Source organism: Chenopodium quinoa, unplaced genomic scaffold, assembly GCF_001683475.1.
Source record: "Chenopodium quinoa cultivar QQ74 unplaced genomic scaffold, ASM168347v1, whole genome shotgun sequence".
Taxonomy (NCBI): Eukaryota; Viridiplantae; Streptophyta; class Magnoliopsida; order Caryophyllales; family Amaranthaceae; genus Chenopodium; species Chenopodium quinoa.
Genome location: NW_018742577.1, coordinates 3,938,652 through 4,010,740, shown reverse-complemented (window position 1 = coordinate 4,010,740; position 72,089 = coordinate 3,938,652). Strand labels below are relative to the sequence as shown.

The 72,089-nt window shown below is 35.5% G+C and overlaps 7 protein-coding genes and 1 long non-coding RNA gene across 9 annotated transcripts; all 8 read right to left on the bottom strand.

Moving 5' to 3' along the window:
• Positions 1 to 9,904: 9,904 nt before the first annotated feature.
• On the bottom strand, positions 9,905 to 11,059 carry LOC110720779 (protein NDR1-like). Its single transcript, XM_021899815.1, has one exon. It carries the CDS (start codon positions 10,897 to 10,899, stop codon positions 10,255 to 10,257), a length of 645 nt encoding a protein of 214 aa, XP_021755507.1. The 5' UTR covers positions 10,900 to 11,059; the 3' UTR covers positions 9,905 to 10,254.
• Positions 11,060 to 27,140: 16,081 nt separating this feature from the next.
• LOC110721036 lies at positions 27,141 to 27,985 on the bottom strand. The gene has a single exon (XM_021900161.1). The coding sequence runs from the start codon at positions 27,883 to 27,885 to the stop codon at positions 27,214 to 27,216; it is 672 nt and encodes a 223-aa protein (XP_021755853.1). The 5' UTR covers positions 27,886 to 27,985; the 3' UTR covers positions 27,141 to 27,213.
• Positions 27,986 to 33,746: 5,761 nt separating this feature from the next.
• Positions 33,747 to 34,653, bottom strand: LOC110720778. The gene has a single exon (XM_021899814.1). The coding sequence runs from the start codon at positions 34,542 to 34,544 to the stop codon at positions 33,927 to 33,929; it is 618 nt and encodes a 205-aa protein (XP_021755506.1). The 5' UTR covers positions 34,545 to 34,653; the 3' UTR covers positions 33,747 to 33,926.
• Positions 34,654 to 36,469: 1,816 nt separating this feature from the next.
• Positions 36,470 to 37,598, bottom strand: LOC110721035 (protein NDR1-like). The gene has a single exon (XM_021900160.1). The coding sequence runs from the start codon at positions 37,254 to 37,256 to the stop codon at positions 36,612 to 36,614; it is 645 nt and encodes a 214-aa protein (XP_021755852.1). The 5' UTR covers positions 37,257 to 37,598; the 3' UTR covers positions 36,470 to 36,611.
• A 6,506-nt stretch (positions 37,599 to 44,104) lies between these two features.
• Positions 44,105 to 46,373, bottom strand: LOC110721034 (polyubiquitin). The gene is made up of 2 exons (XM_021900159.1): positions 46,229 to 46,373; positions 44,105 to 45,682 (listed from the first exon to the last, which is right to left on the bottom strand). Exon 2 carries the CDS (start codon positions 45,680 to 45,682, stop codon positions 44,309 to 44,311), a length of 1,374 nt encoding a protein of 457 aa, XP_021755851.1. The 5' UTR covers positions 46,229 to 46,373; the 3' UTR covers positions 44,105 to 44,308.
• Positions 46,374 to 53,731: 7,358 nt separating this feature from the next.
• On the bottom strand, positions 53,732 to 57,173 carry LOC110721033 (chalcone--flavonone isomerase-like). 2 transcript variants are annotated; one of them, XM_021900157.1, is made up of 4 exons: positions 56,922 to 57,173; positions 55,853 to 56,011; positions 54,230 to 54,390; positions 53,732 to 54,098 (listed from the first exon to the last, which is right to left on the bottom strand). In XM_021900157.1, exons 1-4 carry the CDS (start codon positions 57,025 to 57,027, stop codon positions 53,838 to 53,840), a joined length of 687 nt encoding a protein of 228 aa, XP_021755849.1. In that variant the 5' UTR covers positions 57,028 to 57,173; the 3' UTR covers positions 53,732 to 53,837. The 2 variants fall into 2 exon arrangements, with proteins under 2 accessions (XP_021755849.1, XP_021755848.1); XM_021900156.1 differs by having other exon boundaries at positions 54,230 to 54,453; positions 56,922 to 57,152.
• A 6,552-nt stretch (positions 57,174 to 63,725) lies between these two features.
• On the bottom strand, positions 63,726 to 65,233 carry LOC110720777. The gene is made up of 3 exons (XR_002511358.1): positions 64,721 to 65,233; positions 64,473 to 64,556; positions 63,726 to 64,297 (listed from the first exon to the last, which is right to left on the bottom strand). It is a non-coding gene; the product is annotated as an uncharacterized LOC110720777 (long non-coding RNA).
• Positions 65,234 to 67,976: 2,743 nt separating this feature from the next.
• Positions 67,977 to 69,651, bottom strand: LOC110721032 (histone H2A). The gene is made up of 2 exons (XM_021900155.1): positions 69,339 to 69,651; positions 67,977 to 68,463 (listed from the first exon to the last, which is right to left on the bottom strand). Exons 1-2 carry the CDS (start codon positions 69,546 to 69,548, stop codon positions 68,224 to 68,226), a joined length of 450 nt encoding a protein of 149 aa, XP_021755847.1. The 5' UTR covers positions 69,549 to 69,651; the 3' UTR covers positions 67,977 to 68,223.
• Positions 69,652 to 72,089: the final 2,438 nt, after the last annotated feature.

Genomic DNA, 72,089 nt, shown 5'->3' with positions numbered 1-72,089 from the left:
AAGGGGATGTACTTTGATAGTAAGAAAACTCTTCAAGAAATGGTGAAGATGTATTCTATACAGAGAAATCAATTCTACACCACAGTGACCTCAAATGAGAGTGTCCTTCATCTGCGTTGCAAGAAGAAATGTGGATGGTCTCTAAGGGGTACCAGGACAAGTGAGCACTCGCGTGGCTTCACCATAGTCACATACAAAGGCCCGCACCGGGAGAACTGTGTTACCGAAGTACTATCTACTGATCACTCACACTTGGATTCGTCCATAATATCTGAGTTTATGAAGTCCTTTGTGCAGAAAGATCCGACTCTAAAAGTTGAATTCATTCAGGAACTTATCTCCAAGCAATTCCATTTTTAAGTTCCTTATAAAAGAGCATGGTATGCCAAGGACAAAGCCATCACTCAAATTTTTGGGGATTGGGAGAGTTCTTACAACAAACTTCCTCAGTTCATGCAAGCACTGCAACAGTCAAACCAGGGAACCGTAGTCATATGGAAACACAAAGCTCTAGTGGAGGGCAGGTATACCAGCAACATGGAAGAATTTGAACGAGTGTTTTGGGCATTTGGTCCTTGTATCGATGGTTTCAAACATTGTATGACTGTTATATGTATCGATGGGACGCACTTGTACAGGAAGTATAAAGGAACACTTTTGGTTGCTACAGGTGTGGATGGAAACTTCCAAGTATTTCCACTAGCATTTGCGTTGGTTGAGGGGGAAAACATTTCCAGCTGGTCTTGGTTTATGAGCTGCCTTCGGGATAGAGTTACGTAACAAGATGGCTTATGTGTTATATCTGATCGACATGCAGGGATCATTGCAGCAATGAATGATCCTAACATTGGATTCACTCAACCCCGAGCCTATCACAGGTTTTGTGTTCGTCACTTGGCTTCAAACTTGAAATCTCACGTGCGAAGCACCATCACGAGAGATACGTTCAAGGTTGCTGCGTACCAAAGACAAGAAAGAAAACTGCAAGCTGACTTGTTTTCGATTGGTCAGGCATGTACAAAATCGTTACAGTATATTGCCCAAGTGTCGTTTCCTACGTAGTCTTTGTTTCACGACGCTGGTCGCAGACATGGGATATGTACAACAAACTTCTCTGAGACATTTAACAATGTTTTGAAAGGTGCTCGGTTCATGCCAATTATGTCCCTTGTAGAGTTAACTTTCCACAGAGTTAACAGGTACTTCAACTTACGAAGAGAATCTGCTGAGACTAGGGCCGAACAGGGACTTGTATATCCCCCAAAGGTCACTGCTATTTTGGAGAAGAACACAGCAAAAGCAAGATACTACAAGGTGGATGCCTATAACCGTTGGCTGCATATTTACCAAGTGACGACACATAGGGGGGAGCGAGTTGGTAGAAAGGGAGGCCATAGACACACTGTTAACTTCCAGTTGAGAACCTGTACATGCAACAAACCCCTGATATTCCACCTTCCATGCTCTCATGTTCTAGCAGTGTGTGCGACTTATTCACTATCCGAGAGGCCGTGGGTGGACCTTTTCCTGCAATCGGATGCGTATATGAACACGTATGCACCACAGTTCTGGCCTATTCCATGTGAGACCACTTGGACGCAGTACACAGGACCTAGACTCATCCCGGACGCCAGCATGGTAAGAGGAAAAGGTCGGCCAAAGTCAAAGCATATACGCAATGAAATGGATGACACTAACCGACCTAGGACTAAATGCAGCCGCTGTCACCAACAAGGTCACAACCGCAAAACGTGCCCAGCTAGATCAACCGAAACATAAGCTTGTATTTGTTTAGCTATAGTAGTAGAACAGTAGATTCATGTAGTAGGTGATTGATGACGTTATGTAACATTTGTAACGCTTGGATTATATTTGAGATTTGGTGACTTATATTTCGACTTTGTCTTTTATCTGTGACAGTCATGTCAATTTCATTGAATAGTAATTCTGTTTTTTAATTGGTTTGGCCATATTGTTTTGAATGAACAGATATCATGGCCGGACACGATCGGATACCAGGACCACTTGACCCTTCTGTCCTTACACTGCAGGATAGGCATCGGAGTGTTGACATATGGGAGCAGACGGTAATTTCTCACGTGCCATATCATGTACAGATTTGTCTTGTTTTTTTATATACTTGACCCTTATTTACGGTTTTTAAATGAATTACCAGGTGGACATAGCGGAAATGTTGGGGTGCAGGCACTTGAGGTCCGGCTGGGCAGTCGATCCACGCGTTCTTCAGTACGTCGACTGGGTTGGCTTCGGTGGTATTCATCGCGTGGGCTACAGAGAAATAGATCGAGGGCTTATCACAGCATTAGTTGAGAGATGGAGACAGGAGACACACTCCTTCCATCTTCCTGTGGGGGAGGCGACAGTCACGCTGCGGGACGTCGCGATACTCACACGCCTTCCCATACATGGGAATGCGGTGACAGGGGGTGTGGTGGTTGACCCCGCAGGTTTAGTAGGTCGGGTTTTAGGGGTTCAGCCAGAGCCAAACGAGATCAGGGGCAGCGCGCTGAGGACCGGTTGGCTTTGCGACACTTTTGGACATTTACCTCAGGACGCTGACGACGCCACAGTGCAGAGATACGCCCGAGCTTACTTGTTCCTGCTCATCTCGGGCGTGCTCTTTGGAAATAAGAGCGGAAGCCATCTTCAGATTATTTACCTACAGCTGTTAGACCACGACTGGGATGAGATCCGTGGATACAGTTGGGGTAGTGCTTGTTTGGCGGTCTTGTATCGCCATCTGTGCATAACATCACAGCGTGGAGCACAGCTGATTGGAGGTCCTTTGGTTGTGCTACAGGTAAACCTCATCATTATCCTTAAGCCTAGTTTGATAATGACTTGACGTTATTTATGCTTTACCTTTTATTTGATTTTTAAAACAGCTATGGGCTTGGGAGCACATCCATGTAGGGAGACCAGGTAGGCCTGTTGTACACCGTCCGGGGCAGCTGGACCAGGACGATCAGTACGCAGCATACGATGCTCCCCCGCTCCCTGAACCCGATCAGGCATACGGTTGTAGGTTCGTAACATTACACTTGTGTACTCAAATTTTGTTATAATTAGCTAGTACAACTTCTTAAATAATTTGTTTCCACAGGTGGGTGGTTCCCAGACTGACACATGCGCATACATCGAGAGGTCTTCTCTACTACCGTGACGCCCTCGACCGACTCACGGATGAACAGGTGGAATCTTGCACTAAATTTGTAATCGTTTGTTTACTCTTCATACTGTTTATTGGCATTGCCCTAACCTATTTACGATATTTCCTTGTTGCAGATGACATGGGATCCCTATTCTGCTGTGTTGGTAGAGGCCATGCCGGGACACTTGCTCGAGCATCGTGCTGAGTGGCTTGCCAGGACCCCCATGATCTGTTTCGAGGTCGTGGAGAGCCACCTACCGGACCGAGTGTTGCGAAAATTCGGACTTCACCAGCCTATCCCCATGCCCTATGACACTAGTATTCGCCTCCACGACATTGACCGTCGTGGAAAGTTGGAGACAAAATGGGCACTGGAGCATCATCAATTCATTGAGCTTTGGGACCAGCGATTGGAGTCCATCGTTGACGGTCACCTGTTTCAGGGTGTTATGGATCCGCGTGATCCTTACATGGCATGGTACAGGCAGATTACACGCCTTTTCATCAGCCCTACCTACACGCCACCGTCCACGCACTACCATCCAGCTTATGATGTTATCAGCGGACTTGTGAGTTTTTTCAGTTTCTTGTTTTCCAAAATTATTTGAAATTCTATATCATATTACTAAGACATGGATGATTACTGCAGGCGGGGGATATGGGTGCGATGGTTGATGCACTTTCAGATGCCTTAGCAGCCGTACCCACCAGAGCCCAGGTTGAGCGGGTGCGAGATATGGGCATACATAGCTTGCAGAGATATGGCCATGGCCATCTCGTCCACCCCAGGGACAATCATGACCCCAACTCCTTCCATTCACAGTTCGACTTCGAACAGAGTAGTGGTGGAGGTCATACTTCGGGCTCTACACAGGCAGAGGATTACTTCATCCATAACACCGCTCCCAGCCACAGCCAGGATGACTCATCGTCTCGCCAGCTGACTCCTCCACCGTCCCGAGACCCATTCACCACCATTCAGCATTACACGAGGCGTCCGAGGCGTGTTCGTAGACGGACGGAGGACACACAGGATGGAGATCAGTTAACTCCAATACATGAGTCTGGATAGTATTAGTTAGTTGATCTTTTTGTGGTACTCAGATATTTAACAATGTTGTATATAACGCTTACATTATTAATACAAGAAATGTTTTCTAAATGACTCTCTGTACAATTTGAAGTTTATTTCCCTTATTTGTCCGAATTTGACTTTTGTTAGTGAAACTATATCTTTTATCGCCGTTATATATATCAAGCAGCATATATTTGGTCTCCTGCACTTAAAGTGCTGTTTCACGATGGTTATCATGCTGTTGGGGTTGTTTCCAGTGTTTGATGGTTGTCGGTGGTGGTCGATGGTGGTGGAAAGGTTGGGGCTGGTGGTGGGAATGCTCTTGCGTTATTTAGGGTGTTTTATGGTAGTTTATGGGTGGTCGAGAGTGGCGGCCGGTGGTGGTGGGGGAGGTGGTTGATGGTGGTGGGAATGCTCTTGCGTTGTTTAGGGTGTTTTATGATAGTTTATGGGTGGTCGAGAGTGGCGGGCGGTGGTGGTGGGGGAGGTGGTTGATGGTGGTGGGGGTGGTGGGAATGCTCTAGCGTTGTTTTGCATTGCATAGGGGTGGTCGAGAGTGGCGGCCAGTGGTGGTGGGGGAGGTGGTTGATGGTGGTGGGGGTGGTGGTTGATGGTGGGGCTGAGGCTGAGGCTGCTGGGTGAGGATGATGTGTAGGGGCAGCAGCAGATGGACAGAAGCAGCAACTGGCTGCTGGTGATGCAGTCAAGCAGAGGCAGCGATTTATGCTTTAACATTAAACGTTTCCTCAAGCAGCGTTTTAAAGCCCATATACATATTCCAGTATAATTTGGCAAAATATACTAGTATATTTTGCCAAAATACATACCTATAGGTCAACACCATAAAACACTGTCTGAGGCAGCGTTTTACTTCTTGAATTTTTTTTTTTAAAAAAACTGGGTGTAAAACGCTGTCCGAGACAGCGTTTCACCCCAAAAGCTTTGTTTAGGAAATACTTTTGCCACGAGACCAATTTGGTAAATAATTTCCCAATAAAGCTCAATTTGAGAAAAAATCCCAATTGCACATGGCCATAATTGTACGAATTAGCATATATATATATATATAGAGTGTGGATCATGTGAAAACAAGCCTATAGCTAAAAACATGAAAACGGACAATCAAGACCGTAGATTATGACCCATCAAATCTCACGGCTGAGATTAAAACACATATCCTCCCAAAAACCCCCAACCCACCGTCCAAAATTTTCTCTCTCCTCAAACTTGCAAACCTCTTGTCTTTCTCTCTCCTCAAATCCCAAAATTGAACACAAATTGCTGGAAATTGAAGAATTTTTGTTCAAATTTCGCATAAACAACCTAAATTGCTCAAATCAGGTACGTTTTTTTTTTCCGATTTTGTTCAAATTTTCATGAAAAACGCATGATGTTCAACTAGATTTTGCGATTTTTCAATTTGATTTTTCCGATTTTAATTTTTGCGATTTTTGAGATTTGATTTATGCGATTTTCAGATTTTTAATTTTCGATTTTATTTGGCAATTTTATCAAATTTTTTTCCTGCGAGTTTGTTCGATTTCTTGTGCGATTTGCGTGTTTTGTTCATCAATTTTGTTTGATTTCTAGTGCGATTTTTCGACTTTTTCTCATCAAATTTGAATATTCTTTTTTCATAATTTGATTAGATTTCAGATGTTTAATTTTCGATATCATTTGGCAATTTTATCAATTTTTTTTTCTGCGATTTTGTTCGATTTCTGTGCGATTTTGTGTGTTTTGTTAATCAATTTTGTTCGATTTCCACTGCGAGTTTGCGACTTAGGTCATCAATTTTTTCGACTTTTTTTTTTTATCTATTTTGTTCGATTTTGTTTAATTTTACGATTTCCTGTTCGATTTTGTTCAATTTTGTTCGATTTCCTGTTTGATTTTGCTTGGTTTTTGTTCGTTTTCATTTGTGATTTTTGTTCAATTTCATGTTCTGAATTTTCCTTATCAATATTTTGCTAACAATGACCTTTTCCGTTTTCATTTGTGATTGCAGACAACTGCATAAAGACTGCGTTGCAGGATACAAGGAGCTTCACCATGGGATGCATTTTGATGCCTTCACAAATGAAATTGGTTTAAGGAGTTTTATGCAGAAAGCGATATAGTGCTTCATATGGTGTTTTAGGAGTATATGGTAAAATATTAAGCAATATACTGATGTTAGTCATGTTACATGCTTATTGCTGAACTTATGCTCTCTAATCTTTTTGTTCATTGATTCCAATTGGAAGATAAAAATTATGATTTTTTTCGCTTGGTTGCTTTAGTGATGCAAACTTTGGATGTCCTTTTCCCCTTTTAATCCTCATTGTTTGATTTATTTGGATGTTTGATTGGTTTATCTTCACTCATTGGAGCAGTTGACTGTGGTTTGTTAAAAGAATGTGTTATGTTATTACTGGAATGATCTTTCTGGATTTATGCCCAGGGGATAAACATTATTTTTGTAAAGGATTGTGCCACCACCGGGATTCCTTATGGCTGTGTCAGCTACTGGATCTTCTAAGGGAGGAGTATTAGACAGACTTGTAATTGAGAAAACCACCCCTGGACGTGAATCTGAGTTTGATCTGAGGTGCTAATACTAATAATACCTTCCTTTTATCTTTGATAACATTAGAAATGCTTCTAACACATAAATGGAGTTTATCTGCAAGTTTCACATCTTTATTCTTAGCATCAATTTAACTGATATTGAGGCACCAACTGTGTAGAAGTTAGATAGGTGAGCCTGGAACTACTTTAGCACCATATCATTTTCTGTCGCTAGGCCTACAATTACTGCTGTTATGGATTTTATGTGTGGTATCAAATGTTGAAGAAGCAAGATATGAAACTGGCAGTGACAGTAAATCAATAGACACTCATCAACAACGGTGTTGATCCATCAACTTCTGTTGCACTGTCTGTTTGCCAAAGGTCTTTTAAGAAGGGGGTAGTTTAGAGTAATTTTGAGCTTGGTCTTGAATATGGCATGTGTACAAATAGTTCTTTTGATGGAGGATAAAACTAAGCTCACCACTTTGTCGCAAGATAATCTTCTTACTGTTGTTGAGCTTCACCTGATCTTACCTCTTACTTTGATATTTAATTATGTTGTGTATGTTGCTTTCGTTCTTTTGAAATTTAGTTTAGCTGATCTGAAGTTGTTCTGCTTAGGTGTTTCCTTCTTCGTTGAGTTTCAAGGCTGCCATAGGTAATCTGAGTATACATGATGACAATATTTCTCCGGAGCTCCTATAATCTTAGGGCCTGTGTCATGAGAACCTGGGAGGAGTTTATTTGTAAAGGTACTTGACTTCGGTGAATATGTTTATGAATCTAAAATCTGTGTTGGTCTTAAGCCTCTACGTTTTTGGTATGTTGAAAGCCTATTAGCTCAATTGGTCGAGCACCGTGTAATCACGGGATGTAGGTTCGAATCCTACATAGACTTTTTTAATACTTATTTTTATATTTATCGACCTCTAGGTAAATGGTGTCAAATTGATATAATTACCCGAAGTTAATATATAGTTACCTTATTTTCGATATAATGACCTTAGAATTATGGAAATGTTGTAAATTTTGTTTCAGTCACCTTATTTTTATATATAGTGACCTTTATTTTTGTATATAGTGACCTTTATGTAAATGGTGTCAAAAACTCAGACGATATAGTTACTTTATTTTTGTATATAGTGACCTTAATGTAAATGTTGTAAAAATTGTTATAGTTACCCTATTTTTGTATATAGTGACCTCTATGTAAATATGGTCAAAATTGAAATAGTTACCCTATTTTTGTATATAGTGACCTTAATGTAAATATTGTAAAAATTGAAATAGCTACCCTATTTTTGTATATAGTTACGTTATTTTTATATATAGTGACTCTATGTAAATATCGTCAATTTAGATAAAGTTACTTTATTTTAGCATGTAGTGACCTTTAAAACGTTGCGTTTGTCAAAAAAAAAAAAAAAAAAAAAAAACCTTTAAAACGGTTGAATTGATTATATGTAAGGTTGGAATGATCTTAGGGCTTTAGAACCGTCTGATCTTTTGTGCTAGTAATGAATGGCTAAGATTGCTTGTTTTTAGTTTTCACCATAAGCTCTGTTTTTAGCGGAACCTCCCCGTATATATATATATATATATATATATATATATATATATATATTGACTATTACACATGATTAGGACCCGCCACGACTACCCAAGTTTGAACGACCAAATGCTAAGGTAATCTAACATCAAGATGACATAGTACATTAAGTTGTATTTCCTCCGGTTTTTTTTTTTTAATTGACATGTTTTATTTATCATATTTGACATGATTATGATAATACCCCCCCGTCCTTTAATACAAAGCCTCATTTCCTTTTTAGATAAACCAAAATACAATGCCTCTTTTTATTTAAAGGTTGTATTTTTTGACATTATTACCCTTTTTTTTGATGAGTTGTCATCTTTATTCCTTTACTTTTTTGTACTTTGAACATTAATTCCCAACACTTTCTCTCCATCTCTTCAATTATTCCCAACTACTTTTTCTTTATCTCTATCTCTCTCTAACCCCACATGCACATATGTACTTTTAATCATTAATTTAAAAAAATTTACAACTTTCTTAATTCCCGCGCTAAAACCAAAAAAGGCTTTGTATTAAGGGACGGAGGAAGTAGTTATTAAGACGACTCTAATAAGATTCTACATAAAAATATATTTCCTAGCAAATAATTCACAAAAGACGGTCAAGAGAAAGTGGTGAATAGTATAAAAATCAAAGCGGATCAAATAACAATAACGTAGGAAGTATTATGTAAATGACATAACCGATGCTATTATTCTAGAATAATTTTACTAGGCACATGATAGGTATAGTTGTTGTAGTCACAAAACCTTTTGATGTGGAAAGTAAACAAAGGTACCCTTCAAGAAATTATCACTCTAGTTCTTGATGTCCTTGGCTTTCATTGATTTGCATCCAAGCAAGAATTTTTATGTTGTATTACTTGCCTACTTGGCTTATGAAAAAGCGCGTGTTGCAATCTTGCCTTTATCGAACGTATCATGGTAAAAGTTAATAAGCCCACGAATTTACCATTACCTTTCAAGTTGTGGGTTTTATATGGTGCAGGTGGTAAGTTGGGCTTGTTTAGGGTTAGTTTAATGGATATATATAATTAGGTTTTTCTATTTACTAGTATAAATAAAAGACGCCTGACCTTAGTTAAAGATTAGAGAGTTTATTCAATAAAATGACTCCTTGGTGAATTTCATTGGGTATTAGGAGTGACATTAAAACCTTTAATTATAATTTAGGAGTGAATTAGGATATGATAATTGCTTGATTACTTAGATTTGGAGTAATCTAAGGGAGTCAAAACCTTAATAAAATAATCAGGAGTAAGAGTTTGATTAGTTTTTCTATTCGGACTCGTATCACCTTGGAAAGTTTGAAGAGAAACTGCAAAGAGCATTGTATGAGTAAGAAAAATGGATGGAAAGAAAGTGATGTTATTAGGATATACTTGTATGTTATTTTATTTACTAATTTCAATAAATAATGAATTATTGAAATAACATGAATTTATCGAAAAATGACTTATATTAGGTCATCACATACATTAGCTAAAAAATCTATACAAGAAGCTCAATTGCTGTAAACAATTTCATCAAATTATTTCATAAAATTGGTTAGACATACAGAGTATAACCCACAATTAAATTAATCCTCTCACAATCGAGGACATTATAATGATTATTTTTCTTACATTAAAAAAAAACACACGCAAATACACTATCTACTATCATCACACTATGAAATAAAAAAAAGTGATTGTGTAGTGAATATCAACAAATTTAGTTTTTAAAAAATTTAAGTAAGATAGCTGATGGCCGAAATTGGATCCCGTCCTCTAGTAGCTCCTTATCCGCCAAACAAAATGAGAAAAGGGAGGGAAAATCTATAATATGAATATATGACTGATAAATCCAAAATTCCAAATTACCAAGAATAAATAATAAAAATCAAAATGCCCAAAATACCCACCAGCTCATAACGACCCTTATTCTTTTCAGCCTTTGACCTAAGGACAATTCCTTTATTGCCCTTCCCCTTGATCAAACTACCCTCACTGTTGACTTTCAAGTCAGCTTCTACCACCACTTGATGACGGTGTGTCTTCCAAATTGTGTTCTTGAACCTCACCGCGGTCTTTAACTCCACCTTAAACATCACCGGTGCAGTCTCATTTTCCCATTTTACCCCTCTTACATCAAACTTCCCATAACGATGAGTACTCTTAAGACGACCTTGGTAGAAGGGCGGGAAAGTGTCATTTCTAATAGAATAACTCTTAGACTTGTAATAAAACGTGACATCAACGGCATCATAGAAAATTCCCTTGTTATGATTTTTATTATTAAGCTTTAGGTCGTAAGAGATAGTGTTGTTGTAGTGGCTAGTATTATTATGATGGATGACATTATTGGTACTGTTTGTAAGGGAAAAAATGTCAAATTCCTCGATGGAACAAACGGGTTTTGAGGTCCTAATTATGAGAAACCAAAATAAGATAGCGCTTATGGCTACGGTGGTAATTACACCACAACAACCACCACCTTTACTAAATTTTTTTTGGGCTGCCATTGGTTTTTAGCTAGGCTATCTATCTAGTTTGAGAAGGGGAAGAAGTTTTTACTCTCTAGGTTTGCTTCAACTATTTTTGGTAAGATGAAATATAATAAGCATAAAAATGTCATATACTTTGCTTTTTTTGTTACATAAAATATTTATTCTTTCGTACAAAGAGGGTGATACCAATCTTGCTAATGTTATAAGAATTCTTAGAAATAAAGAAAGACAAAGGAAGAAAGTTTAGTTAGTGACTTTTTAAAAGTCTTTACGCTTCCAACAAGACCAACATGTTACATATGTATGGAGTTTTTTTATTAGAATTTTTTTCTCAAATCCTTAAATTTATATTAGAACACCTACTTTAATTTAATACGTAGTAAATAAAATACGGAGTATAGATAAAACACTCTAATAATTGTACATACATTTTGAACATCCAACTATTAGTATGATCTGAGAGTATAATTTTTGACGAAAAAGAATATGTGATTATTTATTTCATAAAATAAAATGTACTTCATATATCTTACTTACTCCATATAAAATTGTAAATATCATATAGTGAGACACATTTGTTTATTTCTACAAGTTGCACATTTTTATCCCGGGCAATGCCTCGAGTATTCTGCATTATTTCCATGATAAAAATCTTTATTAAATGGCATAATTAATTATTTTACAGCCTAAACAACTAATAATAATAAAACCCTAAAGAGAGATCGAGGAGTTGAGAAGAAATAGTAAGGATATACAGTATTTAATTGTTAGTAAGAGAGATGAATAGTTGTATAAAAAAAAGTGGTGTAAATGAGGTTAGTAGGAGCGAGAAATAAAATAGTAGTGGATCCATACCAAATAACAAAGCCTTGCAAATATTTTGAAACGATTGTAAAAGAAAAGTGTAGCAATTGTTACGAAAGAGTGAAAACCAAGTAATCCTCAAGATTAAGCAAAGTGTTGATTGTTGAATGAGATGTATGACATTAGATAGATTCATACATTATTGCACACTTTCAATATATGAAAATTTCATAATTAATTTTATTAATTACAGAATTATTGATAATTAATAAGTAAATTATAAAATATGATCTGATATGAATTGATCTGGTTCGATCTATTAATGAATAAAATCACTAAATATTTACTTACAACTAAGCTGAAGTGAAGGCACACCAATAATTAGAGCGGGGTAAAGAGATTCCTTTGTACACTCGAGTAAAAAGTTACACCCCGTCACATTAACCTATTTAGTTCACCAAAAATAAAATAAAAACAAACTAAACAAGCCCATCAATTGGATACTTCCCGTAAAATTCCTCCCAACTCTAGATCTTAGTTCAGTACTCAAACCATACTTCTTCTCAATGAAATTACCTTGATCATCGACTTTGAAGTTAGCTCCCACCTCATATCGCCTCCATTTAGACTTGGTAAAATAAGTTGTATCGTGCCTTGTCATTGTTACTAACTCCACCCTAAATATTACTGGCGACGCAGTAATATTTTCCCATCTTACCCCTTTAGCCTCAAAATTTCCCTTGAGTGCCTTACTAGATCTCGTCGATTGATAGAAGCCTTTAAAAGTGGCATTTCCAATGCGTTGTTTGTCAATACTGTTAGGTTTATAATAGAAAGTAAGGTTCAACGTATCATAGTAATAAGGTACGGTCGCTATGCTGTTATGAAGCCTTATTTGGTAGTGGATAGTGTTATTACGAGAGGAAGTATTATTGATAGGCTTTTCCTTGAGGGCGAAAATGGTAAATTTTTCTAAGGTAGTCGTAGGTATCATATAACTAGGCGTTGTTCTTACTGGTGGATGTGTTTTTGGGACAACAGCGTTTGTGGCTGTGGGTTGTAGGAGGAGGAAGACTGCGACGACGACAGTGGCGGTTAAGCCTAATGAGGAAACATAGCAGCCGTAACAACCACCTTGTTTAACCTTTGTCATCATAGGTTTTTTTTGCTAGCGTTAGGCTTGTAAGCTTGTTTAATTTATTCTAGGGAAGAACTAAGGAAAGAAATAAAATTTATATACTTGTACATTACTTTTAGTATTTATGCTATGAATATTTTTATGTAATAATTAAGGATGCATATGCATTTGCTTTTCGATCTGGAATATATTATTTAATCGTAAAAATAGTTAGGTGGTCAAATAACCGCACAAATATGATTATATTAATATGATGAATATGAGTAGGAAAGAGCAATCAACATTAGAGTTTATTGTGAAAACAATTTAAAACAAATAAGTTAAGCGAGTTGCAAGCCGCCAAGCCTTATTATATAATTATAAGCTGCTACTATTACAGCAACTTAAATTTTAGCCATCATATCCTAGCTACATGAATTTGAATAAGAATTAAGTCAAATGTTAGAAGTTTTCATGTACCACGTTTATATAATAATTTGGTAACTTGTCAAGTTTTAGTCCTTTTAGATAGATAACTATTAACTATGTTATTAATATTTACAACAAAAAGTATTATTTATAAGACATAAATATTTCTTTGTTGCAAATAATAAGAATTGGAGGTAATTTGTAATTTCATCTTACAGTGAGCTGAGCAATCCTATAATATTTAAGGTGTCCATTGGACGCTAGGTAGAGGCGAGGTTAGGCTCGTCACTTGTACACCAAAATAAAGTACTAACAGTACTAGAATACTTTTCTTGATTTGTGAAAAGGAAAAAGAATAATTTAATTTCTTTGTCACTCTCTAATAAGTCAAACAAGGATTTCCCGACAATCGAGCCAGTCATTACTCATACAGACAATCTTGATTTAACTCGTTCTTTTACGGATGAAAAAAATTAAAGGTGCCTTTTTTGATATGTCCCTCTATAAGGCCTCTGGCTCTGATGGCTATGGGCCTAAGTTTTTCCAGCATTATTGGAATAATATAGGACGGGATATATGTAAAGCCATTAAAGATTTCTTCTATAATGGTACTTATTTTTATTAAGAGAGCTCAATTATACTTTTATTATGTTAATTCCTAAAATCACTCATCCTTCCAAAGCTAGTCATCAAAATAAACCAATTAGTCTTTGTACAACAATGTATAAAGCAAACTCGAAATTGTTTAATTAGTCGCTTATCTAAAGCCCTTTCTAGAAGATAATTGGTCCTCGTCAAAATGCTTTTGCCCCCAACCATGCATGCTATTCAAGATAATATTTTGTTGGTTCGTTCATTCATGAGATTCTACATTAAATCTCTTTACTAATTAGTCGATTTAAGAATAAGCAAGACGGGTGGCTCTTTAGATCAATTGGATATGGAGAAAGCTTTTGACTGTATTGAGTGAGATTTCTTATGGATCACTCTAGTTTCATTCCTTTCGTTTTAGTCAAATTTGAATTAATTGTATCAAGTCCAAGTCTCTTACTCTTATGCGATCAATTATACTACTACTAACTTCATTAAGCCCGTTAATCCGTTATTCACTTTGACTTGCACGTTTACCAATGTATAACTTTGACAATTAATATCCTTTAATAGTGTAATTGTAAAAAATATAATAGAAAAAATTCTAATGAATCTCATCATATTTAACAATATTTTTTCATTAGGCTCCGTTTGATATGGCATAAAACATTTTCTATGAAAAGTATTATCCTCTATTTTTCAATTTTTACATTTTTTGGTTTACAAAGGGTGTAAAATTGTTAGAGATATGATATCAATGAGGAGGCTCAGTCGTCTTCTGCAATTCTTTGCGAGTATTTTCTGCCTGCAAATACAATCTTTCAAATTTTGAGGTAGAATTCACCTTGACCTTAGATAGTCCCTTGAGTCTAAAAGAGATATGACATCATTAGTATCGGAAAATATATGTGTGATATATTTTTCGTATTGATCTTATTAGGAAAATAATATATTTAGGTTTATTTTATGTTAAGATATTATTTAGAAAATATATCTTAATATTTATGGTTACTTATTAGCTTAGGTATTGTATAAATACTCTACCTATTGATCAATAATAAATCAAGACATTTATTCTCTCTTCACCGTAATTTGTCATGGTATCAAAAGCAGGTGAAGTCTTGGGACTGTTCACAAAAAAAAATTCCCCTGCCGATTGGTTGGAAAATTAAACTCACCGGCGGGATACATAAATTTTACCCAAAAATTCCGCTGTGCAACTTTTTTTTTTGTTGATATACGTGATTAATCCATCATATATGATGGCATGTGATTTTTTTTGGAGTATGTGAATGAACTTCTCCCGTACAACATCTCCATGGAGATGAAGAAAAGCCACGTTTGGCACAATTTTTTTTTAAAAAAAACAATAAAATAAATTCTGTATGAGACAATATATATTGGTTCTCCTTGTGCCGTGATACAAGGTCCATGTGTGTGGTTCTCCTTGTGTCATGAGACAAGGTTTGTGATATGATTCAAGCATGATTTTGCTTTTTAGATATGAGTGTGGGTTTTGCTCTAAAATAAAACCAATAAGAGATTTGAGTGTGGTTTGCTCTGAAAATCAATATTTGATTGGAGCTCGGTTTTGCTCAGGAAAAACCAAAATACAACGAGTTCAAGAAGAAAAGACGTTCTTGTTGTAATGTTATTTTTGCAGGTTCGAAAGAATGATGTTCCTGCTTGGTTGATGATTGATGGATTCGAAAGCGGGACGTTTTCATCATTAAAAAAAAAGAAAAAAAAATTGAAGGCGACATCACAAGAGTGTGCATCTCGGCTTCAACAAATTGAAGAATTTCCAATCACAACGTTCGTGTTACTGCCGTTACAATTGCTGGAGGGTGTTAGAGATATGATATCATCAATATTGGAAAATATATGCGTGATATATTTTCCGTATTGATCTTATTAGGAGAATAATATATTTATCTTTATTTATGTTAAAGATATTAGTTAGAGAACATATCTTTAGGTTTATGGTTATACCGATATATCTTATTTTAGGAAGATTGTTTCCTATCTTATGATTTTAGGTTTTGTATAAATAGTCTACCTATTGATGAATAATAAACAAGTCATTCGATTTGTTATTTTACGAATTGGTGGTTGTTATTTTACGAATTGGTGGTTGTGACAAATTGGTGGCTGTTGGTGGTGCCTAGACAGGGTGGGGGTCCGGTCAGGGTGGTGGGGGAGGTTTAGTTTGGACAGGTGGATGTGGGAGGTTTGGATGGGGGGTCTGGGTAGGGTGGGGTCCGTGGGGTGTGGGCTATTAGGTGGGTCTGGGTTTGGTTTGGTTTGGTGGGTCTGGGTTAGGTGGAGGTGGTAGGGTGGTGTGGGGTTAGGTGTGGGGTTAGGCGTGGTGTGGGTGTGGGTGGGTTGGAGGTGGTTAGGCGTGGTGTGGGTGGGTTGGAGGTGGTTAAGCGTGGTGGTGGGTGTGGGTGGGTTAGGGGGTTGGTTAGGTGGGGAAGTGGTGGCTGGACAGGGCGGGGTAGGGTGGTTGGGGTGGTGCTTGTTTTTTTTTTAATTTTTTTTATGCTGTTTCCAGCGGATTTGTATCTCGTCGGAAATTTCCGACGGACTTTTCGGTGACCGGAATTCCTCTTCCGACGAGAAAATTCCGTCGGAAAACACTGTTTCGACGGAAAAGGCTGTGTTTCCTACAAATTGGTTTACGACAACCTGTTCCGACGGAATTTCCGTCGGAAACGGGTTTTCCGACGGAATTTAGGGTGTTTTCGACGGAATTTTTCCGTCGAAAATGGCCTATTTTCTAGTAGTGTATATAGCTGTGAGAATGAACCAGATACAACGAATCTGATCACAAATTAGACCAAATATGGCTAGCATTTAGATACTCCAATTAAGTTAAAAGCAATTTGACCTATTGAGCATATATCAAGGAATTGGCTTAATTTTGGAAGTAATGAAAAATACGTTGACAAAGGAGAAATTAACTCTTTTGAAGCACAATTTATTTGGAGTTCTCTACCTAAACTCCAACACGAATAATTGTAGAAAAGTACCGAATATATATAGGACTCAAATGTATTGCCTTAAAGAAAGAATACAAATCAATAATTGTTGAGCCTTTTGATTTTGATGGACAAATTGACAAACTCGACTAATGAATGTTTTAAGTCTTTGGTGAATAAAGGGTTCAAGCAAAGTTCGTTCCGGAGTAGGAACTTGGATGCGGAGTAGCATTCTTTAAAAAGCCTCGTGCAAATCTCACGTTCTAGTTTTAATTGTGAGCACTCAATAATATAAAGTCGGAAAGGAACTCAATGACTTATGTTAAAGACTACTGGAATAAAAGTTAGTTTTAAAAGATAATTTCTTAAAGAAAAGATAATTTGTAAAAGTTTTAATAAAGATAATTATCGAAGATAATTATCTAGTTGTTTTAATAAATAATAAATTTATCTTTTCAAATAAAATCTTTTTAAACAAACTTTTGATAATCTTTTAAATAAATATTTGATAAAGTTAGCAAGTGGTTTTTCTGTGAGAAAATCTTTTATACGGCTAATGGTTATCAAGTTGTTAGGATAGTGGTTTAATTAGATAAGGCTAGGAAACCTCTTCATGATCACAATCTGTCAAGATAACTCCACAAGTTGTTAGTGGGTTGTTGACATGTGGACGTGATTATGGTGGAGGTTAATGACTAAGCCTTCTCTATAAATACTCATGCAAACTATCTCAGAAAAACATAACTCTTGAGCATAAAAATTCCAGTAGCCATCTAATAACATAAAGAGAGTTATTTTCCTTCATATATTCTTGAGTGCAATAGGTATTTGTAATCACAGATTGTATTCAAGTACTTAGGGGTTGGGATTGTGAGTTTGTAAAGTGAGGTCAAGGAAGCTTCGTTGCTGAAGTCTTCTGTGAGAGTTGGGAACAAGTTCCTAATTTGTGGAACTTGTTAACGGGTTTGAATCTTCACTTGTAAAGAGTTTGATTACTTAGTGGAAATTTAGAAAAGCCTATATCTTCTCTCGTCACTATCTCATTTAGTTAAATTCCGCAAAAAGTTTTTAGATTTCACCTCAAATACAATTCACCCCCCCTCTTGTATTAGCCAGTTAGACTTTCAGTTGGTATCAGAGCAGGAACTCAGAACACGCAGGCAACCCTGTTGAGTAAGTTCCTGGAAAATGGCTTACACAGAGGAAAAGGAATTCGGGAGTACATCCATTCAAAGGCCTCCATACTTCAACGGCAAATTTTATCCTTATTGGAAGGATAAGATGGAAATCTTTATCCAAGCAGAGAATTATCAGGTATGGCGAATTATACAAGTAGGAGATTACGAAATTACGAAAACGAATGCTAATAATGAGGTAATCCCTAAACCTATGGATGAGTATGAAAAAACTGATTTTGAAAAACTTGAAATGAATGCTACTGCCAAAAAGTTTTTAATTTGGGGACTTGGACCCGATGAACATACTCGTGTCAAAGGGTGCAAGTCCGCAAAGGAAATTTGGGATCTTCTGGAAGTTACACATGAAGGAACGTCAGATGTTAAACGTTCCAAAATAGACATTCTTTTGTCTCAGTATGAGCGCTTTGAAATGGGAAACAAAGAATCCATTAAAGACATGTTTACTCGATTTAAAGGTATTACTAACGAACTAACGTGTCTTGGCAAGATAATTCCTATAGATGAGCAGGTCAGAAAAGTCTTAAGAAGTCTTCCAGACAATGACAGATGGAGAGCAAAGGTTGCAGCGGTGCAGGAATCAAAAGACTTCACCAAGTTCAATCTGGAACATCTTGCGGGCTCCCTCATTACTCACGAGATCCAGTCGAACAATCGGACTCAGGAGACTGTCAAAAGTCAAGGGCTAGCATTAAGAGCTAATGAAGAATCCGAAGAGAAGTCTGACATCGATGAAGAAGAAGCTGCAATGTTGGTGAGAAGGCTGAAAAAATTCTACCGTAACAACAAGTTTTTAGACAAGAAGAAAGGATACAGTAAAAGAAATCAGGAACCCAAAGCCAAGTCTTCTTGTCACAAATGTGGAAGCACCAACCACTTCATCAAAGAGTGTCCATTATGGGAATCTGAGAAAGGCAAGGGAAAAGAAGCTGATCAAAGCAGAAATTCCAAGCCTAACTTTTCTAAAACAAATTTCAGGAAAGCAATGATTTCCACGTGGGGAGAATCAAGTTCCGAAGAAGAGGAACAGGAACACACAGACGATGAAGTAGCCAATCTCTGTCTAATGGCAAAGCATGATGATGAGGTAGTCATTCAACCTAATTATTTGAAATCTCTCTCAAAGGATAAATTAATCTCTTTATTGTTAGAAACCTTAGATGAATATAAAGAATTATGTGCAAAACTAAGGCAAGCCGAAAAGGCAACTGGAATTTGTAGAGATCATGTTAAGTATCTGAATAGCTTAAGAAATGATGTTCAAGGAAGATTCTTTGAATTGTTAGATAAAAATATTATGCTAAAAGAATCCCTTGAAAGAGTCAAGAGTGAGAATATCATGCTGAATATTGAATTGACTCAATATAAAATGTTGTGTACTAACATTGATTCTTGCAGGTCTACTGAAGTTCCTTTAATCATGTTTAATAATGAACTAGAGCATGTTAAGAAAGAGATAAAGGAAACCAATGATAAAAATGAGAAACTAGAAAAGGACCTAGAAATTGCAAGAAAAAGTAAAAATACAGCAAGCACGGGTGTTCCCAAGTGGGTAAAGGAAGCTCAGACAAAAAGAACAGAAGGTCTAGGCTATGTTCATAAGAAGAAGTCCACTGGAAAGAAAAAGAAATATGTGAACTTACCTAGTGAGACCGTTTGTTCTTTCTGTGGTAAAAAGGAACATCGCAGTGAAGAATGTACTAAGAAAGCAAATCTGTACAATAAGAATGTGAATTATGTTTGGCAGAAGAAATCTGATTTAAATGTGTCAACACAGGAACCCATGAATGAAAGGGTTCCTACTACTAACTCTTAATTTCTTTTGCAGGTCGAAGTGAGGGGGAACAACCAGTGGTACCTCGATAGCGGTTGTTCTAAGCACATGACAGGAGATGAATCCAGATTTCTCTCACTGACGGCCTATACAGGGGGAACAGTGACCTTTGGAGACAATAAGAAAGGCAACATTGTTGCTGTTGGCAAAGTAGGAAGGTCAAGTTCCCATGCAATTGACAATGTATTTTTAGTCGAGGGTTTGAAGCATAATCTACTCAGTATTTCTCAGTTTTGTGATAAAGGAAACTTTGTAAGCTTTTCTTCTGAAAAATGCAAAATCATCAACAATAACACTGGTAAAATCGTTTTGGAAGGAACTCGTAAAGGGAACACATATACCGTGGACCTTAACAAAGTTCCAAAATACAATCTATCTTGTTTAAGTGTTATTGAGGATGATCCACTTCTATGGCATAAACGTTTTGGACATGCTAGTCTTTCATTGCTTGACAAATTAAGGTCAAAGGACTTGGTAATCGGATTACCTTCTATCAAATTCCTAAATGACAAAATTTGTGAAGCCTGCATCAAAGGAAAGCATGTTCGATCATCATTTAAATCAAAGAAAATGGTAAGCACCACAAAACCATTGGAACTCATTCATATGGATTTGTGTGGCCCCGTTAGAATTCAAAGTAGAAGTGGAAAAAGATATGTCTTAGTTCTTGTGGATGATTATTCTAGATTTACATGGGTCATATTCTTACATAGTAAAGATGAAACTTTTGATATGTTTATGACTTTCTTGAAAAAGACACAAAAATCAATAGGTAATCAACTTATTCATATGAGAACTGACCATGGTACGGAATTCGAAAATTCCAAGTTTGATGAATTTTGCAGAGAACAGGGAATAAGTCACAATTTCTCAGCGCCAAGAACACCACAACAAAATGGTGTGGTTGAGAGGAAGAACCGAACATTGGAAGACATGGCAAGAACAATGCTAATAGCAAGTGGGCTTCCAAGAAATTTTTGGGCAGAAGCCGTCAACACAGCATGCTATATCGTCAACCGAGCCATGCTCAGACCAATGTTGGACAAGACACCTTATGAACTGTTAAAAGGGAGAAAACCTAATATTGCTCATTTAAGAGCTTTTGGATGCAAATGTTTTGTTCACAATAATGATAAAAGAAATCTTGGAAAATTTGATGAAAGGAGTGATGAAGCAGTCTTTTTAGGATATGCATCTAATAGTAAAGCTTATAGAGTTTACAATAAGAGGACTATGTGTGTAGAAGAAAGTATACATGTGATTTTTGATGAAACTAATAATTATGGTTGTATACAGGAATATGAAGATGGAGATTTTGAAATTGGTCTCACTCGTTCAACAGACCAAGATGAAGAATTAATTCCCAGAAAGCAGCATGTTCGAATTACTGAAAATACTAATAAGGAACCTACTGAAGTTCCAAATAATACTGAAGCCTCTGATCAAAATACAGAAGAAACAGAAAATACAGAAGGCGAAGCAAATGCAGAAGCAGAACACCATGAAGAAATGGAAGAAAGAGCAACTCAAAATAACACTTTTATACCAGCTCAATCATTCCAACCAAAGCCATGGAAACATCAAAGGTCACACCCCCTGGATAAAATTATAAGTGACCTAAGCAAGGGAACTCAGACGAGATCCCAACTGAGAAACTTCTGTGCATTCAACGCCTTCTTATCAACACTGGAACCTCGAAATCACAAAGAAGCCTTGGAAGATGCTGATTGGATTGTTGCCATGCAAGAGGAATTAAATGAATTCGAAAGAAACAAAGTGTGGCACCTTGAACCCAAACCAACAAATCAAAAGGTTATTGGTCTCAAATGGGTATACAGGAATAAGCTAGATGAACATGGCACAATTGTAAGGAACAAGGCAAGATTAGTTGTTAAAGGCTACAATCAGCAGGAAGGTATCGATTTTGAGGAGACTTTTGCTCCTGTAGCTAGATTAGAAGCAATTCGTATTTTAATTGCATTTGCTGCATTTATGGGTTTTAAACTTTATCAAATGGACGTCAAATGTGCTTTTTTAAATGGTTTTTTAAAGGAAGACGTCTATGTTGAACAACCACCTGGATTTGAGGATCCAAACTTTCCTAACCATATTTTTAAACTTGATAAAGCACTGTATGGATTAAAACAAGCTCCAAGAGCATGGTATGAAAGACTTTCAAAATTCCTTTTACAAAATGATTTTAAAAGAGGAAAAGTTGACAAAACTTTGTTCTTAAAATCAAAAGGAACTCATTTATTAATTGTACAAATTTATGTTGATGATATTATTTTTGGTGCAACTAATGAATCCTTGTGCAAGTACTTTGCTGATTTAATGAGCAGTGAGTTTGAGATGAGCATGATGGGGGAACTCAACTTCTTCCTTGGGCTCCAAATTAAGCAAACTAACGAAGGAATAATGATCCATCAGCAGAAATATGTGAAGGAGTTATTAAAAAAATACGGTATGGAAAGCACAAAGATAAACCACACTCCCATGGGAACAACCACAAGGTTGGACCAAGACCCCAAGGGAACTCGTGTGGATCAAACAAAATACAGAGGTATGATTGGTTCCTTGTTATATTTAACTGCCAGCAGACCTGACATTTCGTTTAGTGTAGGTCTTTGTGCTAGATTTCAATCGGATCCAAAGGAATCGCATCTAACAGCCGTCAAAAGAATTCTACGATACTTGAAAGGGACGGAAGACTTGTGTCTGTTTTATCCAAAAAGTGACTCGTTTGACCTAAAAGGATATGCTGATGCTGACTATGCAGGAGATTTGGTCAATCGTAAAAGCACATCAGGTATAGTCCAATTCTTAGGCTCTTGCATGGTTTCTTGGAGTTCCAAGAAACAAAACACTGTTGCTCTATCCACTGCCGAAGCAGAATATGTGGCTGCTGCTGCATGTTGCTCTCAATTGCTATGGATAAAACAACAGTTGCGTGACTATGGCATTATTTTAGAGTGCGTTCCTATTCATTGTGATAACACAAGTGCCATTTGCATTTCTAAAGATCCAGTACAACACTCTAAAGTTAAGCATATACATATAAGGCATCACTTTTTGAAAGATAATGTTGAAAAGGGCTTAATTAAGCTAGATTTTATTTCTACTGAATTTCAAATTGCTGACATTTTAACTAAGCCTTTAAGCAGAGACAAGTTTGAAAAGATGCGTGCGGAATTGGGGATGCTACGGCTCAAGTGATTTTTGTTTGGAACCCCTAAGGTAAAATCGGATGTAACTAACAATGCTACGCTCAATCTTGTGTGAATAACACAGCTGAAATTACCCAGGGGAAAGATTTGTGAAGTATTGAAAAGTCACTTATACATACTTTTAATATGTTAAAAGTATTGAGCCATGTTGTTTCAAGTTCCTTTTTCATCATTCTTTACTCTCTGTATCATGATCACGTAAATTATCATCATAATTTACAATCAATCTGCTCTCATTTATCTTTTTCGTTTTTTTTATTTTTCTTCTTGTTATTTTCTTTCTTATCTTTTATTTCTATCTTATTTTTTATTCTTATCTTTTTCCTTCCTTATTTTTTCATGATGAATTTTTCTATTCCTCATAGAATTCAAAAATACAAAAAGATCTTATTTGCTACGTAAGATAAGAAGCATGTATATCAACTTCTTAACTTACGATTTTATTTTATCAACATTGAATTAGATGAGTGCAATTATTTCACCAAATTAAATCCTACTACCTCTAAAACTACCCCACTACCTCACAGTTTAAACCGTCACTTTTCTTTCTCACTCCTCCCCATTAAACTCTTTTTCTTCTTTTCACTCCACCTTCACCTATCAAATCAATTAAATTCCCCATACACTCCCATAACCGGCCTCACTCTCTCTCCTTCCTATTCACACTATTCATCTTCTCCTTCCCTTCATTTTACCTTCAACACCATGAAAACCAACCGAAACACCACCCCAAAAACCCAATCACCACCATTCAAACCCTCCTCAAACACGGGGTCTCCACAACCGGTGCCAATTGCGGTGGTGCATCCATCTGCTCAGCCAAAGAGGAAGGCTAAGGCTGTGAAGGGCGGCGACAGGAAACGGCGCGCAACCACCAAATTCCCATCATGGAATTACACTCTCGGATATCACATCAACTATGATTGGTGTGTGGCGAGTAAGTTCACTGAATTTACTTCTTTAATTGATTATCAAAAATGGACTCACTTGTTCCAGAATTGTTCTCATTACCCTGTTTATCCTAAATTTATTTATGAGTTCAAAAATATCTTTCAATGTGATAATGGTGTGTGCTCGGCCGTAGTTAATGATATTCCAATTTCGTTTGATGCCAATTATCTTGGAAATCTATTTCAAGTTCCTGTTAAAGGCTATTGTTCTTATTTAAAGCACAAACAATCTGTAAACATTGGCCATAATGATGAATGCAAAATCCTTCAATTTATTGGAGGAAATCCGAAAGTGAAAACTACTCACCATCATGCCCTAACACCCCTTCATAAGCTACTGTTTACCTTCACCTGGAAGGGTATAGTACCCCGTTTACAAAAACGGAGTACCGTATCACTCTTGGATGCCTCCCTCATATTCTGTCTTGCATGCAAAATACAGATTAATTTCCCTGCTCTAATGATTGAACACTTGAATTTTTATGCTCAAAAGACCACAATTCCATATGGCTCTTTCCTTACTGTGTTGTTCAAATCTTTTGGTATTGATGTTGAATGTGAATCCCCAACATATCTCAAACCCGATAATATCCTCTCTGAACAATCATTACTTAGACTGAGTCTTAGGCTTACAAATGGCAAAGTATGTTTTGTGCCTCGGAAAGGAGGGGAGAAAAAGAAAGGGAAAGGGAAAGAAGCTAAGGAAGAATGTGATGCAAGCAGTGACCAGGGTAGTGAGGAGGCTAGTGAGGGTGCTACCACCTCCAGTGATTCTGAGGGAGATAAGGAAGAAGAAAAAAGTTCTAACGGAGAGAAAAACAAAGAAAAAATACTTGAGGGAGATGTGCAAGGAGAAAAACAGGAAGATTCTGAGGGGGAACATATGGAAGTTTCTGAGGGGGAAGCTCGACAATCTGACTTACATGAGGGGCAGGGAACTGATCAAAGTGAGAGGGAACATACCACAGACTCTGAGAGCACAGCTGGACCACCTGTCATTCCTGTGTTTACAGGGGGCCTTAGAAGGAGTAAGAGGAATGTGGTCAAGCCTGCCCTTTCTACTACACACCCTGTGACTGTAGAAACCATCAGCTCCTCAGACAAATCTGATTCCACCTTCAAACCTACCCAAGTTCCCTCTTCCACTGAACCCTCTTCTATTCCTGTCTCACCTACTAGGCAGCCTTCTCATTCACCTTCTCCTCCTCCATTTCAGCCTACTGGCTTTGCTGCTTTCTCTGGAACTCGTGTGTCTGTTTATGATTTTCAACAGGTTCAAGCAGATATGGAGAAGTTGACTACTCTGGTGAGCAAGAAACTGGAGGAAATGGCCTCGGAACTGCTTTCTCTTAAAGGCCAGGTGCAGGCTCTGGCAGATTCTCAAGCAACCGGATTTGCAGGCGTAGAGGCAAAGCTTGCACAGGCTGAAGGCAAGTTTAGTGAAGGCAACAAGGAGATCTTGGAAACTATCAACAGAGTAGCCTTTGAGGAAGTCGAGGAAGACTCTATTGATCCCACAAATCCAACCCTTGATCCTACCAATGCAGCCTTTTAAATCCTTGATTGCACTTATTCTAATTTCATATGTTGAACAATTTTATTTTGGTCTTGTTTAATCTCTCTGAACTTTGGTTTGTACGCCTTTATCCTTTGCTACATTCTCTATGTTCCTCTTCTATTTCCTAAATCGGAACTTGGCTCGTATTTTTCATATGATTGTGTGAGGTTGCTGATGATTTAGTACCTAACTTATTTTTGCCTTGCATTATTTGAGCTCACTATTCCCTACGTAGTCTAGTGGGAGTATAGCAAAATGTTTTTTTTCAATCTTTTGATAATGCCAAAAGGGGGAAAAGACAAACTTCATGGCGGCTAAAGTGTTTACCAAGGAACTCACACATCGAAGGTACAAACTTTTCTAAGTTAATAAAGTCCTAGTAATCTAAGTTTTTAAACTTTTTCTAAGATTTTAAAGTCTTTGTTAATTTTTTCTCTTTTGCTCAGTCTTTTTAAAATAAATACTTTTTAGCTTTTTTTTAAGTTCTTTAATTACTCTGTTTTTTTTTGTTTTCATGTCTTACTTTAAAATTTCTGTTGCATGCCTGGATGATTTTATTTACTTAAGTTTGTCAATGTTTGTCATCATCAAAAAGGGGGAATTTGTTGAGCCTTTTGATTTTGATGGACAAATTGACAAACTCGACTAATGAATGTTTTGAGTCTTTGGTGAATAAAGGGTTCAAGCAAAGTTCGTTCCGGAGTAGGAACTTGGATGCGGAGTAGCATTCTTTAAAAAGCCTCGTGCAAATCTCACGTTCTAGTTTTAATTGTGAGCACTCAATAATATAAAGTCGGAAAGGAACTCAATGACTTATGTTAAAGACTACTGGAATAAAAGTTAGTTTTAAAAGATAATTTCTTAAAGAAAAGATAATTTGTAAAAGTTTTAATAAAGATAATTATCGAAGATAATTATCTAGTTGTTTTAATAAATAATAAATTTATCTTTTCAAATAAAATCTTTTTAAACAAACTTTTGATAATCTTTTAAATAAATATTTGATAAAGTTAGCAAGTGGTTTTTCTGTGAGAAAATCTTTTATACGGCTAATGGTTATCAAGTTGTTAGGATAGTGGTTTAATTAGATAAGGCTAGGAAACCTCTTCATGATCACAATCTGTCAAGATAACTCCACAAGTTGTTAGTGGGTTGTTGACATGTGGACGTGATTATGGTGGAGGTTAATGACTAAGCCTTCTCTATAAATACTCATGCAAACTATCTCAGAAAAACATAACTCTTGAGCATAAAAATTCCAGTAGCCATCTAATAACATAAAGAGAGTTATTTTCCTTCATATATTCTTGAGTGCAATAGGTATTTGTAATCACAGATTGTATTCAAGTACTTAGGGGTTGGGATTGTGAGTTTGTAAAGTGAGGTCAAGGAAGCTTCGTTGCTGAAGTCTTCTGTGAGAGTTGGGAACAAGTTCCTAATTTGTGGAACTTGTTAACGGGTTTGAATCTTCACTTGTAAAGAGTTTGATTACTTAGTGGAAATTTAGAAAAGCCTATATCTTCTCTCGTCACTATCTCATTTAGTTAAATTCCGCAAAAAGTTTTTAGATTTCACCTCAAATACAATTCACCCCCCCTCTTGTATTAGCCAGTTAGACTTTCAATAATAGAACTAAGCTAATTTACCAAAAATAAAAGACAAACAAAACAAACATGCCAATCAATTGAACACTTCCCATATAATTCCTTCCAACACTAGACGTAAGTTCAATTCCCCACTTAAAGATCGTCCACTTCTTAATCATCAAATCACCTTGATCATTGACTTTGAGGTCAGCTCCTACTTCATAACGCTCACGTTTAGACTTTCTAAAAAACATTTTATCGTGCCTTAACATTGTTACTAACTCCACCCTAAATATTACAGGCGACGCCGTAATACTTTCCCATTTTACCCCTCTTACCTCAAAATCACCCCTACGCCAATCACTTCCATCCGACCGTTGGTAGAAGCTTTTAATAGTGGCATTTCCAATTGGAATTAAGCTACTAATGTTATCATTAGGCTTATAATAGAAAGTAAGGTTTAAAGCATCGTAGTAAACGCCTTTCTTTCTTTCTCTATTGTTAAACCATAATTCGAAATGGATAGTGTTGTGACGAGAGGAATTGGTAGTAGAGTTTTCCTTGATGGCAAAAACGGTAAATTCTTCCATGTAAGTTGAAGGTACCATAAAAGCGTTTGTGGCCGTGGGTTGTAGGAGAAGGCAAACTACGACAGTAGTGGCGATTAAGCCTAACGAGAATACATTGCGCCCGTAACAATCACCTTCTAGTTTAACGTTTGTTGTCATTGAATTGGTTTGTTTAAGCTAGACTTGTTTACTTTGTTCTAGGAAAGATATACAAATAAAATTTTGTATATACTTAGCTTGTATATTATTTTGGTATACCTTTAATGGGGAATTGAGGTAACTGTCTTGCTTTTCGATCTAGCATTTATATTAATTCTTGAAGAATACATAGGTGATCAAACAACTACATGAATATGATATGATTATATTGAATGACGAATACGAGTAGGAAAGAGCAACTTGTGAATAACAATACTATATATATAATGTTAAATTGTTATTATTAAAAGCTACTTAACATTGGAGTTTATGTGAAAACAAATTAAAACAAGATGGTTGTACGAGTAGATTTCCTTATTATATAAGCTATGATTATAACAACTCGAATCATAGCCATCATATGATTCATATCCAAGCTACATGGAATAGAATAAAGATATAAGTCAAATGTTGAAAGTCTCCTCATATACCATCATGATGATGCTACGAAAAAAAAATCATACGCTAGTATATATTGCGCCACCTTGTTTGATAATTGGATGTTCGCTGTTTTTCATGGCTAGTTTGACCAGTTGTTTGTATGTATTGGCTTTCTAAGTTGGTTGTTTAACTGTTCACTATTAATAAATATGTTTTGTGAATATGGTTGTTGGCCGCTCGCTATATCATCTAAAAATTTTCTTTAAGGGAACCGATTTTTTTTCATTACCTTTGTAATATACATTTTTATGATCCATCAATACAATAATGTATAATATTTATAATATTAAAATAGGTTTTATATGTGGCTGGGGTTACTTTTCTGGAGTTACTAGGTCGGTAGTCATGGTTACTTGGTCAGGGGTTACTCGGTAGTCATGGTTACTTGGTCAGGGGTTACTCGATCACTCGAGGGTTACTCGGTCGGTCATGAGTTACTCGATCACTCAAGGGTTACTCGGTCGGTCGTGAGTTACTCGATCAGGGATTACTCAGTCGATCAGGGGTTACTCAATCAGGTGTTACATGGTCAGTGTTTTGGTGTGTATATCGATCAGCCAGCCACACGACATGATCTGCCACACATAAAACACTACACGCTGATAAAAATTAATAATATTTTTTTTTTACTGTTGTTGTTATATTCAACTATAAATTTTTATTTATTAATCATTAACTAATTGTCCATTCCACACATATCATATTTTACATTCTGATTTTTGTTCTACTACGTAAATGTAAAGCCGGCCTCTTCTGAAATCCGCCAATGCTTATAGCTCCTCTTGTACGGAATGGTGCCGATACCGGTATGTGTTGGATCGGACAAAACTAGGCCAAGTCATCACTTTCCTATCAATTCTGTTATCGGTCTCCTATCCATAACGGCCTATAACTTCGGCCACCTGGAGAGCTGCTTTTGACCACGTAAACACCCATCGCCAATGACTCACGTGACATACTTGCCACCTAAACCAATATATGTGGCACCGGCTTGATTATCTTTCTATAAATACCTTAGCATAATTCACCTTTGAGGTACTATCTTTTCTCTCTCTAAAGCCGCTCTAGCTCTCTCTCTCAATTCCTTTCTTACTCATATCATCTAGTTGCTAACTTAGTATTGGAGCGGCTATTATTCCCAGATAATCTCCCGAGTTAGCTAATCCACATTGACTGTGCAAGTAATCAGTTGGACGATAAACCTTTACCAACCCCATATATCAGCCACCGAAGCTCATCACCCGGAACACCTCTTATGCTTATGAAATAGTTTGATCTATTTTAATGATGATCAATATGACATAAATCCACATAATGTAACCGCTTCCCATGTGGAACCTGAGATCTCAATAAAAACTTCACTTTTTTTTTTTTCCTTAAACATTCTCCGTATGTATTTATGTAGGGTTAAAGTTCGCAAGTTGCAAGATACTCCATACTCGTGTCCTTCACTACATTAACACTTTCATCCATTCCTTTATAGTTGGAGCACTTCTCTAAAATGGAAATGTCGTAATAGTTACAACACACTATAAAAGGAAGGTTTTTATGGTGAAAAATGTATTATTATCTTTATTTAAAGCACATGGCCCACTCGATTATGCTCCTAACAACCTTTAATTTTAACCCCATTTTAAGTGTATTATATTATGTGAGATTTAATTTTCTTAATTACCGTAATAAAATGTGTGTTGCAATTATAAAAAACGGAGGAAGTCTATAGATTGAGCGAATTAAATGTAAAATACAGTTCTCTCCCAATGGACTTAAAAATAAATCTAACAAAAGCATATGGGGAGTTGCCACTTTTATTTACACGTTCGTTCAAAATTAACATTATATAAAGTAAATCATACTGAACGAATTTACTTCTTTTTCACAAATCACACCCTCAAACATATCAAAAGAATCAACAAATTAATTAATGAACAACGTAAAATAAGTGAGCATCAGTAATCATTGAATCTACAATGAATGAAAGAAAAACAATCTGATAAGTAACATGAACATCAACTGAGAACAATTCATATAATTCCTTCCAACTCCGGATGTAAGAGGAATCCCTCTATTGTGCTTCCTCTTAATCAAATGACCCTGGCCATCAACGTTCAAATTGGCTCCCACCACGTAACGTTGCCATTTGGACTTTAAAATGAGACTATACTCGTACCTTATCGAAGTCACAAGCTCCACCCTAAACACCACCGGTGGCGCCGTGGTAACATTATTACCAATAGTCCCAACACGGCGTGTAGAGCGCCCCTTATTACGTAGGTAGAAGGGTTTAAATGTGGCATTTCCAATAGGTAAAATAGTAGTGTTATTAGGTTTGTAATAAAAGGTAAAGTTGAGGGTATTATAGTCAATTGGATAGGGATCAAAATTTAAAAACTTTATTTCAAAGTTGACGGTGTTTGAGGAATTTGTAACTTCCTTAAGGGTGGTAACGGTGAATTTTTCAATGGTTATTTCGGGTTGAGCGGCTGAGGGCTGGAGGAGAAGGCTGAGGAAGACGACGGCGAATAAGCCGGATGAGACTATGCCGCCGTAACAACCACCGTGTTTAGGCTTTTCCATTGGTTATTAATATTTTTAAGGCTAAATTATGATTATGAAATGGTTGATATTTATTTTGTATTTGTAGTAAGGGAGAGCAGCTGTGTATTTGAATTTGTTACATTAAACAATGTCAAGTAGATAGAGCTTATAGTCTGGTCAAACTTGGAATACCTGTGAAATTAAACAAGACTATGTCAAGTGTATTAGATTATCAATAAAGTAAGGATGGGCCACTTAAAACACTTTATAATTACTATAATTAGTCATTCAACATGGAACGTATATATAAAATTATAAATAAGAAAAAGTGTTTGATTACTACCTTTCCTACCGCTAATCAACTTTTTAATGAAAAGTTTCATATAGGCAACAATAACCTTAAATAAATTTCTAATTAGGGTAAAAATTTATTTATCGTTTGGTTTAATTTAAAGAGATCATTGGACTAAAACGTTATGTCGATCAATTTTAATACATATGGCAGAACACCAGAATTAAACCATTCATCACGAAAAAAGCATGGCATGATTAAATAAGTTATATTTTGCTTACATATATGCAAATATGACATGGTGGCACATGAGTTTGGACTGAATGTAGCTGTCCTTTAAAAATTTCTTCACAACGCAACGCAACGCATATATGGTGGATTAAGTTATGGGCTGAAATCAACTGGCACCAATCACGATGGGCTTAGCATAAGACACGACTCAACACAGCCTACTACAACCATCTTTGATTGATTGCAAATATGAAATTGCTAATCCCATATTCCCATGTACTTTCATTTCTAAGAAGTTGTAAAGGTGGTTTGGGTACTCGTAGTTGATTATGAATTGAAACATTTTTGTATAGAAGTTCTAAGCCCTAATTATACAAGACGGCCTAGTTTTAATAATTTCTTTCATTTTCTGGTAAGTAAAATTTCGTAGGAGGTTCAAATTCCTACTCATCATCAATTCACTAATTAATGCCACCTATACATCATATATATAACTAATATAAAGCTAAACTTTTAGTCAGGCCACGAGGCAGCGACACTTGGCGTTCCAACTTTTCGCCAAGTGTTACGCCACGTTGGATAGATTTAAATAAACTTCATAAGATAAAAAAAAAAGTTAGTTTAGAATTCTATTTGGATAGAATTTTAGAATTAGTTTAGAGTTTTATTTTCGATAAAATACCAATATTTCAGATGTACAAATTGAATCATAATTTTATTCAAAAAAATTATTAGATTATAATTCTAAAAAATTATCATATATATTTATTTTTTATATCATAATATTTTTTGGAGCGAAGGAAGTAGTTCAAAGCGTAAAACATCCATTTATAATATATACTAATCGGTTAAAATAATATACTTCACAATCTAATAGAATTTTATTACTATGTAGACATGTCAATTAGGGTCGGGTCATGAGTCATCTCGGATTGGGTCACTTCAGGTTACGAGTCAAGAAATGTTCAGCCCTTGCCCAAAGTTTTGGGTTCGGGTCAACCCAACAGGCTTTGAACATTTATTTTATTTAATTTTTTTTTTGCTGATTTTTTTATATTTTTAATGTATTAAATCGAAAATTTCCACCAACATTATTATTAGTCATTACATGCTTACTAGATAGCAAATCATCACAAAAGCACATCAATTCCTAACTAATTTTGTATCAATGATATATTTTAAAATTTGACACAGATTAAAATTTTATCTTAAAACTCAATAAACAACCCGAGCATTACACGGGGCACAAAACATATATATATATATATATATATATATATATATATATATATATATATATATATATATATATATATAATGAAATGCTAATGCAACCTATATTTAGAGGTCAACTTTACAAATTTTTGATTGAATTTTGCCATTAATGTATTGAAATATTTTATTGTGTGTATGTGATCATGCTAGCCGGAGTATATTATAACTTGTATTAGTATGTCATTATCATTGTGCTTCAATAATTAAAGAGTGAATGAAGTAGCTTTTGCCCACCAAAAACTACTCAGTCTTCCATTTGTTAGTTAGAAATCTGGAACTTAACTTATCTTTTAATTTGATGGATCTTATTATGGTTTGCAACAAGAGACCATATATATGTAAGATACAACAACAAGCTAGAGATAGACCATATAAAATGCAATATTTATTGTATTGCATACCTCAAAATATATATTTTTTCCATGCTTATTAATTCAAAGACAGTTTATTATATGCATGTATTGGGAAATGGAAGAAGTATGAATATATAATAACAATACTCTCTTTAGAAAACAATGTGAACAATATTCTCACTATAATTTATGTTTTGGAAAAAAAAAATCGTCATACTTTCTTCTCTCTTTTATGCATGATTGTTATATATCTTTTGAGCACACAACTTAACGGGATCATTAGACACAAATGAATTAAAATAACTTGAACACCAACGAACAAACAGGTTAATTAAAATATAACTTGAACAAGCAGATCAATGCTTAACTTATTTTAGAAATGTTAGCTTGAGACATAATATAGTTAGTTGGTCATATGAAATAATCAAACAATCTCAACCTTGGAACAAATCTTATAATGTACTTGTCATATGAGTTGAAAGGTTATGTAATGTCGCTTGATAACCCAATCAAACACTCCGAGTTAAATGAAAAAAACATATGACATACGTGAACTCGTTTGATGGGGACGTAACACCAACTCGAATGATGAATCCACGACCATGTACATGGCTTTCATATTGCCATCTAGCGCCGCTCAATCCGCTCCGGTTGAGAACGGATTGATATAACAGTACACTACTGATAAAAAAGCGTGGAGTCTTGTAATTTATCCACTCTCGTTTCACAACAAATGAAATAAATCAAACAATCATTCATTTTATTTATTCAATTTGATCACTTGAAACAATAGTATGTAACGATTTACAACATGCATTTAAATAATAAATTAACAAACAACAAATAAAAAAATTGACAAACAATAATCATCTCTACCAAGATTGAAAGAAAAACAAAATACACAACAAAATGCTCATGAACTGAAAACGGCCAATAACATTCATTCCAGCTCTAGAGGTAAGCTGAATTCCCTTATTGACCAAATTACCCTCATCATTAACTTTCAAGTCAGCTCCAACCACATTACTTAGCCGTTGGTACAATCTATTCCTTCTAAATTTGTACCTCATTGTTGTTGCTAGCTCTGCCCTTAGTGTCATCGGGGCGGTAGCATTTTCCCAATTTACCCCTCTAGTCTCTATGTTACCAACAAAGTGGTTATCCCTTAAATGACGTTGGTAGAAAGGGATAAAAGTGGTATTTCCAATGATGAAATTTGTTAGGTGATTAGGTTTGTAAATTAATGTGAGCTTAAGGGTATCGTAGTAAATTCCATTGGAACCCGAGTTTGTGAGCCTAAGGTCATAGTGGATAGTGTGGTTGTTATGAGAAGAATTGGTTGCATCCTTTAGGGCATAAATGGTAAAGTCTTCGATTGAGCTCACAGGTAGAGCGGTTGAGGGTTGGAGGAGAAGGCAGAGTAAGACCGCGACACTTAAACCTAATGAGAATATACCGCCACAACAACCACCGTGATTAGCCTTTGACATTGAATTGTTTGGATGGTTTAAGAAGGAAAGAAAATGATTAATTTCTAGTTTAGATGAGAATTTGTATTGTAGTATATATACTTGATTGATTGTTCTTTGCTAAGAAAACTGAAATGTTATGAGTGAATATATGTCTTAGTTATCTTGTAATCTTGTATTTATAGTTTCGTAGAGACATCAATATATGATACCATGTATATGATTAGGAAAGTGTAATTTGTCAATTTGTCAATTTGAAAAGGTCCATGCAATAATATATAATAAATAAATAAATCATTGAGCTCCTACAAAAATAGATGTTACGGAGTAGTTACTATAAATTCATTATTTTATGCTAGGATTATACATAAACTACATATATAATAATTTGAGTGTTGCACATATTAGTTGTCATTTGTCAAATAAACGTGGAGAAATACGAGCATTCGTCAAACAAATTGATTAAATATGATGTGGAAGTATCTAGGATAGAAAGTTGAGATCGACTGCTATGCACCCCATCATGAACTAGTCAAGTGTGATGGGGCTTATTTTAATTTGTTAGTCCCGCTAATTTTTCAAAATGTTTATGTATAACCTGACATATATGTTAAAGTATGTCAATTAAGGTAGGATTTTGACATATTATATCTTTAATATTAATGAAATTAAATTATAAAAAGTTGATATTTGAAAATTATACATTGACGATTCCAATAAATAGTCACATTACTATAAAATATTTATGTATAAGCGTATAATAAAAAGATAAACCGGAGCAATTTAAATAAAACAAAAATTTATTGTTGATGCTTAAATTCAAACAAGGAACTAACAACTAATTAACACCATATTTCTTGGAGACTAGAGTGTCGCAAATGTATGCCCTTAATACTCCGTACCAACTCATAATAAAGGTCACGCACCAATCACCAAACAGCCTATAATTATGAAGATTAATTACTTAACACAATAGGAGAATTAAATCACATAATAATTACTCAACTCAAAGGCAAAAAAAAAAAACAAACAAACTAGAATGTACAATAGATAGAAATTACCTTCATTACAATCGAAGTGAATTACATATGTACAACAACGATTCTTCAGTTGTAGAATTGAATTTGCTAAAGTAAACTAGACTAATGTAGACTTTTAAGGACTAGTTCACTTTAGCTTAATTTCAGTTCAGTTCAGCTCCTAATTTCCTTCTCTCATAAAATATTCATTTCATCTCTATTCAGTTCAGTTTAGGTCTAATCAGTTTAGTTTAGTTCAGTTCAGTAAATGTGAACAGGTCCTAAGTCTAAAATCTTCTAAAGACTGCTATGAAATGGTTATGTGTTTGGGCCATCTTCGCAATTTTTTGGGCCAACTTTGGCAAACTTTGTAAGAATTGGGGCCCAACCTTTTAGTCCAAGTGTGTTACAGTGCATTTTCTGGTGTGTGGAGTACAATCTAAATAAACTTCAAATCTTGCAAATCTTTTACTTCATGTTAGATCCTTGAAAAGGAGGAGGCGAGAAGGGTTAGGAATTTTATCTCCAATAACATTCAACTTTTTTACAGGAATAGATAAGGGATCCTCATTCTGCAAGAACGTAATTAGGATTATTCAACTTTTGTAATATTTTTCTAACAAAGTACATCAAGTCTAACACTCTAACTTGATTAATACTTGTATGTAATACTCTGCTCAAATTTAAGAGTTATACTTTATATAGAGGTAATTAACATCGGCCCGGCCCGCTAGCTTAGCCAGATCCGACCAGAAAATAGGACGGGTTTGGGCAAACTTAAAAATCCGTTTTTAGTTAAAAGCCCAAATTCGGCTTGAAAAAACCCATTTTGGCCCGATAAGCCTACTACTTTCATGTTAAGGCCTGACCCGGCCCAATTTTTTTTATCACTTCTAACATCATATCATTTCGTGACACACCAAAAATGCTCCGTAACAAATTATACTTGTAAAAAACAATTTACTAAAGTACACCATTGAGATAGGAAAAATAAAACTACAATAAAACAAAAACAATAATTGATGAATCCCATCTACTAAATTCTTAGCTAAACAAAAACAATAATAATCTACCACAAAAGAATAAAAGTCAAAATTCCCAACAAATGAAAGTTGCAACACTTACTATTCCTAGCTCCTGACCTAAACTTAATACCCTTCTTCTTCCTCTTAAGCAAACTCCCTTGTTCATCAACGTGCAAGTCAGCAAACAACCCGAAACGATGCCGGCGTTTAGTCTTCCAAAACACGATCTTAAACCGAACCGTTGTATTAAGCTCCACTCTAAAAAACGACGTTGTTGCGGTAGCGTTTTCCCATCTTACCCCTCCAGCATCAATGGTACGAACACGATGAGTACGCTTCCCATGCCCTTGGTAAAAAGGGGTAATAGTGTCATTTCCAAGAAGGGTCTTATTAGCTAAGCTAGGATTAAGGGCATCATAGTAATAAAATGTAAGATTAAGGGCATCATAGTAAACACCCTTATCTTTATTCTCCTTATTATTAAGCTTAAAATCATAACGGATTGTGTGGTTGTTTTTGTAGTAAATGGAATTATTAGCGGTTTTGTTGAGGGCAAAAACGTTAAAGTTTTCAATGGAGTAAACTGGGTTTGAAGGCTTAAGATTTAGCCACATAAATAGAGCTGTTAATCCAATGGTAAATATGAAACTACAACAACATCGGCAGCAGCTGCCTTCTTCGGCCGCCATTTACCGGTGGTTTTTGCCTTTCGAAAGCGGTTTTGAGGGGGTTTTGAGTGGTTTTCCGGTGAGTAAAAGATGAGATACAGAAAGAAAAGTGGTATTTGAAGGACTGAAAAGGGGAGAGTGAAGTTATGAACAGAGTGTTAGTATATTATTGAGATTGGTGAGTTCGTGTAAATTACAATGAGTCAACGAAGAATGAGACTTTAAGTGTAAAATATTAACGCGGTTCAATTTAGTTTGATGGAGCCTATGTTTGTGTAATTGTGTGTGGACAATATAAATTAATATAAACCATTTTGGGGGGCCATAAAATATTATGCCATTTAAGATATTAAAGTTGACTAGTATGTCCTACACTCCCTAGTGGTGGTATCAATGTTTGTATGTAAAAAATGTTTGTATCAATGATGATGAAAGGTATAGTCTATTCGGCTTATTAAAAAATTGTCTCATTGATTAAAATAGATAATCTTAAATGAGACAATTTTAGTGAAATAATATAATAGTGAATTATAAAGTAATGAACGTAGAAAGTTGAAGATTTCGATAATAATTATTTTGAATGGTAACAGTACATGGATCTTGCCAAGTGAATGCTTCAGTTTACAATTGATTAGAAGTTCACTTAGCTTTTCCTACTCACAAGTACTAAACCAAAAAAATGGAATTCTCACCTAAGTATTTACAATCGGAAGGATCCGGCCTTATAATGTCAAAGTGACATAGTCTATTTCCAGCCAACTATAGCAAGTTTTATATTCATTTCCCGTATATAAAAGCACATTACCAATATAAAAATCGGAGGTAATTTTCTATGTTATTATAAAAGAAATATATGAAAGTATGTTATCAATATAAAATGAGTAAAGGTAATTTTCCATATAATAGTAGATGTGTAATTTCTCCCGTAAAGGTGATTTTCCATATACCAACAGGAAAGAGGGAAAAGAACCTAAACTACACGGAGCTTTCTATGAATTAGCCAAAGTTCTTGTTAGTTTCTGGGAACATAACCAGAAACAACACTTAGGTGATTGAGAACCTAGAAACCACTTAGCCGTGTGAACCTGTGATTACTGCAACAAATTGGTTTTAATTTTTGGGATACGCATCCTATGGTAGCCCTCACAAGTCACAACTCTTATTTGAGTATATTAGCAGTACAGAATTTACACATTATTTGTTCTAAATTTCAGAACATTGGTAGACATGACGATTGCTGGTCAAAGCCAAGCAAACTGGCCTCCGGGTACGGGGAGCATAGCCTATCTAACCAAGAGTAATACTGCCCTCCCTACGACAGCAGAAACCTGTGAACATCAGTACACAGCACCAGGACTTGCAAGTTTCTGCAAATTATTCATACACATCACCTAAGTTTCACCTAAGTTCTAGCTGTACCCTTCATGGCTTCATATGGCTGATTCATTACATTAAATCCAATAAACCTGCCAAATCTTAGATATCGGAGATCAAGCTGTTCACACTATCAACAGACAGCTGATCCAATTGCTCTCAACTGTCAGCAGTGCATGCATAATCAGCTAATCTTCAATGAACAAACAAGCCGCTATCCAAACATACTCCAAAGCAAGGTAGAATGAGTATGCCAAAACTTCAGTTAAAAAAAAAAAGTTAAATAGGTGACATTATAAATAAAACTCAAGGTGTTCTACGAAGTGATTCACATTTGCACTATATCAGTTGCTCTACATAAGTAACTGCAAAATAAACCTCTTCCATAAAATGAGTCTTGTAACAATAGCTTCACGAAGACAGTAAACAGTAACACCATTTTTCAACTTCGAATAGATTGCTAATGAACATTTAACTTAGAATTAGTCAATACCTAAACAAAACAGCCCAAACAAGTTATTACATGCACATCGGATTGATACTCTGCCAACTTTACTAAATTGAATTAATTCTTAAGAAATTGACATAGGGTTGGATAGTTTTCAGTCCATAGTAGAAAAGCCCAACCTCATATCATTTGTAAAACCAAAAATCCACCCATAATGAATGCCTACCAAGATCTTAAGAGATAACTACGCATGCATGGTAGTCCAAGCATAATCAGCACTTTGGTTTCAACATTTCAATAGCATTGGCAACCCATGCATTACCATTATGTCAAGGTCTACATCTAGGGCAAATAAACCGCACATCAACCATTCATCCTTGCCACCCCAAAGCTAACAATTCCAAATCCCCCGTAAAAAACCTTAAAAAGGATCGAAAATAAAGGTCACGTTATTGCCTAACCATATTGTTCAAGATTCAGAACATAAACTTATCTAAGCAATCAAAAAGAGGAGATATCAAATAGCATGTTTCAACAAATACATATGATGTGCAGACTGCTAAAAAAATCAGTGCAGTGACAACAGAAGACAACAGATGCAAATACTGCAAAAACCTATATTATATTGCTGTACAGTTATCAAAAATTATCTTAACAAAGACAACAGCCTCAGCAGTTCGGATCCAGTTGAATAACAGCAATCCATATTCAGCAAAAAATATCATTGACAAACATGCAAAGTCAACAACACACAGGCAAACATCAACCCACGTTTACAATACACAGGCACACATCATCCTTGCTGTCAAGCATAGCAAATTACAATGCCATAGTACTTGAAAGCCTGGATTCAAAAAACCTCATCAATCAGATGTTCATTACCACCAGCCTTAGATGAAGAACTAATCTAAGAAGTCCCAAAGAAGCAATAGAATAAATGGACCCTTCCAGTTAAAGAAGCTCAACCTGTTAAATACCAGACGACCCACACACAAACAAACTGCTTTCAGTAGCCTCAATACTGAACGTTTATTAACACTCAAAAACTCCTTTTTCCCTGGAACTTAGTATACCCACAGATCAGAAAGGGTTTTAACAAACGGATCACAAATCATAACATAGACTACATTCAATGAGTATGAGGAAAACCTAAGCTTGAAACAGATTAATGGGTTATAAAAAACAAAAGCTATCCTACAATTAATCACATAATCTCATTACAGAGAGAATAAAACAGAAGAGAAAAAAAGCACAATTAATGTCTTTGTTACATCAAAGCCTTGACCAAGAGAATTCCACTGAAGTCAGAAGTCTAAACCCCAAAATATGCTAATAAAAACCCTATTTTCCAAGTCTGTTCAGGGCCAATAACATTATCAGACTGAATATATTGTGCAACTGATCACAAAATCAACAAAGATTAACAGACAGCCTACCCATCAACTAATATTCAAAGCACTCAAGCTTCAACTGCACACCCAAAAGGCAAACAGGTGGAAGGGGATTAAACAATTTCATCTGATTTAATTCAGGTTCAACAGTAACAAAATCCTTTCTATAACTCCACACCATTGCTGCATTGCCGCACAAATTAAACAGCAAAACCAATTTTTCAGCTAGGTATGTTAATTTTTTAAGGGTGGAGCCTTAAAATCCCTTACGACCACTCAGTATCACTAATGACGCCAACAATTTCCTTGTATATTGAATAACTCCTTCCATTCAACAGCCTATAACAGGAGGAAACAGCCTCAAGCCCTCAAAGTTTAAAAAACCAGTAGTCGCATACCTATCCAATTATATCTCAACCTCAACAACAAAGTTCACTCTTGGAAACATGGCCAGTATGGCAGTCTTCAGCAAACATTCATTAACACCACTAAAACTAAGTTTCTGCCAGTTCTATCATCATCAATAAAAAATTTACCTATATTCTTAAGAAAAAAGTAAAACAGAATTCTGATCTATAATTGAGGAGCCCAACCTCAAAACATCTAATAACCCGTTCAAATCTAGCATATGAGAAAAAAAAAATAAACCAGTCCCTGCCAAAAGTTTAGGAGCTAATGCTTCTTAAATCTGGTAATGCAAGATAATATCATCTCAATTTCAACAACATTGCCAATGAAGATTAAACCACAGTCCCTGCCAAGAGTTCACACTTCATTGTATCAAGCAAGCCCACAAAATAATAAAATTAAAATCTCCAAGGTAAGCCATTGACACACTTACAAAATCGACAGTCATGCCCACACCAACACAGCCTACTAGCATCAGTACAACTAGAAAAAATCATCTTCGCTGCATGGAGTACTAGCATTTTGCAACGACACACACACACAGCCAACAAGAAATTGTGTAAAATCCATAAACAAAGAAATCAACTATAGATATCGAATGAAAAAATTTTTATTCCCTACACTAAAAATAATCACATCACAATATCACATTGATATAGCTTAATGAAGTTCAAAAAATCAATTCATCCAGAAAATGATAATCCAACTAAAAATAAGCCCAAAACACACCTACCATCCATGAATAGTTGCCCATTGATAAGATCTCCAAAGGCAGGTAATAACTAACTACACAATCTCAGCAATACCACATTCACAAGTAATAACACTCAGAAAAAGAAAAATCACATTCACATCCCAAAACATTCTAATTTCTAACAACAGTCCAACAACCCCGCAGGATATCCCATACTAAAAATGCAAAAAACTCAAGAAGGTTCATGCAAGCAACCTTTGCAGATAAAAGATGAGCCAAAGTATTGAACTTAGGAACAATGACATTAGGGCACAAGAACAAAATAACAGTGTATGCCAAAGGCATAAGAACAAAATAACAGAAACTGCACAATGTTATCTTTAATGTATTGATTCACAATTGAAAATTTCAGGGTGTTCCAAGTCCAGACAATTTTGCAAAAGCCTAAACTAACTCATCAGTCAAAACACATTTTACTTGGGTGATGATGTACATATTCATATGGCAGTACCACACACAGCAGGCAACAATTCAATTCAACCTCAGAACATGACTAGTATATTATCAATAAATTAACATCAAAACTGCAAAACCAAGAAGAATCCCAACTCGCCAAATTTGTATGAGAAACTACGCTAATAAAATTGCTTATCAAAATAACAATTTTCATGTCTAAAAACCAATCTAATCTAAACTCAAGACATAATATCATAAAAAAATAGGAACTGCAAGCATAACCTTAGAGCAATCGCAAGAACTGTAAACACGTTTTAAGGGATGTCAGAAGAAACCAGAGCATAACAATTAAAAATAGGAACAAGAGAATGTAGACACAAACAGAAAATATTTTATCCACAGCTGAATAAGAACTTTATTGAGTTCATAACACTAACCAGAAACATAATGAGAGAACTTGATAATTCATAACTAAAATAGAAATTGTTCGAACAAGTACTTTAATATTTTCACAATTCATAAAAGAGAAACCAAATCGATGCCACAAACTTCACGCCGAGTCGCCGACAACTAGAGAACGATACCAAGAGCTTAGAAACCACCACGGAGACGGAGGACAAGGTGAAGGGGTGGACTCCTTCTAAATGTTGTAATCAGCAAGGGTACGCCCAACATCTAATAACCCATTATCAATAAAAAATCTACTTCAAGATTCTTAAGAAAAAAGTAAAACAGAATTCCCATCCCCACCCTTGAAACATCTAATACCCCATTCAGATCAAGCATTTAGGAGCTAATGCTTGTCTGGTAATCCAAAAGATAACACATCTCAGGTTCAACAATAGTGCCGATAAAAATTAAACCACAGTCCATGCCAAGAGTTGTCACTTTATTTCACCAAGCAAGCCAACAAAAAAAATGCATCTCCAGGGTAAGCCATTGACACACTTACAAAATCGACAGTCATGCGGTCATGCCTGTAACACTGCCTACTAACATCAGTAAAACTAGAAAAATTCATCTTAATAGCTGCATGGAGACAAGCAATTTGCAATGCCATACAGCCAACAAGAAAATGTGCAAATATCATTAAACAAAAAAACCAACTATAGATATCAAATGAAAGATTTTTTTATCCCAACACTCAAATTATCATCACAATATCACATCGATATTACCTAGAGAAGTTCAAAATATTAATTCATCCAGAAAATGATAATCAAACTTAATATAAGCCCAAAACACTTCATAGTTGCCCATTGATAGTATCTCCTAAGGCAGGCAATAACTAACTACACACTCTCAGCAATACAATATTCACGAGTATTCGACCTCGTTAAAATCACATTCACATCCCAAAACATTCTAACAAACAATCCAACAAACCCGCAACACATACCATACTAAAAGGCATAATACTAAAGAAGGAACATGCAAGTAACCTTTGCAGATAAGAGATTCTAAGTTTAACATAGCCTTAAATATGAATTTCAGTCCACACACTACAGCCTTCTTCAATACCAAAATATGCTAATTTATTGAACTTAGAACCAAAGACATTAGAACACAGACTTATATTCCTTTCCAGTTTAATAAAATTTCATAGCTCCCGGCCTTCAGCAGTGTATGCTAAGAGGCATAAGAACAGGGTAACAGAAACAGCAAAGTATTCCAAGTGCAGACAATTTTGCAAAAGCCTAAATCTTAGCCTACATCCCCAAGACCAATTTAATGGTGTTGAAAAAATAGATGCAACAACCCCAAGCACACAGCAACAATCAACATGCTAATCCAGTAATACCACACAGCAGGCAACTATTCAATTCAACCTCGGAACATCACTAGTATTAACAATTAACATCATATCTGCTGCAAACACCAACAGGTATAACATCTCTGTCCGGATTCCTATGGAAAATTATACTTATGAAATCCAGTGACCTATCTAATCTAATAGCTTGAATGATATGAAGCTTAAACATTAGCTCTCAATACATTCTTAAGGCCCATCAACTGTAAACAGGTTTCACAGGATATGAGATTCATGCCATGAACAAACCAAAACATAACAATTAAAAAAATAGCAACAAAGAGAAGGTAGACACAAACAGGAGATACTTTATTCACATTAGAACTTCGTAGGTCATCAACACTAACCAGAAACATAATACCAGAACTTAAGATCATAAAACTACAATTGAAATTGTTCCAACAAGTACTTCAATGCATTCACAATTCATAAAAAAGAAACCAAATCGACGCCATATACTTCACGCCGACAACCAGAGAACGACACCAAGGCTTAGAAACCACCACGGAGACGAAGGACAAGGTGAAGGGTAGACTCCTTCTGAATGTTGTAATCAGCAAGGGTACGCCCATCCTCGAGCTGCTTACCAGCAAAGATCAACCTCTGCTGGTCTGGGGGGATCCCCTCCTTGTCCTGGATCTTAGCCTTCACATTATCAATTGTATCCGAGCTCTCAACCTCCAGAGTGATGGTCTTGCCAGTCAAGGTCTTCACAAAAATCTGCATTCCTCCCCTCAATCGGAGCACCAAGTGAAGGGTTGACTCCTTTTGGATGTTGTAATCCGCAAGAGTCCTTCCATCTTCCAGCTGCTTGCCGGCAAAAATCAACCTCTGCTGGTCTGGGGGGATGCCTTCCTTGTCCTGAATCTTTGCCTTGACATTGTCGATGGTGTCCGAACTCTCAACCTCCAGGGTAATGGTCTTTCCGGTCAAGGTCTTGACGAAAATCTGCATCCCTCCCCTCAAACGGAGCACCAAATGGAGAGTGGACTCCTTCTGGATGTTGTAGTCGGCCAAAGTACGGCCATCCTCGAGCTGCTTACCAGCGAAAATCAACCTCTGCTGGTCTGGGGGGATACCTTCCTTGTCCTGAATCTTGGTCTTAACATTGTCAATGGTGTCGGAGCTCTCAACCTCCAAAGTAATGGTCTTCCCGGTAAGGGTCTTCACGAAAATCTGCATACCACCACGAAGACGGAGCACCAAATGAAGTGTGGACTCCTTCTGGATGTTGTAGTCAGCAAGGGTGCGCCCATCTTCGAGCTGCTTTCCGGCGAAGATCAACCTCTGCTGGTCTGGGGGAATACCCTCCTTGTCTTGAATCTTAGCCTTGACATTGTCAATAGTATCGGAGCTCTCGACTTCGAGGGTGATGGTCTTCCCAGTGAGAGTCTTGACAAAGATTTGCATTCCTCCCCTAAGACGGAGCACAAGGTGGAGAGTTGACTCCTTTTGGATGTTGTAGTCGGCGAGGGTTCGGCCATCCTCGAGCTGCTTTCCGGCGAAGATCAGCCTTTGCTGGTCTGGGGGAATTCCCTCCTTGTCTTGAATTTTGGCCTTGACGTTGTCAATGGTGTCGGAGCTTTCGACTTCGAGGGTGATTGTCTTTCCTGTTAGGGTTTTGACAAAGATCTGCATTCCTCCCCTGAGACGGAGCACAAGGTGGAGAGTTGACTCCTTTTGAATGTTGTAGTCAGCTAGGGTTCGGCCGTCCTCCAGCTGTTTTCCGGCGAAGATCAGCCTTTGCTGGTCTGGGGGAATTCCTTCCTTGTCTTGGATCTTAGTCTTGACATTGTCAATGGTGTCGGAACTCTCGACCTCGAGAGTGATGGTCTTTCCAGTAAGGGTCTTCACGAAGATTTGCATCTGTATAATCAATAAATAATTAAGAAAGATCAGTAATCATTCCAAAATTACAACTAATTACGACCAAATCTCAATCCCTAATTGCAGAATTATAGATGATTATAACCAGATCTTAAAACCCTAATTGCAGGAATTTAATTGACAGTTTCAGATCTAATCGAGCACAAAACAAGCCAAATCGTAAATTGAAATTGTAGAATTTTACCATCAAAACTCAGATCTAATCGGACGGCAGGAAATTTAATCGCAAATTGAAAACTTAAAATTCAAAAGAAAATTTTCAAAATTAGGCGAAATCTAAAAACCTAATTTGTATAAATTTTTAAAGACGATCAATTATAATAACAAAATCAATCAACAAATATTTCAAACTTAAACCACAAATTTGGATTCCATTAAAGAAATTGATCGAAAAACATGAAAATAATCTCCGATAAATCAATTGATTAAATTATATAAAAAAAAAACTGAGATTGATTGCAAAATTCCAAAAAAATTACAGATCAAAGAAGATGAATGAAAGCGGAAAAAAAGAAGGGAAATTACCTTGAAAAAGGTTGAGAATCGAACAGAGAAATTGAATTGATAATTGAATGAAGAAGAAATTGAAGGATGAGAAAATTACGTAAGGGAGGAGGCCTATTTAAAGAATTAGTAAACCGACTTAATCAAGAAAATACACCTCAACTTTCCCAATCATAAGAAGCCACGTGTTAGGGTAATGACGTGTCTTGACCTAGCCCTCACGGCTGCACTACTTTTTCTTTTTCTTTTGTTTTCTTTTTAAGGCGGTTCAACAATTAACGGAGATTCTTACGTTTCCTACCACTTGACAAATTGGGTTTTGTTCCTGTACATGCCGACTTATGGTAATTAGAGTGAGGTCTTGCACTCTTGGGCCCTGTTTGACAATTACGCTTTATACTGTATCCTTTTGTTTTTTTTTTTTGTTTTTTTTTTTATAAAAGTATCCTTTTGTTTTTAAATAAGTGTTTTGCTTTAATTCTCCATAGTTTTTATCTTTACTATACAATATTCTCATGCTCCTTCTATTCTCTTTTAATTATCGTGAAATTTGAAAAAACGAGCACATCATTTAGAAATAGAGGTACTAATTGTAATTGTTCTCAACATCAAATATATTAGCATTTCAAATGTAGCAAGTAGCATTTATGACCCCAGTTTCATAACAATTGACTTGATTAAACTTGATGCATTAGTCATGTTTGTCCTTAAATATAAATAATTACATGTTCCAATGTTTATAAAAGTTAACATTAATACATTATGAAAATTTATACTCCGTATAGAGTATATGAATAAGAGTAGTAAAAATAGTTAAAATACACTTTTTACAGATATACTAGTAGTACATGAAACTATTAAAGATATTATTCATGATAATCAAGTTATGTCTCAATAAAATATGCTTATTAAGGTGATGATAATATTAAGGGTGTAACGTATCTATCAATTAAGCACTAGAAAAAAAATTCAGTCTCAAAATATTTTAATTTCCTATGTTTTTTTTTTAACCAAACGACACCTTAGTAAGCATTAATTATGTTAAGTGGGCTTCGAAGCCGTCGATCATACAGAGATCATGAGGTTGGAGGATCTTACGGTGATTAAAGAGTTGCTTGTTTAGTTGAATTGGTATTGGTAGTACTGTATATGATTATTGGTCATATTATAGGTTGCCGTTGGTTGGGCCGTCTAATCAAACAGTAGGTGTGACGATAGTTTGCAAGTTGAGAGGTGGGCTGTGGGGCCCAGTATTAATAATGCCGTTGCCGTGAGTCGAGAATAAAATAAAAATAAAAAAAATTGATAATTATTAGCCATCCATTAAAAAAGTTGTGGGATTAGATTTAGATTTTCTAAGCTTATATGCTTATCCATATCTCTACTTTTCCAAAAATTTTAATTATGAAAAGGAAAGGTCCAAAATACGAAAAGAATATGGCTTTGATGAAGAAAGGAGTATTGTTTGGTAATTTCCCCAACCTTCCACGAATCAACATTACATTGATTGATCTATTAATTAGTTGTTTGCCTTCTACTTCACCTATTTGAAAAATCCAATTAGTTGTTGTTAAGATTAGTTAAGCCCGACCCAAAAGCTAAGTGTTGTGCTGAAATTATTTAAAGGTTGACTCATTATCCTAACTTCTTATTTATACATTTGGTATCGATTGTAATTGCTATCAAAAGAAATCTCAATGAATGATTATTTGATACAATATCTGCCGTTACCATAGCCTTTTGTCATGTTTTTCGTTTTCGTTGGGGTTGTCCTCATTAATCGGTACGGAAAACTATATTCAATCGTGGTGATTATTGTAGCGATTTAATGTTGAACTCATTTTCTCAAAAAAAAAAAAAAAAAAAAAATCACTACATATGATCTATACAAGATTCGAACATGCAACCTCAAGCTCTAATATTAAATGTTTTTCCAATAAGCTATGACATATTTTATGTTCTCTTTGTCAAACAAAATTTTAAAATCTAATGTACAAAAGACTTTTCGTATCGACTTTTGGGTTTAAGTGGGGATTGTAAACGATACGCTTTCCCATAATTTATAAATGTGTAGAAAAAAAATGAATATATATTATTATATTTCTCGTATCGATTTCATATGGGTTTATTATGTCGATTGTAAAATAATACAAATTCTTCTATTATTTCACAAACATATGTGCATATTGTAGTGAATATACAATCGCTACGAAATAATTGCTACAAAAAGACAATTTTTCTTGTAGTGATTGCCCTAAGATCACATGCCATCATGGTGGGCTTGCGTACCTAAGTCAAATTGCATTAAGTTTAGTGTGTCTTGTCATCCTTCTTCCAAATAGAGTCGACCAACAGCCCAACACACACAATAACATGTAGACATGTAGTGTTACACCCTGCCTAACTGCCTATATCATGTTTGTGTCATGTCGTGCTTTTTTTCTTGCTGGGACATTTGGTGCCCTGGGCTAGGTCATCTTTGCTTGTTGGTCAACTCAGGTATACCAATCTCAAAGTCTCATAGCACAAGTGCACCAAGTTCAGTGCGGTGGGTTTAAAAAACTACTCACCTAGTATTGGCTTTGATTAGGTGTGGATGGATGAAGGTTTGGTGGATGGTGGAGGAAGACGTCGATAAAAAATTTTACCCATCATGAGTGATGAGTAGGTGTGAATTTTAAGTAATCGCCTCATATTCATGAATTGATTAAAGTAAAAAATAAAAAAATTGTTCAACTCAGTTTTTTCGTGCAACTTCTAAAATGATGTCCATGCATGCATGGCCCAATAGTGTGTTGTGTGGACCAAGCAAAACTTGGTCTAGTGGTAAAGTTTGCATTTCCCAACCATAAGGTTGTGGGATCAAACTTTTCTATAGGCACTTTAGGGCGGGGATTCCCTTACCCTTCCCCCCAACTCCCAAAGTGCCTAGCCCGCCCACCTGGGCTGGGAGGACCTGTGAGAGGTACCGGCCAGATAGGGCTCTTCTCCTTACCAACTAAAAAAAAAGTGTGTTGTGTGGGCTTTTTGCCGGGTCAGGTCTGATTGGCCCTCTTGCCAATCCACCCCATGCCCACCTCTACTTGGTTGGTTACTTGTTCCTTATTAGTCTATATACGCAACTTGCGACTTACAAACTTCGATGATGACTCTCTCGAAAAAAATGTGTAAGATGGATGACCGCACCAAGCTTTATTGATATGATTTTTGGGACTAGCATGGTATGTACTTCGTATTAGTTTTATTGTTAAACTGGAACATAATTAAGTTTAGAGAAATGGAAAACATTTACAATAGATGAATTCCTTTTTTATTGTAATTCTCATGATATACACAAAGTTGCATTTAAAATAATCAAGGCCTGAAACATAGTAACATTTGATTTATATAGATACTTGGATATATATTAGGCACAACCGCACAATCTTTATCAGTGTGTTTGGATAAACAAAGAGGAAGGAAAAGTAGGGGAGGGAGGAGAAGAGGAGGGGAGGGAAAGGGATGGGAGAGAAGAATGGTGAGTTTTCCTTCCAAATCTCTCCATTGTTGGAGGAATCATTTTCCTACAATTTAATCCACTCCCCTTCAATCCCCTTCCTTTTTCATTAGTTATCCAAACGAAAGATATCACATCTCTCCATTTCCCTACCCTTCCTTTCCATCCATTTCCTTCAATCCAAACACACCGTAAATGACAATTTATAGAAAGTATTGGCTCTTAAAAAAAAATTGTATTGAATAAAGTATATACTTCGATTTTCTCAAAGTAAGTCTTCCGATTTTATTCGCAACTTCATGAAGACACGTAAATGACGCTTGAAATTGTACGTTAATTTTCAAGCTAAGAGTTTTAAGTGCATCTTGTTTTCTTTCAAATATGATTAAATGTATCTAATTAAGCATTCGGTACAAATTTGATATGCTTATTGACAACCTTCGAACTGTAAATAGTGATATAAATCTTCCAATTTGAAGAGAAGAGGTGTTTACAGCCTTACAGAGTTACAGGAGAGGAAAATCCTCTTATTGGGCTAGGTAGATATGTGATTACTGATTGGCCATATTGCATGTTATTTGAAAGTCTTAACATGATTTATTTGATTTTATTATGGAGTGGCCCAAAATTTTTATAACCCAATATGTATTTGGATACTTCATTAAAGTGATACTTCATTAAAGTGGGATTAATTAGTTTAATGATGGGTAAAACTTGACCCAAGGCATACTACACTTATGAGGTTACACTATGTTGATTAGTCTGAATGGAATTTTTAGTTTAACATGGTTAGTAATTAGGGGCCGTTTGGTTGGGGGTATTCAACAAAGGGAATAGGAATCAACGGGAATCACTCCCTTTGTTGTTGTTTGTTAGGCCACTTTTCCAATCTCCTTTACCCCCTTCATTCCCCCAAATCCCTCTAAGTTCATTCCCCACCCCCCTAGCCTTTTCCATTCCCTTTCCTTAGCCAGCATTACACCACCGTGCCTACACCAGCCACCACCCTTCTACCCTACCCCCACCGCACAACCACCACCCAGCCACTTTAACCACCGGAAAAACCCACTTCTTCGGCGACGATCGGAATCCGACTTCTTCTCCTTCCTTTTGAAAACAAGCTCTCGAATCTCAACGATTGTACCAACGAAAACCCAGAAAATCGAAACGGGTATTGCGAGAATCGTTTCGATAAAACTCTTTTGCAATGGATCTTTCCAGAACAGAACTAGGGTTCGTTAATCCCACGTAAAGGGATAGAGCAAAGGATGGGCCATTGAAGGGGGCGAAGGTAGCCTTCGAGGAGTTGGAAAACGCCGTAGACGGTGAGGAGAGAAAAGGAGGAAGGCGTGTGCCATGGCTATGTACATGGCTAGCCGGACTTGGGGGTCGCCGGAGAGAGATGAATGCGACGGCGTGTGTGGTGGTGTTGGTGGTGGTGCTGTGGTGGTGTTGGTGGTGGTGATGTGGTGGGGGTGATTCCCTTTATATTTTTAAAACAAACAACACACTACATGGAATGGTTTTTCATTCCATTCTCTTTCATTCTCTTTGTTCATTCCATTCCGATTCCCCTACACGAACCAAACGGCCCCTTAGTAGGATGGCATGGGTCTGTAATCTACTCCAAAGTATTCTAGTGTGGTTCATGCCCTTTGTTCAATATGATTGGATCTATTAAAGTTTACTCTTAATGTACGTAGTAAATCACATAAAAGAAGAGTTATATACTACCTCCGTTAACAGTTATTTGTAACATTTGTCATAAACGGATGCTACCTATTATTTGCAACAAATGTATTTTTTTCCTCTTTTAGTAAGTTTTTTTGTATGAAATGACCAAACTGCCCTCACCTAACCAACTTACTACCTTAATCATTTCACTAACCATACTCTATTATAACCCTCTTAACTCATCTAATCTTAAAAAAAAAAAATAAAAAAAAAAATCAGATGTTAAAAAAAATCAAATCTCTCAACATTCATCTTATTCATCAAATTTCTCTCTCCTCCTTCATCATCAAAATCTCACTCCTCCTTCATCTTCCCCACCTTTTGTCCAGATCCGGAGGTAGTGTCCCGTGGGTTTCGTGGGTGTGGTGGTTGTGGGCGGCACGAGTTTCGTGGATGGTGGTCTAGGTTTTGTGGGTTTCGAGGGTGGATCTAGGCGTCGATGGTTGTGGGTCTGGGTTTAGGTCTAGGTTTTGTGGTGGTTGATTTCTGAGGGTCGTAGGTGGCGTGGTGTTGGGTTTCGTAGGGTAGTGGATGGCGTGGTGTTTGGTTTCGTGGTGGTGGTGGTTTAATTGTAATTAATTCAATTCATGGTGGTGGACTGGTGGTGGTTTAATTGGGGCTTTCGGGGTTTTGGTGGTTGTTTTCGTTGGGTTTTGGTGGTTTTCGCTGGGATTTGGTGGGCTAGTATTATTTGGTGCGTTTTGGTGGTTTCCAGTGGGTTTTGGTGGTTTCCGGTGGGTTTTGGTAGTTTTAAGTGGGTTTTGGTGGTGGTTTCCAGTGGGTTCATGGGTGTTGGTGGTTTTCGATGGGTTATGGCCTGAGTTTTCAGTGGGTTCAGTGGTGGTGGTGGTTTACGGTTGGATTCTGGGTTTGGTTGTATAGTGGTTCTGATTAATTGTGTGTTTTTTTTAATTGGATTAGTGCTTAAGTACATGCCCTTATATTTCAATAATCATGTTTAAATTTTTTTGCCTAGGAGTCCGTGCTACCCCCCTTTGTTGCAAATAACTGTTAACGGAGGTAGTATAATAGAATATCGTTTTTTTTTTACATCTCTTCAAACCTTCATGCACTTCTTAGAGCTCTTTTGATATAAGCTCTTTTGACAATTGGGGTAGACCAGTTTTGGAGATGTTTTTTAAGATTCAGAAACTAATAAAGCTTAGTTAGACTACTCGAATAGGCAGTTTGGAGATGTTAACCCTTAAAGAAATTTTTTCATTGATTAAAGGAAAATTTGTTCAAAAGGACCACTTAAGTGGTATCTTTGGTTTAAAAGACCTAATAAGTAAAAGGTTATTTAAAAGAATCATATAAGACACTTAGGGTTGTGTAGGGAGACCAAATTCAATTTTCAGGAAAGTCAATGTGGACTCCAAACCGGCACGTGACTCATTAAGTTGGCCCAAATTTATTTATTTTTCTTTTTTCCCCCTTTTTCCACGCTTTTCTCCATTTTTCCCCTTTAACCCCAATTATCCCTTTTCCCATCATTCTCTCTCCTCATTTCTGTAACCCTAGATTATATTCAACCCGTAATTTCGCAATTTATTTCCAAATGAATTCATCAGATTGTAATTGAGGATAATTTGCACAAGGTAAGCATTGTGGGTTTAGGTGGTTGTGGTTTCGTTAGGTGTTTGTTTCGGCTGTTTGGTGGAGGTGCGGAGGCGTGTTGTGGTGGTGGCCCGGTTGCTGCCGGTGGTGAAGTGGGAGGAGGGTAGCAGCGCGTTGTGGGTCGATGTTGTGCGTTGTTGCTGCTTGTTTGGATATTTAATAAATAAGCTTCTCTCAATAAAGATAATCTTCATTAGCCATTTAACTTGATGCTTTGACCTCACTAACAATGGCAGACAAGAGTAAATGGCATGAATAATGTTTCTGGAGAAAGAAAGGAGGAGACTAGGAGAGAGAATGAAAGTGAAAAGGGTTTAATTGGGGTTAATTGGAAATTTGGTGGGAAAAAAAAAATGGGTCAACTTAATGAGTCACGTGATGATTAAAGTTCGGCGTTGACTTGTCTGGAAATTGGACTTTGTCCCACAACCCTCAGTGTGTTCTTTTAAACAACTTTTTATTTATTAGGTCCTTTTAAACAAAAGAAACCACTTAAGTGGTCCTTTTAAACAAATTTTCCTTGATTAAAAGTTCTTTTTTGCAAATGCATAAAAATTAAATCAATTAAAAATCAAAATTTATACAAAGTTATAGTTATGATTATTGTTGCATATTGAATATTTTTCTTATCCACTTCTAAAGCTTGTTCGAAACCTAAACAAAATAGAGTACAGGGGTTTAGAGACAAAAACGTTTTATTTTATTTTATTTTAGCAATGCAAGTACAACTTCATGGATACTACAACGAGGTTATATCCAATATGCAGCATAAAATACGTCTCTTTATGATTTTATGTCCTCTTGTCCGGACAATTTTTCAGTATCAACCTTTGCACTCTTCTCACTTTCGACTCCATTCGTTGAATTTGCTTCTGCATTTTCTGGATTCAATAATCCTGAAACTCTCGCGGCAATACATTGTTTCGCTTCAGGAGAAACACCATGTTTGCCGATGATAGATTCTAATACAGCCTCTGACAAGTTTTTGTTCTCTATCACAGCACTTCCGACAGTTGGAATGCTATCATGCTTGGAAAACCCAATCTGTTTAACACATGAAATTCAAAGCACACACCAATGTGAGTTACATCTTCTTAGAGTAAAACATCGACAATCTTGATATTTACTTGCTTGAAATAAAATTACTTTTATTGAACATAAGATTTGATACTAACCGTAAGAGATCCATGAGGTGATTGTGTAAACAAAATAGAGTGTCCTGGTGGAAATTTCTCATCCTTAAAGGTTTCAAGGAACTTCTCGACGGCCTTGGCTTCATCGTCGGTATAGATACCGATGGCCTTCCAAAATGCAACGCAGTTTTCTGTCACCTTTTCTGAATATTGTTGTCCCGTTAATGGCAAAATCATGGTAACATGAGTAAATTTCTCAAATGGACCTACAAATTGTTTGCAACCATCAACTTAAAAACTACAATATTAAGGTGTAATAAAATTGCTATCACGCACCAAGCTAAGGCAAATTGTTTACAAGCATCAAGTTTACACTTTTAAGGCGTAAGTTAATCGCGAACACCAAGGCTAATTGTTTGCAAGCATTTACTATAATTAACAACTACACTACTAAGGTGAAACAAATAAAACCAAGACAACTTAATACCTTGTTTGGTTGCACTTCAATAATAGGGGAAATACAAATTCATGGGAAACGTGTTCAAGAGTAGTTGTTTGGTTAGCAAAAATGTAGGAAGTGGAAATTCCTACAAAACATGGGAATTAATTTCCCACACCCTACCTTGGTCACTCAAACTTCCCACATGTATTTTAGGTGAAATTACATTATTGTCCTCAAAGTTTTGGAAAAGAAGTTCAAGCTATAATTATACATGGGTATTACATAAATTAACCAAACAAAATATAGGAAACTAATTCATGGGAAATACAATTTCCTATATGTCAACCAAACACAATTTTAGTATTTCCTAGGCAATAAAATTTTTCATGTATTGTAACTTTCGATAGGCATTTAACTCTTATGTACAACCAAACGAGGCCTTAAACAAAGAATTATTAAAAAGTCAAAATTCAAACATTTGAATCAAGAAAAATACAAAGTTTTAAAAGCACGTTATTAAATTCCTATAAAACATAATCAATTTTGTTATAACATTGTGAAATATAAAAAGTCATATCATTTAAAAAGAAAAAATAAAGTTAAGTATTGAATTACTAAAAGTGCCATCACTAATTTTAAATAGGATAAATTATGTCGATTGAAGAGACAAGAAATCAAATCTTTAATTTTTTTTCAATGACTAAAGGTGCAATTTGTTATACACGCTCGTTAGCCTAATTATTGGGTGCATATTAGAATAATCGAACCCCCTAATTCAAGTTCAAGTGAACTTGGAATAAACGGTGGTGGTCGTGAACTACAATTCATTGAACTTACCAGTCAACCTTAAACAAGGTTGAAGATTCGTAGGACTTGCCTCTTGCGCCAACAACCAATAACAATATACATTATATGATACGTACAAACCACCTACTAGTCAATCAATCCTCAAGCACAATAGGTCAATAGCACATTTTTGATAACCTTAACTTCATCGATTTTGTAATTTTATACCCGAGTGTGAAATTAATATTAGTATGTACTCATTAACATATGGACGTATTGAACATTAATTTCTAATTACAAAAGAATTCAATATGATTAGATTATTATATTTAACAAATCTAGTCAATATGTTTGACTATATATGGATGATTATTTTATAATGTTGTGAAGCATAATTTTGACATAAAATTCAGTAAATAGAGTGAAATATAATTTACCTGTAACAATATCACGGAAAAATTCAACAGATTCGACCAACTCAGTAGAGGTTTTACCCTTCCACTTACTAGCCAAAGCTGAAATTGCAGTCTCCTCCAAGTATACTCCAATTGCCGTGAACTTTACAAAATTTCCTTGTATTTCTAATCCTCTAACCCCTGCACAAGTATATCTTAAGTTATTAACCGTATAAATATCACAAGTTTGTTTCAATAAAAAATTAATATAATTCCATACTAAGAAGTAGTTATGTTGATTCAAGCATACTCCGTAATATAAATGTCAATTATATTAGTTAGTTACAAAAATATATAGTAGTTATAATGAAATCAAATGTGAGTGTATAAAAAATATGGACATAAATGTAGTTTTCGCAATAGATACAAATCCTTTCTTTTGAAAAGGCTGGTATGGGGAGCTTTTTCTAAATCAGCGATTGGGCCAAATCTACTCTTTCAAACTGCTAAGTGCTAATTACCAATTTACCAAACACCTCAAATTAACAGATTGAATGGTTAAACCTCTTATTTGCCATCAATCCGCTAAACACTGTCCAACTCGCTTGATACCAAACACAATGGTCGATTTCGGGTTGATCAATTACATTTCCGAGTTAAAAGTGATGCAATAGGCAAAGGCTTTCTTGAATCTTGACCACACTTCAATTAACTTTTCAGTTTTATTATTGGATCAAGTTGGCTTGATATCTTGGGTTAAGTGCATTAAGAAGCTTATAGTGCATTCTGTAAGTAACATTTCAAAGTAAATAAAATTAAATTCAAAGTAAAATTAAAATTAAAAGTAAAAGTAAAATCTCGACCTTTTAATAAGCTTAAAATTAAATTAAATTCAAAGTAAATGCTAGCCATTTGTGATTAATTTTAATTACATAAATCAATAATTTAACAAAAAAGCAAGTGGACAACAAAGTCAAAACTATGCAAATAAATTTCATCATTTCAATATAGAACAACCAAAACAAAATCGATAATATTTCTATTACGGAGTACTATATAATGTTGTTTGAACAAAACTAAATATCGATATTACAGGCGTAGGATAACTGACCTGCACCACCGAGGAAAAACGACTTATCGGAGCCCGGAGCTTTCACTGTCGGCGGGAAGACGTAATCCTCCACCTTGACTTCGGTGACAGGCGTTGATGTAGCCATTTTTGACAGACCAATAAGATTATTGATATTATCAAGGGTGAGATGAGAGAGAATTCAGGTATTTCTAACTTCTAAGTCGAGCAAAATGGAGTAGAACCGCATTTATAGCAAGGGAGCGTAGTGATGAGAGGAAAGTCAGAGTCAATGCTGTTACGTTTCTACTGTCTTTTTATTATTTCGTCCATATACGACTAGCACTCCATTTTAGAATCTTGAAAAAAAAAATACTAGGTAATTATTTTTGTACATGTGTATAAAATAAAGTAAGCAACAAAACATTTCAGTTATAATTATATCTAATCTAATTCTATTTGAGTAATTACTACTATGCGATGTTCCTTTCATTTCAAATTCTAGATCGTTGATTTTATTGTTAGTTTAAGTGAATTTTAATGATAATCCATCTTGTATATACAAATATGATTAAGAGTCGAGTTTAAATTAATAGTTCAATTCTAATTTTTAGAACTTTTAACACTATATATGATCATAAAGATAAAAAGTGTTTAAAAATGAGATTCCCGATTATTCCCTCCTATTATATCTTTCTATTAAATGAGCTTTTCGTGGCCAATAATTTTTTTTAATAGTTACTGCAATTGTGGTAAAGTTAGCTTTATCATATGCGAAATTTAATGAATTCGTGAATTGATGCTTGGTTTCTTCTGTTCCACTCGTTACACAACAACCCCTTACCCCTTCCACCAAGATAATCAATAAAATAGGCAAAACAGAACAAATGGCAGAATGCACAAAATCTCTTAATCATATTACATAATACAATTACAAAGGCACACAATTAGGATAAACTCTTATATACACGTAAATCAAAATTTTCACTTGTTTTCAGCTATGCAAAAATTACTTCATGGACACTACTACAATTAATGTACGATCGAAATCATGTGTACTCTGTACGCTCTATATTTAGATTTTGATATACTATTGAGGATTATTTTAATATGCGAAATCTATAACAATAATCAAAATACATCTCTTAATCGATCAACATAGATATTTTGTAATTGAAATAAATTCGTGGTGCCATTAGTATTTGAATTTCAATAGGTATCTCTAAGTCAGTTGGTGGTAGCATGCATTTTGCATTAAGGCAGTACATAACGCCTATAGCACTCCAAGGCAAAAATTTAAGTTGCGTAAGACACTACTATTATTATGTACAATGTTGTTGCAGTAGATATTTAGGGTGGACGAGTGGTTAGATAGTTGCATATATTATAGTCTTATAGATACATATTGTGTATATATTCATTCACATCAACGTGACATTGTGAGTCCAGCAATGACATACATATCACATATAATCTACCTGAGTACTAAAAGTGTGGGATCATGCATCTTCCAACGATCTTTTGAATCCTTTCAGAGCATGCTATGCTGTAGTGGTGTGGCACTGTGGCCTGTAAGAGTGTGATTCCAAAGGCGATACTATGACAGGGCCGGGGGCAGCATTTTTTGTGAAATTAGCGATACCGATTGTCCCCTTGATTTGCTCATTAGAACAAGTGGTGGACAAATTTTTAGGCCAATTTAGAGCATGTTCGGCAAAAGTAGTTGTTGTGGTAGATATAAACAAAGATAATAGATTTTAGTTGTCATATAGGGATTGTTGAAGTATAAGTGTATAAAAATAATTGGTAAGTAGTTGTATTAAATTAGTAAAAAAAAAATGGATATGTTTATTTACTAGCAAATACTTTATACTTTGTAATAAACTACTTCATATTATTTTTTTGAATAAAAACTACTCCATATTATTATTGAATTGGGTTAAAATATAATAGCTACATCTAAAATATTACAATGTGATGCATTTTCTTTTGTAAAAGGATAGAAATTGTACATCTACTGGCAATATTCCAACTAAAGAATCATTGATGTGATATACTCCAAACTTAACTTAAACTGCAAAGAAATCAGTGCCCTGCATGAGCACAAGCAGACATCTGGTGAAAACTTCAATTTCACAAAAAAAAAAAAAAAAAAAAAATCACAGCAAAGGCTTAGTTTGTAAAATAGTCTTTGAGCATTTGACCTTCTTGTTCTCTGTAGTACTCATGTATATATCTGGTCACTGTAATACGATTATACAAGTATTTTCTAAACTTTCTTTACCATTTTAACTGATGAGAAGCCCCTGCTAAGCTGCAGTCCTAATAAGTGGACACAAGTAAAATGTAGGCCTTTAGAACCTTGATAGTTGATCACAGAAGAGATTAACTTGTCGCGGCTGAGCTGTTGATCAGAGAGCCTAATAACCTATGTTGAAAATGTAAAACTTTCGTATAGACAATATGTCTGTGCTTAAGTTTTATGCTTGTCCACTGCTTGCTGCATGCAATATTGTATCTTTCCAGGATTCTAGAAGTGGTGGGAGAGAACCTGAGTTCAATTCGCCTTGATTACTTTCATGCCAATAAAACTAAAACTTTTGTGTTTAGCAGATGATATGATCTAATGTTGCAAAGGTGAGTTCAGGTCTGTTAGTCTCATATGAGCGAATTTAAATTGCTTCCTGACAGCGCTGGTCCAACCTCAAAAAACCTCCTTGCATTGTTGTGTGATATTGGGAGATTGACACTCTTGTCCAGATAATTGACATCTCTTCGTAATTCTACGTTCTCTTGTCCAGACAATTTTTCAGAAACCAACTTTGCACTCTTGGAAATTATAACCTTAATTAACTTCCTCAAGTCTCGATATTAGCCACATACGAAATAACTAATTTATTAAATCATCGTTTGTAATTTTAATTTTTTTTTTTCATGTTATTCCTCATGCACAACTTATAATTAAAAGGCAAGCAAATTATAATGTAATTTTATACTCGAACGTAAGATGAACATTAGCATAACCTGTAATAATATCACGGGAAAATTCAACAGATTCCACCAACTCAGTAGAGCTGTTACCCTTCCACTTACTAGCCAAAGGTAGAAATCGCAGTCTCCTCCAAATACACTCCAATTGCCGTAAACTTTACAAAATTCCCTTGTATCTCTATTCCTCTCACCCCTGCACGAGCACATATTAACCATATAAACATCACTAAAATGTTCCGAACATAAACAATCGTAAATGTAATGAAAGATCCTGATATAATCGTCATATCTAAGTTTAAATTAAGGAAATTTTTCATTTTATATATTTATAAGTACATAGTGTTAAAAACCATAGCATTGTGTTGTTACTGACCAATATTATTGAAGAAAGAATCATTACCTATAGAAATCAAACAAAACCAGAAAAATAATGGAAGAAGATCGAAAAGTGTGAGAAGGGTCTTTAATTAACCAAAATTGATTAATCATAAACTACCAATATACATATGATAAACTCATAATTAACCTGCGCCAGCAAGGAAAAAGGAGTTATCAGAGCCGGGAGCTTTCACCGTAGCCGGGAACACGTAATCCTCCACCTTCACTTCACTCACACCCGTTGATGTACCCATTCTTCACAGACCAATAAGATTATCACTAGGTATTATTGATCAACAATGAGATTTTTTTATTTTTTTAGATTTATAGAGAATTCAGATATGTCTTATTATTTCTTGAGATAAAGACGGTCAATGTTATTAATACGTTTTAAATTGTGAAATCTTTGTCGTTGAGGATTTATAGAGCTATGAACTTTTTTTTTTTTTTTTTTTTTTTTTTTTACAGATATAGAGTTACGAACTTGCGATGATACTAGTCCTAAAAGCTAAAACTCCTAATAAACCCAAACCCCGACAGGATAAGGAAATATTTACATTAATACAGAATTTTTTTATTTTTTTTTTTTGTTTACGAAATATAGTTCTTTTTTGACGGGGAAATACAGAAGTTCTTGAAAACACGGTCCCTCAAAAAAAAAAAAAAAAGGGGTTAAAATATTTTTGTCTGTATTTGGTAAATAGCTTTTTTGAGCAAAATTAGCTTATTTGACTTAACATTAGCTTATTAACTACGGGTATTAAATAAGCTTTTCACCAAATACCTTATGTTAGCTTATTTAAAGAGCTTATTCCACTAAATAAGCTCTTTTTCAAAAATCTCCTTTTAGGAGCTTTTTCGTCTCTGAAGGTTCAGAAATTTTGATAGAAACAATTAATTGAATTTAATTATAAATCAGAAACCCATTTTTTTTAAAAAAAAAAAAAAAAAAAATCAGAGCAAAATACTGCAATTTGAGGCATTAGTTTAGGTTAGAACTTTTATTATGATCAACAAAAGATCAATTGTAGGCTGAAAATTTCAGAATAGAGGAAGTCAAATCCTAAGAAAGATTTTGAAAAATGCAGTGATGCAGGTCCAGAGCATGGGAACTAACTTGGTCATCCGCTAGACTGTCATTAAAAATTAGTACTCCGTAGTTTTTTTAAAAATCTTAATAATATGCATTAAAAACAACAATTATATGCATCCGATACTGTGAAGAACACCCAATGGATATAAAACTCTCACGCAAAAAAGTTTTCATCATACCTGAACTTTTGGCCTTTTAAATCGGACGTTTTAGGAAACTAAGTTTCCCGAAGAAAATAATTACAAATTTGGTTGCGTGGCAAAAGTATTTACAAAAATAAGCTTCTGGGGTAAACCGCTGCCTCGGGCAGCGTTTTACCCTCTATTTTTTTAAAAAAAAATTCTGCTACAAAAACGCTGCCCCAGGCAGCGTTTTTATAGTTTGACTTTTTTTTTTTTCCTCGTTTATTTTTTTTAAAAATTAATTAAAAAAAAAAGGCAACATCATAAAACGCTGCCCCAGGCAGCGTCTTATGCTTATCTTGTTAAAAACGCTGCCCCAGGCAGCGTTTCTGTCTGGTTGTAAAACCAGAAACTCTTGAATTGTTAAATATTAATTGTTGGTTAGTGTTGTTGAATTATTGGTTATTGTTGAATTTCTTGAATTGTTGAATTTTGGGGGTTTTTGTTGAATTTTGGGGGTTTTTGTTGAATTTAGGGGTTTAGGGTTGAGTTGATGAATTGTGATTGTTAAATATTAATTTGGATAATGTAGAATTGTTAGTGTTGAAATATTGAAGATGTTAAGTATTTGAATTTCTAGAATTATTGCTTGTTAATGGTGACCTAGTGATGCTTAGTTGTTCCAAAGTGGTTAGTTGGATGTGATTTAGAGATGGATTAGTGTGTTTTAGTGTAATGTGTTTTGGTTGTTGTGTAGAATATGGCCGCACAGAATGTAGTTTTGTTCTGCCGGTGGGGAGGTGAATTTTTGTTTGACGGACCTCGTGTCGAGTATAATGGTGGAAATATGGAACCACTGACACTTGAACCGAACATGACCTTCAGTGATTTCATGAACGAGGTTCATAGTAGCGTTAGTTCAAACCCGGGGAATGTTGAACTAAACATTAAAATGAGGTAGAACATTACTTTTGAGTTGTTATTTGGTTTGCTGTAACAGATAAAACAATAACATTTGCTGTAACAGATAATACTTGTTAAATCATATTTGTGTTTCATTAACAAGATAAGACGCTGCCTGGGGCAGCGTCTTATGTTTAAGCATAAGACGCTGCCTGGGGCAGCGTTTTATGCTGTTGCCTTTTTTTTTAATTAATTTTAAAAAAAAATAAACGAGGAAAAAAAAAGTCAAACTATAAAAACGCTGCCTGGGGCAGCGTTTTTGTAGCATAATTTTTTTTTAAAAAAAAATAGAAAGTAAAACGCTGCCCGAGGCAGCGGTTTACCCCAGAAGCTTATTTTTGTAAATACTTTTGCCACGCAACCATTTTTGTAATTACTTTCATAACGAAGCTTAGTTTCCTAAAACGTCCTTTTAAATCAGTGTTGTCTTGCTTCCTTTTTAATACCTGTACAATAAAGTCTACAGTTCCTTTAAGATGTACCGATAGTCCAATACTTCTTCAAGAGATTGCAGTCTACAGTTCCCTTGAGTATTGCCTATGTAAAATCTCTATACAACTGATGAGCTAATAAGTTTAGAGTGTTATAGAGAAACCCCGAGTAGCAGGAGAAGGGGTCATTGAAAATCTCTCTAGTTATACTGCTATAGTGTTAATGTGCTATATACCGTCATATAATCGCTAATTCCCAATTCCCTTTGTACAGAGATATAGGCATTTGCCCTTCATAGTTCATACAGTTAAGCAGAAAACTCCTCTTGTAAATTTATCTAAACTCAATTATCCTTGGCTGAACATACTTTTGATCTGGTTGATGATCTTGATATTAATGATAAATGAACATAGCCTTAATCTGAAATTATCTGAACTATGCGTAAGTTTGCATAACTCAAAAGGTTTTAGAAAATTCTGCATACCTATAAGGGCTATAACTCCAGTTGCGGAGCAATCAGAAAGGAATTGACCAGAGACAAATGGATGAAACCAGCCTGATTGGAGCAATCAGACTATCTTATCTAATCCATGTTTAGATAAGGATTCAGCTTACTCACTTCCAATGTTGTAACAAGCAAGAGTAACCTCACCAATCTAAGAAAAAATGCAGTGTTCTATGGGATACAATAGTACAGTCACGAAATCAGAAAGCTCATCAACAAATCTAATCCATGTTTGCCATTTTTTATGAAAGCATATTGGTTTTGAGAAAGTGGGATGACTTGAAAAGGACTGACAGGAAAAGAAGGCTGTTCTTGTCTTCTTGATATGGAAGACGAAATCAAACAAAAAGAATAGAACTTCCTAAATCAAACCGACCCAATCATTCATTGAAGCAAGAAGGCACATTGAGGAGACTTAGTGAAAGAGTATCCATATATCATGAAAAATAAAATAAAAAAGAAAAAAAAAATCAAGGTATAAGTATGTCTGCAACATTCATCCCAAAGCAGAGACATCTTGAAGCATCCAAAATTCTAACCCCAACCATACACAGCAGGAACATAAGTTTTGAATTTTTAGATATCGACATTTAGCAGGCAATTCATATAGCATTCATCACTTTAGAACAAAAGCATGATCTTTGGTGCAAGCTATTCTTCTGCCCAAAATGCTACATTGGACAAAACACCAAGCAGAATCAACATTGGCACAGAAAACATTCATCCCAAAACATAACCACAGGTCCACAAGAGATGTTGAACAACCCAAGAGGTTTTTGTTAAGGTCAGTGAAGCAGATGATAATAAGACGTACTGTATCAGCACCTTCTTCTCAATCAATAATCAAATCTGCAAGCTGATCATTCACTATCCTCCAGCCAGGACCTCCAATCCTTCATAATGGCATAATCATAATTGCCTCTGAGCACAATACCTGGCCAGGAAACAAGATGTGTAAAAAAGTTCCAAAGTCGTGCAAATGAAAATAGATCACCCAACACAGAATTATCTAATGTTACACACCCAACCATTTCAACTCAACTTTTAAGTACTCACTCAAATTTTCAAACTACTTCACAGTCTAAAGACTTTATGCTCTTAAAACTTACCGACATCAGAATTTCAGATACACCACCTTCCTAGTATCTTTTGATGGAGCAATGCCTTTTACAATCAAAATATTGCCCTAAGTCCTGACATTAAAGAAAAGCAGCACCTAAGAGCCATAGAGGTAAGCTATATACAAACAATACAGTATGTACGTAGTAATGTGTTAACTAAAAGCCTACGAATGGTTACATCTCGCTTACTTGGTAAACGTGGATGCAAGTCAAGTATACTCAAAATTTATACAAACCTTATCCATAATGAAACAAGAAATGCCAAGAGTCCTCTTCATATTCATACTCCTGCAGATGCCCTTCAAGAGTCCTCAGAGTAAATCAACTTTTCACTTGTACTCTACCAGTGACATATGAAACAAATTTGAAAAATCAAAGAAATGCTGTGCGAAAATGGCTTCTGTATTATATTGACTATCACTTAGACAGGCAAAATGATAGAAAACTATCAGAGGGACATGATGTCTTCACCAATTCAAGCTGCACTCAACAAGGGTTATGAACTTACGATGATACTAGTCCTAATAAGCCCAATAGGATTAGGAAATATTTACATAAATACGGAAGGTTTTTTTTTTTTTCTTTAATTTACAAAATACATAAGTTCTTAAAAATACGGTTTAAAATATATTTATGTTAGGCGGCCAAATTTTGAGAATGGTTAGACTGGACTGCTACTGTCGCTTCAGTAACAATTTGAGATGTGGCCAATCATCTAATTTTCGTGTCTGATTGTCTGAAGGTTCATAAATTTTGATAAAAACAATTAATTGAATTTAATTTTAAATCAGAAACCCAATTCAAAAAAAAATTCAGAGCAAAATATTGCAATTTGAGAAATTAGTTTGGGTTCGAACTTTTATTATATTCAACAAAAGATCAATTGTAGGCTGAAAATTTCAGAATAGAGGAAGTCAACTCCTAAGAAAGATTATGAAAAATGCAGGGATGCAGGCCCAGAGTATGGAAACTAACTTGGTCATCCGCTAGAGTAGACTGTCATAAAAAAATTTGTACTCCGTAGTTTTTTAAATAATCTTAAGCATTAAAAACTACAGTTAAATGCATACGATAATGTGAAAAACACCCAAAGGATATATAACTCTCACGTGAAAAAGTTTTCATCATACCTGAACTTTTGCCTTTTAAATCAGTGTTTTCTTGCTTCCTTTTTAATACCTGTACTATAAAGTCTACAGTTCCCTTAAGATGTACCAATACTTCTTCAAGAGATCGCAGTCTACAGTTCCCTTGAGTATTGCCATGTAAAATCTCTATGCAACTGATGAGCTGATAAGTTACAGTATTGTAGAGAAACCCCGAGTAGCCCGAGAAGGGGTCATTGAAAATCTCTCTAGCTATACTGCTATAGTGCTAATGTGCTATATAGCATCATATTATCCCTAATTCCCTTTGTAAATAGAGATATAGGCATTTGCCGATAAAGCTTCATACAGTTAAGCTGAAAACTCCTTGTGTAAATTTATCTGAACTCACTTATCCTTGGCTAAACATACTTTAGATCTTGTTGATAATCTTGATATTAAGGCTTTAGAAAATTCTGCATATCTATAAGGGCTATAACTCGCAGTTGCAGAGCAATCAGAAAGGAATTGACTAGAGACAAATGGATGAAACCAGCCTGATTGGAGCAATCAGACTATCAGGGCATCCCTTGAACAAGCAATAAGGATTCAGCTTACTCACTTCCAATGTTGTAACAAGCAAGAGTAACATTATCAATCTTAAAAAAAATGCAGTGTTCAATGGGACACATACAAGACACATACAAGAGTAGAGTCTTAAGAAATCAGAAAGCTCATCAACAAATCTAATCCATGTTAGCCATTTTTATAAAAGCAAATAGATTTTGAGAAAGTGGGATGACTTGAAAAGGACTGACAGGAAAAGAAGGCTGAAGGCAGTTCTTGTCTTCTTGATATGGAAGACGAAATCAAACAAAAAGAATGGAACTTCCTAAATCAAACCGACTCATTCATTCGTTGAAGCAAATAGGCCCATTAAGGGGACCTAGTGAAAGGGTTATCTGTTCATCACCAATTCACCATCAAATTATGAGCACTGCTATCTAGGTATCCATATGTCATGAAAAATAAAAAATAAAATAAAAAAATCAAGGTATAAGTATGTCTGCAACATTCATCCCAAAGCAGAGACATCTTGCAGCATCCAAAGTTCTAACCCCAGCCACACGTAGCAGGAATATAAGTTTGAGTTTTTAGATATCGACAGTTAGCAGGCAATTCATACAGCATTCATCACTTTAGAGCAAAAGCATGATCTTAGGTGCAAATTATCTGAATTCATCTCAAAATGCTACATTGGACAAAACGCCGAGCAGAATCAACATTGGCACAGACAACATTCATCCCAAAACATAATAATAATAAGAGGTCCACAAGAGATGTTGAACAACCCAAGAGGTTTTTTACAAGGTCAGTGAAGCACTGAAGCAGATGATAATAAGACTTACTGTATCAGCATCTTCTCCACAATCAATGATCAAATCTGCAAGCTGATCATTCGCTATCCTCCGACCAGGACCTCCAATCCTTCATAATGGCATAATAATAATTGCTTCTGAGCACAATCCCTGGCCAGGAAATAAGAGGGTAAAAAGTTTCAAACTCATGCAAATGAAAATAGATCACCCATCATAGAACTATCTAATACAAAGTCACAAACCCAAACATTTCAACTCAACTTTTAAGTACTCGCTCAAATTACCAAACAACTTCAAAGTCTAAAGACTTGATGCCGACTTCAAAAGTTCAGATACACCACGTTCCTTGTATCTTTTAACGGAGCAATGCCTTACCAATCAAAATATAGCTACTTTACCCTGTATTTCATTGCCCTAAGTCCTGACATTAACAAAAAGCAGCACCTAAAAGAGACATAGAGGTAAGCTATATACAAAGAATACAGTATGTAATTTGTTTACTACGTACTAAAAGCCTACGAATGGTTACATCTCACTTACATGGTGCAAGTAGAGTATACTCAAAATTTATACAAACCTTACCCATAATGACACAAGATATGCCAAGAGTTCTCTATGAATTCATACTCCTGCAACTGCCCTTCAAGAGTTAATGCAATTTTCACTTGTACTCTACCCCAGTAACATTCCTGCCTAGCAAAAGAAGAAACTAATTTAAAACTATGTTAAGCAAAGAAATGCAAGAAACATATTTTGAAACTATGATCAGCAAAGAAATGCTACTTGAATTTGGCTCCAATATTATAGACTACCATATAGACAGGCAAACTGCTAGAAAACCATCAAAGGAACATGCTACGTTCAGCAATTCAAGCTGCACTAAGCAAGGGTATCAGAGTTTCAAACACACAATTCTCTCAGATTAGTTTGAGTTGAATTCAGAACAAACATTACCAACACATTCAACTTAAGACACCCAGATTTGTAAGATTTGGATTGCACAAACTTGCAAATTAGAAGCAGCAGGATAAGAAATTTAGAATATTTCATTGATACCAACAACATTACAAAGAACAGTGAATCTAATCAAATTATCCTGATTCCATTCACAGATGAAACCCTCAACTACAACCCTCCCATCATCCCATTTTTTCAAATTAAAAAAAAAAAAATTAAAAAAAAAAAAAACCTAATTAAAAACATCTACTGACATTACATACAGAGATTCCAGAAAACACAAACTAGAGATGGGAAAGCCCAAACCCACTAAAAAATCTAAGCCTTCTTGGGGGATTTGGTAGCCTTGGGAGATTTCGGCTCCTTTGGAGACTTCTCTGCAGTCTTCTTTGGCAACAATACTGGGTTTATGTTTGGAAGAACTCCTCCGTGTGCAATGGTGACTCCGGCAAGAAGCTTTCCGAGCTCATCGTCGTTCCTCACAGCGAGTAGAACATGCCTTGGGATGATTCTGTTCTTCTTGTTGTCTCTTGCAGCATTTCCAGCCAATTCCAACACCTTTACAATTTGAAAACAAAATATATTTAGCCTTCGAGTTTAACTATTCAATTTGCCGAATAACAAATTCAATTTGCCATTCTATATTTTCTAATATTGAACAAAATTTCTATTTATGAAATAATTGAATTGGGGATATTGCCTGAATTGCTGTAATTGACATGAATATAGCTCATATTGTAGCAAAATTTGCCTAACATGAGATTAATAGAACTGAAATGCAGGCTAATCAGAGAAAATTTTGCTATAGATCTAAAATCACGAAACCCTAACACATGCAATCAAATCTCAAAAATGAAAGAAACAACCATAAAAAAACAAATTGATTCCAAAATCAGGCTAGACTCATACGAAGTATGGAATATCAACAAACAAAATCCCAAATTCACAAGATTTAACCAAAACAAAACCTAAGTTTAAGCATTCCAGATATCATCGCGCCCAAATCAACAAACCAATTATCAAATTCAGCCAGCAAAATACGAAATTAACAAACCAAAACCCCCAAATCACAACCTCCAGAATCAACCTCAACCTCATTTCACATTAAATTTCAAGAAAAGTCAAATCAAAACATCAAAATCAAATTGGATTAATAATCAAGCAATAAAATAAAATGTAAAACCAACAAACTAAACCCCCAAATTATACATTACAATTCAACCCAAACCCCAACATTTCCCATTCCAAATCTCATCACCAAAATCCAACCCCATCAAAATCAAACAAACCCAGATACACAAAATCAACAACCAAAAAACCCCCAAATCACAACCTCCAAATCAGCACAACCCCATCACAGCAAACCTCCAAAATCCCAAAAACAAAAGGTCAAATGAAATGAAACGGTCAAAAGAGAGAGAATTGTATGATACCTCAGCAGCAAGGTACTCAAGAACAGCAGCCAAGTAAACAGGAGCACCAGTACCAACACGTTGAGCATACCTTCCTTTCTTCAAATACCTTCCAATTCTACCAACTGGAAATTGTAACCCAGCTCTAACTGACCTTGTAACTGGCTTCTTCTTCGGCCCACCTCCTTTCCTTCCTCCTGCTCCCTTCTTCGCTTTTCCTCCTGTATCCATTTTCTCTCTCTTACTTTCTCTCTCCTAATTTCTTTGGGATGAACAAGATGATTGAAATGAAATGTGTAAGATTTTCGAATGTGATGGGGTGTTTAATTGTGAGATTGTTGTTTTTATAGTGGGCTTTACTTTTTTCAGAGATTTTTAACCGTTAGATTTGGTTGAAATCGACGGATTTAAATGGGTTTATGACAGTTTTGGTGGTGATCCGTGTGTTTTTATTTGGACCAATGAGATGCGAGCTTAGCCGAACCTTTTTTTTTTTTTTGGGTAGAGAATATGTTTTTCTGTGCTTTTTGTGCTGGTCCCTATAACTCACAAGTCTACGACCATTTTTGTGATTCGTGAATCCCATTTTTTTAAATAAAAAAACAAATAATTGTTGTAAAATGGTGTTTATTCATTATCACTTGCTAGTTATTTTTGTATATATATTACTTCATTGGATGATTAATTATAATACAGTTTTATTATATTTTACATTCTCTATCCCTTCTCTCTTTTCATCTCCTCTCTGTACTTTTATAATACGTTATCAGCACCATTGCTAAGATATATCATCATCATTGGAAATCGAAGATACTCCCTCTGTTTTTTTTTATTTGCATCAGTTTGACCGACACATTTGCCGAGTCCCAACTTTGACCATTAATATCTTTAATTGTCTATTAGTAAAATTGTAACAAAATTATTTTATGAAACTAGACATTATGACTAATCTAATGATATATTATATAATAACATTTATTTATTTTATAAAAGTGAAAAAATTAAGTCAACTATATTATGTGAATAGTACAAAAATCAAAGTGATGCATTAAAAAAAACGGAGGGAGTAACTCATAAGAGAACTGCATTCAAAAAGAAAAGGTATCAAAGAGAATTAAAATCATTGCAATTATTATGTAAGTTTATTCACTTTGTAGTTTTTTATTTTTTATTAAAGTACTCGGTATAAATATATATTCTTTTACGAATTAATTTTGGAGGATTAGTTTGTTTATACAATGATAAATTAGTTTAATTATGATAAATGTAAAGGATTATATTTACGTTTTTGTTACTTATCACAATTGCATGAATTCTCATAAACTATATGTCGGCATGTCGCAACCATGTTTTACCACTATTCATTTCCATGGATATATATGATTAATTTTATCATGCATACATGTTTATATTTGTATGGACTTTTGTTGATAATTACCATATTGATGTTTACCACGATTTTGATGAATAGTTGGTTTTCATTGTCTTTATATTATAGCATTATAGTTTGTTGTTTTTCATGTTAAATGTACTTTCATTTAAATTCATGTTATATATCCTGTAGGAATTTCTTGATGATAGACTTTACTAGTGTTAGACATTATTTTTATTGTTATGCATATGACGAATTACTAGTGGTTATGTTTATTTTATTTGATAATTGTGGGAAGTATAGTTGTAGTATTATAAGTTCTGATTTAAATATTATCTTGTATAGTGAATAATGTCAGACCTTGCCAAACTTGAATTTGTGGCCCTTGATATTACCGGAAAGAATTATTTATCATGGGTGTTAGATGCTGAAATACACCTAAATGCTAAAGGGTTTGGTGAAACAATCAAAGAGGGTAATAAAGCAACATTGCAAGACAAAGCTAAGGCCATGATATTTCTTCGTCATCACCTCCATGAAGGTCTAAAATATGAATATCTCACTGTTAAAGACCCATAAATCCTTTGGAATAGTCTAAAGGAAAGGTATGATCACCAAAAAACTGTTATACTTCCTAAAGCTCGTTATGATTGGTTAAACTTGAGATTGCAAGATTTTAAATCTGTTAGTGAATATAACTTAGCCATGTTCAGAATAACTTCTCAAATGAAATTATGTGGGGAGAAGATTACTGATGCAGAGATGTTAGAAAAAATATACTCCACTTTCCATGAAATAATATTGTCCTTCAAACTCGATATCGAGAGAAAGGTTTTAAGAAATATTATGAATTGATATCTTGTTTGCTTGTGGCTGAACAAAATAACGAGTTGTTGATGAAAAATCATGAATCCCGTCCTACTGACTCTACTCCATTCCCTGAAGCAAATGTGATTTCTCATGATGGGAAAGAAACAAAAAATAGAGACCATTCTGGTAGTAGTGGTCGAGGTCGAGGTCGCGGTCGCGGTCAGTGACGTGGCCATGGTCGAGGACATGGATATGGTAGAGGTCATGGAGGTTACTCTAAGAGCTCACATCCCACCGGAAGTGGGAAGGCCAAAATGATAAAGTTGAGAAAGACAAACATCAGCCTAATATTTGTTATCGTTGTGGAGTAAAAGACCATTGGTCTCGTGTGTGTCGATTCGAACACCAAAACACCTTGTTGAGCTTTATCAAGAATCACTAAAGAAAGGAAAGATGGTTGAGACAAATCTTGTACTTGAAGATGGCAAAGGTGACTTTGATTCTGGCGATGCAACTCATCTTGAAGTTGTTGATTTTCTTACTACCCCTGAAATAAATAATTGATGATGTATTAGTTATGTTGTATGATT

What these genes read in the sequence shown, in the direction of transcription:
- LOC110720779 (XM_021899815.1), bottom strand. Translation starts at nt 10,899, where the DNA reads ATGGCAGCCCAAAAAAAATTTAGTAAAGGTGGTGGTTGTTGTGGTGTA.
- LOC110721036 (XM_021900161.1), bottom strand. Translation starts at nt 27,885, where the DNA reads ATGACAACAAACGTTAAACTAGAAGGTGATTGTTACGGGCGCAATGTA.
- LOC110720778 (XM_021899814.1), bottom strand. Translation starts at nt 34,544, where the DNA reads ATGTCAAAGGCTAATCACGGTGGTTGTTGTGGCGGTATATTCTCATTA.
- LOC110721035 (XM_021900160.1), bottom strand. Translation starts at nt 37,256, where the DNA reads ATGGCGGCCGAAGAAGGCAGCTGCTGCCGATGTTGTTGTAGTTTCATA.
- LOC110721034 (XM_021900159.1), bottom strand. Translation starts at nt 45,682, where the DNA reads ATGCAAATCTTCGTGAAGACCCTTACTGGAAAGACCATCACTCTCGAG.
- LOC110721033 (XM_021900156.1), bottom strand. Translation starts at nt 57,027, where the DNA reads ATGGCTACATCAACGCCTGTCACCGAAGTCAAGGTGGAGGATTACGTC. An exon ending in GTTTTTCCTCGGTGGTGCAG is followed by an intron (nt 56,012 to 56,921) that starts GTCAGTTATCCT and finishes ATACTTGTGCAG; the next exon opens with GGGTTAGAGGATTAGAAATA. An exon ending in CACCTCATGGATCTCTTACG is followed by an intron (nt 54,099 to 54,229) that starts GTTAGTATCAAA and finishes TGTGTTAAACAG; the next exon opens with ATTGGGTTTTCCAAGCATGA.
- LOC110721032 (XM_021900155.1), bottom strand. Translation starts at nt 69,548, where the DNA reads ATGGATACAGGAGGAAAAGCGAAGAAGGGAGCAGGAGGAAGGAAAGGA. An exon ending in TTGAGTACCTTGCTGCTGAG is followed by an intron (nt 68,464 to 69,338) that starts GTATCATACAAT and finishes CAAATTGTAAAG; the next exon opens with GTGTTGGAATTGGCTGGAAA.